This window comes from Mesoplodon densirostris, chromosome 13, assembly GCF_025265405.1.
Source record: "Mesoplodon densirostris isolate mMesDen1 chromosome 13, mMesDen1 primary haplotype, whole genome shotgun sequence".
NCBI lineage: Eukaryota > Metazoa > Chordata > Mammalia > Artiodactyla > Ziphiidae > Mesoplodon > Mesoplodon densirostris.
This window is the reverse complement of record NC_082673.1, coordinates 2,065,313-2,137,401: the sequence shown is the minus strand read 5'-3', so window position 1 is coordinate 2,137,401 and position 72,089 is coordinate 2,065,313.

Genomic DNA, 72,089 nt, shown 5'->3' with positions numbered 1-72,089 from the left:
TTATTATATTGATGATTCTTTTCAGGGGTTGAATTGTGTCCTCCAACTAAATATGTTCAAGTCCTAACAAGAGCGCCTCAGATTGTGACCTTATTTGGAAATGGGGTCATTGCAGATGTCATTAGTTAAGATAAAGTCATATGGGATTAGAGACAGCCCTTAATCCAACATGACTGGGATCTTTGTAAGAAGAGAAGAGATTCACAGGAAGAAGGCCATGTGACAAGGAAGGCAGAAAAAAGAGGGATGCAGCTTACATCAGGGCACTGCTTAGTGCCAAGCATCCACAGCTACCACCAGAAGCTGGGAAGGGGCAAGAATGGATTCTAATACCCAGAGTCTCAGAGGGAGCTGGGACCTCTTGAAATCTTGATCTTGGACTTCTAGCCTCTAAAACTTTGAGAGAATATATTTCTGTTGTTCTAAGCTACTCAATTTGTGATACTTTGCAATTGGAACCCCAGGAAACTAATACAGCTGTCGGTACTAGAAAGTTTGGTGCTGCTTTAACAAATACCTAAAAATGTGGAAATGGTTTTGGAACTGGGTAGAGGCTGGGAGGCTTTTGCTTAAGAGAAAAAGCCTGAATAGTTTTGAGGAGCTGTTGTTAGAAATATGGACCTTCAAGGTGCTTCTGCTGAGACTTTAGAAGGAAATGATGACCGTGTCATTGGAGCGTTGAGGTAAGGCAATCCTGGTTATCAAGAGTCAGGGGACGTGGTTGAATTCTACTCTGGAGTGGGGGTAGAAGCAATGAACCTGGACGTTCCACTGAGGTCTCTAAGCAAAGCATGGAAGGTGCATACTGTTTTCTCCTAGGTGTCTGCAGTAAACGGTGAGAGAAAAGAGATAAATTGAGGGGGTAATTGTTAATAAAAAGGAGATAGCACTTGATAACTTGGAAAAGCCTCAGACGGTGTGCTCTAGAGACCAGCAGGCATGTGGCTAGAGGACTGTGGACAAAGAGATTTGGTGTATGACTCACGGACACAACTGAGCGTCTCAACAGAAGCCAGGGTAGAGACGCGTTATACCGGAGTGATCTGTGGAGGACCCTCTCCTCCAATGGCTTGGACACCATGAGTTGCACAAAAGGCCAACAAAGTTTCGGAGAGTTTTATACCAGTAGAAACACTGCCAGCATGGATGAGAGAGAGAAATGAGACAAAGTGAAGGGAGTGACCCCAAGGGCAGAGCCACAGATTCAGAGGCCTGGCGGCACAGGACCTAGGGCTGAGGGCAGAGCTGCTACCCCAGGAGGCCCAGAGGGTGGAGCATCAAGCCACAGAAAATTACTTTTTGAAACCTAGTGGAATTTGTCCTGCTGGGTTTTGGCCTTGTCTGGGACCCATGTTTCCCTCTTTCCTTCTGATTTCTCCCTTTGAAAGGGGAATATCTACCCTATGCCCATCCTACCATTGTGGACACCTTGTTTTCCACAAGTGGAAGTGGATACCTTGGACATGGATACCTTGTTTTCTAGTTTCACAGGCCCCCAGAAGGACAGGATTTGCGTTGATAAATCACACCCTGAGCCTCAGATGACAAGATTTGGGACTTTTTGAGTTGATGACATTTGAATGGGATTTTGGATTTAGGGTTAATGCTGGAATAGTTACAACTTTTGAGGATGTTGGGATGACAGAATGGATTTTGATGATGCTGCTGATGGGGGTGATTAAAAGAATATGTGGAATAGCCAAGTGCTTACTTTCTAGGTCAAAATGTAAAGCTTACCAAAATAGATGGTGTTTATTGTAGATGGCTTTCTGATCATATTGCTAGCTTTCACCCTAGAGGCAAATGCCATCATAAACTTGTTGATTTCTAATTTCCATAGATTTCTTTCCTACACATGTGAATACTTAAGAACTATATCATAAATATCTGACATTTGCTTAGGAAGTGTATGCTCTAATTTTTTTAAAGTTACTCACTAAATATATCCATTGGAAGCTTTATATTATCTTATTTTGTTTCGCTTTTTCTATGTGTTTTTCTGGCCATCTTTTTTTATTAAACATTGATTTATTTAAATTTGTTCCCCAAATGATATGACCTACTTTTATACCTTTCTGGGGTTACATTAAATTAGTAAATAACAGCAAAATTTTAAGTTTAAAGCAAATGAATATCTTCATAATCTTCCCAAACATTACAAAGACCTTAAATATTGATTGAAGTCATCATCTCCCTATCTTAGACGATGCTGTTGTCCAGCACCTTAGATCTTCCTTGTTTTCTTCACCAGTTTTTCTATCACCACTTATTCAGAAGACTATTCTTTCCCCATGTGTATTCTTGGTCTCCTTATCAGAGATTAGTTGACCATATATTCAGCAGATGTTGGTCAAAGGGTACAAACTTTCAGTTGTAAGAGGAATAAGTTTTATGGATCTAAGGTACCACATGGTGACTATAGCTAATAACACTGTATCGTATACTTGAAAATTACTAAAATAGTAGATCATAATTGTTCTCACCACACACACAAAATGGTGACTATATTTGGTGATGAATGTGTTAATTAGCTTGATTCTGGTAATCATTTCATAGCATATATGTATAAAATCGTCATCATGTTGTACCCTTGAAATATATATATATATATAATTTTTATTCTTAAATTATAACATTTAGAACAATTAATTAATTTATTTATTTAAGAAACATTTCAGATGCTTGAGCAATCATATATAAACTGTTAAATATAGTCTCTCTCTCTATATATATATTTTTATTTATCTTTCTTCATGTTTGTGGTTTCTGAAGCTGAAGATCTTTGTCCTTCCTCAACTCGAAAACATGTCAAATAGTGTTTCTCTCATTATCATTGTCTCTTTCTGAAACTGGCAAAAAATTTCTATGTGAGAGCATCTCATTTTTACTTCTTTGTTTCTTAACCTCTCAATTTCAATTTCCATTTTCAAGTCTATATTCAGAATAATTTACTTAGTTATATTTTATGGGGTATTAGGTATTCCTTTAGCTGTGATACTTTACTGATTATCTCAGAGTTTTAACATGGAACCTTTTTTTCCAGATATTCACTTGTTTCTTTTTCAAATTTGTGTAAACAAATTATGTTGTGTTATTTTTCAAAATCTTGATTTCCATTTGTAACAACTACAATAAACCTGGAGGACATTAGCTAAGTGAAATAAGCCAGACAAGGACAGATATTTTATGATCTCACTTACATGTGGAACCTAAAATTTCAAACTCATAGAAGCAGAGAGTTGCCAGGGGCTGTGTGGTGAAATTTTTGTGGGGTGAATACTACTGCTTTGTGTTTAGGTTTTCTTCTGATCTTAATAACAGAAGTTTGTTTTCTGCTGTGATTGGTAATGGTGATTATGTGAAAATGTGAAATCATTTTTGGTCATTCTTAATCTTGAGAAACCCGTAATATGTGAGTTGAGGGTGGTTTTTCCATAACACAATTGCGGGAACTTTCAAGTCTGAAACATTTCTCCACCTGGGACAGTGTACATTTAACCCCAGGGTCCTGGGAGGACCAGGTGTGAGTAACACTCCCACGAGCAACATCTCGGGCCCCACTCAGAACCCAGGCCAACAGTCATGCTCCATGTTCTCAACTTTTTTTTTTTTTTTTTGCAGACAGACTGATATTTTTTCTGTACTATACATCTGGATTTTTGAGCATCTTGGAGTTAAACTGAAGCTTCCGTTCAAAATTTTTTCAGCCCTTGCTGACCTCTCCCGCTAGTTCATATGTTGAAGCCCTACCCATCCCCCTGCCACGTGATGGCATTTTGAGATGAGGCCTCTGGGAGGTCATGAAGTTAGGGCCCTTATGATGGGATTAGTGCCCTTAAAGAATAGATACCGGAGAGTTTGCTGTATGCAAATGCAGGAGGAGGAGGTCCTGTGAGCACAGAGCAGGGTGGAGGCTGCCTAAAGCCAAGAGAAGATTCATGGAATGAAACCTACTTTGGTGGCACCTTGATCTAGGACTTCAAAATCTCTAGAACTGTGAAAAATACATTTCGGTTGTTTAAGTCCCAGACCCTGGTATTTTGTTAGCTGCCTGAGCAGATTATCGCGCTTGCCCCATCTTCTGCATGGGCAGAAAAGCAGGACTTTCTTCTGCTCTGCTGTAAACCCTTAAGACAAGAACCCCGCAGTCAGCACTCCTGGCCCCAGAACAATGCTCCCCGCCCCGTGATAGCACACAGCAGTGCCTGCTACACAGTCGGCACTCAGTAAATCTCTGCTGCATGAATACAGAAGCTTAATGGTATAAGTTAAGATACGAGAGCTTGCAGAGAATAAAGTTGTGTGCCATGTTCAATTCTTCATGAAATGCTATTCTGACTCAATGTTAATTACGTGATGTTGGATGTTTTAGTAACTTCATTATCTGTCTGACCTGGCACAAACATGCATGAGAGTTAAATGGATGTATAGTCACAAGTTACTAAACTGGGACATGAACGTAACATGTATTTGCAAGTTATGACCACATAATGCCATAGAGATAAAACTGAGTTCTGTGACTCATGGGATGAACTATGGGTAGAATGGAGAAAACTCTCTTTGAAAGCTGTATAGTTTTAATTGAGCACTGGCTATGAACTGAGCATGGTACTAAAAACATAAGCACATTACCTCGTTTACTTTTCAGCACTGCGTAAGGCAGGTTCAATTACTTTTTCCACTTTATAGGAGGAGAAACAAAAAATCTAACTTGCCCAGTGTCATAGCACTACTCAGTCATGGTATTGGATTGGGAACCTAAGTATGGGGAGCAATATTCATTCATTTATTTCAATGTTCATTTGTGCAGGCCCTTTTGAAAGAATGTAAATACTTCTTATTGCTGCTTTTGGACCCATAAATTTTAGCAACTTTGCTACACATCTGGATGAATGCGTCCTACAAAAGGGTTTTTAATTGTGTAAGGTAACCTCTTTTTAAATTTCTACAACCTCTTCTCTAAAGACAGAAGCTCTTGTTGTGAGTGAGACATTCAAATGCACAAGGTACTTTCTTGCTCATGCCTTAATCACAGGCGTGGATTCACTCACTTTGTGCTCCATGTGTGTCCGCCTCATTCCCCTTCACTGTCGGTAATGGATGGAGAAAATGAACATACCGGTACTGATACTGAGATAAACAAATAGTTTCTCTATGTAAATATTTTTTCCCCTGCAATATATTAGTTGGTTTTGTCAGGTGTGATTCCTCATTAGAGGGTAATTAGAGTTCCACAGTAGAAACTTAACATGCAGTGCTATTCAGTTCAAGTGATTTAAAATTTGATCCCTCACATTTGTTTGCACGAAAAGACATTTCTTTAGGCTCTCTCCCCAATCTAATGACCAGTTTAGCATGATAATGACGCACATAAATTTGCAAGCCACCTCCGGAATACAGAAGTGATATTGGAAGCCGTGTTCAGATGCAGGGGCTGGTGGCCACACAGATGCATCACAGTCAGATAATCCAAGCAATCGGACTGACAAAACATACTGAAAGGGAACCCAAGAAAAATAAATGGGGGTATCATTTTCTTGACTAAAGAGAACAAGTCTTAATGGTTTGCTTTTTGGTCAGAGAGTTCATAGATTGAGTTAACATTGGAAATATAAAGATGTTAGGTTTGGGCGTTTTGATATGAAGATTAAAACTTAATCAAAATAGCACTGAAAGTGATAGGAAACTCACTGTAGATCTTGAATGTTTCTATCAGGTCAAAGCTGGGTCTGGACCAGGAAGCATCTGCAGACACTGCAGGGCAGCTGCCAGGCCCCGGGACAGTCAGCTGTCAGAGGATTCCAGCCAGAGGAGACCCTTGCGCCCCCTCAGGGTCCAGAAGGGACAGCCTGCAGTGGCCACTTGCTGTGACTGAGCCCCTTGCCTGTCACTCAGGATGAGGAAGCCTGATGGTCTTTACTTTGAGTTTCACTCACGAACCCTGTAAGTTCATTACGACCTCAGTGCCACCTTATTATTCGAAAAGCAACAGCGAACTGCTTTCTAAAGCGCCCGTCTCATGGAGACCACACGTCTCAGTCTGAAGAGGGCGTAGCAGCCTCAGTTTCCATGTCTGCACCCAGAGAATCGCTGCTTCACTGTCTCCCAGGAATTACTTCCTTTCTCTTGTAAAGAATCGATCACCTACTGAGTCAGGACACACCATGCTCTCTCTGATATTGTACCTCAAACTTCCCCATCCTTATCTACCAGGCAACTGGAATTTCCAGATTTCTATCTCTGCCTGCACAGGCTCTAAATCCCCTGAACTTCTTTGTTATGGTCATGATTTTAAAAGCTTGCCACCTTCATACTTTCGACTCCTGAGGACAAAGCTTGCATCCAACTTGGTCTCTTCTGGTTCTCGCAGCTCGTGGATTTTATTTTGCTCACCTGCCTTCCTGTCTAACCTGGATAATATTTTCAACTGTTTCAAATGTTTCTTCACTGACAGTGTCAAGTCCCATTCCTTCCTTCTTGAGAATCATCAACATTAGGGTCTGTATAATACAAGGAAAAAAAATGTATCTTAAGCCTCTGTCTTCTGAAGTTAATACCCATCCTTTTCTCTTCTATCAATATTCAACTTTTTACAAGGATATACACATCTAATTTCTCACTATTGGTTATTTATTATTAACTTATTTTACTCAAATTTATGTACATTCTAATGAACAATTATAAAAAAAAACCTCATTTTTGTTCCATTCAAACCAATCTCTTCTCCTGTATCTGTTATCATTATAAATCTCCTCACAAAACTAGTCTGACATAGCCAATTTAATTTGGTTATTCTGAGTCCAAGGACCTTTGTCTGAGAGTCTTAGAGATTTAGTCACATGGTCCTTTCAGAAGTTAAAATCACCTATTTTCACTACTGAGTAGTGTAGATAATGACATCCCTGAAGGTTCCTGCCCTCTCTTATTGCCCATCCCTGCACCTTCCCCAGCATGTGACCATTTGTCCTTAGGTGTATTGGACAAAGAGGGCTGCTGTGGCACCAGCCATCAGGCACTCACACAACAGAGTTAATAGGGTGGCAGCAAAGGGTCATCAGGACAGCCAGAGACAGTTCTTCTTATGAGTCTCAGTTCTTTAACATAGGTCTTGCTGGCCAGAATTGAGTCACATGCTCTTTTCCAGATTAATCAATAGTATAGGGAATCCTGTGACTCTGTTTGGTTTGAAGTGATCATTTCTTTATTCCCTGGGTTAGACTCATTGACACATGAACCAAACAGGATTTCTGTTGGTGAGGAAGACATGCATTTGAGTCAGAGTGAGGGTAATTGTCGGGCTATTGAAGGTATCTGCTAAAGAATGACTTCCATACATACTCTCCACACTTTCCTAACTTGACGTAATAAAAAAATGGCTTAGTAAAACTAATAATTGCTGAATAGCATTATGATGATAATGATTATCCTCTAGATTTATTTCCCAATCCTATCCTATGCCCTCTCTAATATGCTCAAGATGACCATTAAAAACAGAGTCAAAATATTACATGCATTTCCCTTAGTATATTTTGTTCCTCTGCTTAGGCAATCTCCCATGTTTTTAACACTTCTAGATGGATATCCAAGGGGTGAGAGCTGCTAATTACTGAGCCATGAACGTTTACTATAAACCAGGAATAACAAATATTTAACATCTACTATTATGTCTGAAGAATGTTGCTAAGCATACTTACTTAAATGTGCTCATTTACTACAAACCTAGGTGTCTTCCATTTATATGTGGGACCCTCATGGGCACTGAGAATTTACAAAACCTGCCCAACGTTACTAACTAGGAGCTGAAGGGTGTGGATTCAAAACCAAGCCCTGGTCTAATGTCAGAGCCATGATTTTGAATGCTGTATGGGAGGTGGCCCACCTCATTCTCACAGCTCTATGAACTTGATAGTATTAGCCCCATTTCACAGAGCAGGAAGTGGGCATTCAGGGATATTCAATAATTTGACCAATATCAGAGCTCTAGCTAGGCAGAACTGAGACCCGGCTTGGGCTTGTCTGGCACTAGAGCCTGTGCCTTTAGCTCACCATCTTAAGGGCAGCCAGGATGTTACTCCCTCTATGAAACGTTCCTTAATTCTCCCAGCACCAATATGCCTCTACCCCACATGGCACTCCACACGAAGGCAGCGAACAAGCCGCACGATGAGCACTTACACACCTTCCTACGGGCACTCAGCGTTGAGGTGGTCACGTGGCACCTGCTTGCTGACTCAGCGCACCTCCTAATGCACTCAGCACCATACGATGGCCGCTGAGCACATGAGACAAGGCTTCCCAGTCCAGCGTGCACTGGGCATTTTGTGTGCCATACAAGGGCACTTAGCACACCTGGCCCCAGGCCCGCAGCACCTGCGTGATGGGCACCAAGGACACAGCTCACCGTCCAGTGGCATCTTTCTGTTACACCAAACATGAGCCCTGCGAGTTTACATCTTTTATCCACAGGACCTTGCACAGTACTTAGTACGGAGAGTGAATTCAATAGTAGAGTACAATAGTTACCTTAGTAAAATAAAAAAAAACCTTTATATTTTATGTGCTTGTCACTGAAAAACACATGTTCTAGTACTACATATTTAAACTTCCCAGACACTAATTAAATACTTGAGTGATTGCTGTGTGACACACATTCATAAATACACAAAAAAACCTGATGCCTATTTAAGGAAACAAAAAATAAAGGGAAATGATACTGAACCAACTTAACCTTCTCCTTCAGTTTAGTCAATCCATTTTTTACTAGTAATGATTAAGCCATTCTGAGACCATTTTGAGGGTGGAAAAATAAGACATGGTGATACTTGTATTTAGAAGTTTCCATTAATTGCTTCAAACGGGGGCTTAGATTCTTAGTCTAGATTGAATTTCACAGTTAGAGGAAGAAATTGATTACTGAGCTCCTGACATTAAAAGTACAGGTGCTCAGCAATCCACCTCCCAGGCTAAGGAGATCCCTGAAAGTTACTTCTTACTCACATGATCTCCTTTAAGAATTCTAAGCCTTTCAAGAATAAGCAGTTGGGGCTTCCCTGGTGGCGCAGTGGTTGAGAGTCCGCCTGCCGATGCAGGGGACACGGGTTCGTGCCCCGGTCTGGGAGGATCCCACATGCTGCGGAGCGGCTGGGCCCGTGAGCCATGGCCGCTGAGCCTGCGCGTCCGGAGCCTGTGCTCCGCAGCGGGAGAGGCCACGACAGTGAGAGGCCCGCATACCGCAAAAAAAAAAAAAAAAGAATAAGCAGTTGGACTCATGTACAGTGACAGCGACAATCTGAGCACTTTCAGGTGTGGCTATAGATAGATCACTAGGTAAGTAATTATTTCATAATATCATTTATGAGATTGTATACTATGAAAATATGATAACACGTGTTCAATGCAAGCAGCTACATACCAGCACGAAGAATTTGCTATCCAGTGACAAACCCTTTGATGAAGAAAATACTTGGAAAATTCTATGAAGTATTGAATCCCACTTTGAGAATAAGCCCCACCCTCCTACTTTCTTCAGCTGAACACTATAATTTTAGCAATAAGCTTAAATGGGGAGGGCAATTTCTTTAGGAATTTGGCAACTATCTTCTGCATCGCTGCAAGGCACAAACGGAAGGAGGGCAAGCCCTTCAGATGCAATCTGGCATGTAAATGGGATACATTTCTGCAGTATTTACCAATGGTGTGAAGCTATATCAATAATTTATAAGTAGATGGTTAAAAATAAATCTTCCTTGTCTGTTCCATTCGTGGGAGGACCATACTGCTTTTCAGCGTCTTATTTTTAGAAGTCAGTTTAACTGACGTACAGTTTTAATTTATGCTTTAGAAGCATCCAATACTATTTCACACAGCTGATAAGGAATTTCTAAACATTTAGTTGTTATACCTCTCCTTTAGCAGAGATGCTGTTCACAAACTCAGACGGTATTAGGGCTCCCGTAACAAAGCACCACAGGCTGGGCAGCTTGCACAATGGAAATGTATTCTCTCTCAGTTCTGGAGGTCAGCACTCTGAGGTCAGAATGCCGCCAGGGCTGGTTTCTACCAAGGCCTCTCTCCTTGGCTTGTAGGCGGCCATCTTCTCCCTGCATCTTAACAAGGTCTTCCCTCTGTGTCTGGCTGTGTCCCGATCTCTTATTTTTCTAAGGGCAGCTGTCCTAGTGGATTAGGGTCCACCCTAATAACCTCACTGTAATTTAGTTACCTCTTTAGAAACTCCATCTTCAAATACATTCACATTCTGACCTACTGGGGCTTGGGACTTCAATATATAAATTGGCTGGGGGTGCAATTCAACCCAAAACTGAAGGTATTTTTCTTATGCTAAGACAAATAAATTAAACTAGAAGTGTTTCTTCCTTTGGTTTCCTTGATACCACTGTTTCCTAGGAAGAAACAAAACAAAACAGTGCTCTGGTCATACCTAAGGGGTAAATGTCATTCTGAAAGGAAGTTCTTATATAAAAATTATGAGAAGTAATGAAGAATCCCCAGCTTTTTGAAAGTTTGCTTTATGCCCCATTATTTTTTTATAAAAGACCTACATGAGTATCTGTTTTCACTAACTGAAAGAAAGCCAAAGAGAAGTTTCACTCATATGAAAACAGGCGAAAAGTGAAAATAGCATTCAGCATTTCTTTGCAGGAGCCCTTAGAGGCTGCACCCGCCCTGAGCAGTATGGCTGCTCCACCAGGCCCCTCCCTTCCCAGGGACCATGCTCGGCATCCCGGCATCGGCCGCCCCAGCCCGGGACTGTCTGTGTGCATCTGTGCTTCATCTCCATTTACTCTGTGCACCTGTGAGCAAGACAGGTCCTAACCTAAGTGCTCTTCACTGTAGCCCCTTAGGCTTAGGGCTCTGCCTTGGGATGGCAGGAAACCTTCATAGGGCTCCCTCAGCAAGCTGACATTTCACCATTCATAATGTACATGGTAAAAGGCTCCACTGCTGCTTTCTTAACATCCAGATATTCTGAAATACCTCACCTCTTCATGTTTCGGCGGTAGGGAGTCAGCTAGAGAGGCTTTAGCTGGGTCTAACGGCATCAAGTTCTCGCTCTCGTACAACTAGTTTACCTACTCATGATTGGGATTCACGTAAGACCTGTTTAGTATCCTAGTCTCTCCTTTTAAGGACGCTGAAACCAGCAAACACATTCAGTTTTCTTGAATTTGTCATTTCTTTTCTGACAACTTGAGTATCTCTGCTTTTGAACATCAGTGCAACAGCGTTGGAGCTCTGAGCAGTACAATCACTGCCATCAGCTGATTGTCTTTTTTTTTTTTTTTTGGTAAGCCTCTGTAACATCTAGATGAAAATGGGCAAATTAGGTTTCAGATGAGTTTCATGACTTCTTGGAAGTATGCAGCTTCCACAGTGAGTGTATCTGAGACATTACACCCTGGTGATCTAATCTTCACGTTCAGTATTGAAGTCATTATTTGGCCACATGCTTCTGCAGAGTTCTTGAATCTTTACCACAAGCTGGAAGCTATGAGCTGCTTGAATCCCTGGAGTGTTCGTGTTTAGCGCACAATAGACACAATAAATATGCGTTAACTGAAGGTACTGCCGTCCCATTTTATAAGCAAAGAAATGAGCGTCACCCCTTCTCCTGTGAGAGCATGTACAACTCAGTGTCCTACCAGAGGAAGCACTGATGCTGGACTTTCCCAGACAGATCTCTGCAATGTCTTCCCGTTTCTTCCCTATTCCCCCTTAACTGATCATCAGTTAAGATACGCTTCCAAACGTATCTCTGGTCCCTGGGGTGTCCCAGTTACCTCTTCACAGAGCCTCCCTGTCCAGCCTCTGCCCTCCCATTCCTTTCTGGCCTGGTAGCCAAAATGATCTTTCTAAAATATAAATCCAAATGTCATTTATATGTGGAATCTTTAAAAAAATGATACAAATGAATTTGTTTACAAAACAGGAACAGACTCACAGACATAGAAAACAAATGTTACTGAAGTGGGGGAGGGATAAATTAGGAGTCTGGGATTAGCAGGTGCAGACTACTATAAATAAAACAGATGAACCACAAGAACGGACTGTATAGCACAGGGAACTATAGTCAGTACTGCATAATGACCTATGCTGGAAAAGAATCAGAAAAGTTAGATAGATAGATAGATAGAGATATGTATAACTGAATCACTTTGCTGTACATCTGAAACTAACAATATTGTATTCAACTATACTTCAATCAAAAATAAAAATAAAATATAAACGGTATTCCCTATTCAAAAGTCTTCAAGTTCTGCGAATTCCCTTGAGGGTGACATCCAGACAGCTTAGCACAGTCTGCGAGGCCTGGGACCTACTTCCTGGCTGTGTCTGGGCTGCTTCTCCCCACTCCCTTCCCCGACAGACAGACCTTCTGTAGCTCCAGAAAAGCACCTTCTCTCTGCCCTCCCATCCCCACGCCCTCTCCAGGCACGTGAGCACACTGGACCTGCTGCCTGCGAGCGACAAGCCGGAAGCATTTGCCCATCTCACTATTTGCTTTGCAAGATGAGCAGACATGGGGGGGGGTGCACATGAACAAGCACGTGTATATGGCCTGAATTGTGGGTTTTTCATACTTATCCAAAGAAGGTTTGGTTTAAATAGTTTGAAAAACACCAGATGCACAGCCTGGAAGGTGTGTCTCTGTGCAGAGGAGACCTTGGGCCCTGAAAGCGGCCCTTCCTGCACGTGGAGGCAGAGGCCAGCAGAGGCCTGCCTGCTGACAACACCTCCCACCCCAGAGTGGGTCCTCACTAAGCAGTTTCACTACCAAAACATAGCGTTCCTATTAGCTTTCCCATCCAGAAACGTAAACTTAGGACTTAGAGTTAAGATAAACGTGTTTGCCCTACTGAATTTGTTCTCCCTTTCCATTTGGTTTTAAGCTCAAACCCTGCATTGTTTTCATGATTTAAAATTCAAACTCTTCTTTTTGGTACAGTCATAATCTCCTGGTTCAAATCCTGGAAAAATTCAACATCTGATTATTCTAAAATACTCTGCACAATACAACTAAAGTAAGTCAATATTATTTATTTGACTGAGTCCCAAAGAGTATCCGTTACCCTCCAAAGCACTTAAACATTGTTCCTGGCAGGTTCCTTTAAAATTATTTTTCTATTTCTATGTAAAATTTTGTATATGCTGATAAATGGATGAGCTTAACTTCCCTAAAATGTACTTGGTTTCTGTGTACTGTGTGTAGAACTTCAAGGGGCCTTAGAGACAATCTAGCTACAGTGTCTTATTTTACAGATATGGAAACTGAGACTTGAAGCTGTCATTTGCCTAAATTCACAAAAAAATAAATTGAAGAGTCAAGTTAGAAGCTAAAATTGGTCACTCATCCTGTACAATGAATTCTGACTATTTGAAGATGCTGTTACTTTATTCAGAGGCACTTACGTATGGAAATAATGTTATTGAGATATTATTTTTTGTTTATTTTTTGTATACATTGCAAGTATTTATTGGCAATAAAACCAGAAGACATTCCAATATTCTTAGATTAAGATAAATCTAATAATAAATAGTTTCCCTTCAATATCTAGTTTAGTTTGATTTGTCTACAGAGTATAGGCAAAAAGAAAATGACACTATGGGAGAAAAAGAGCATCTCAGTGCTTCTTGTAGGTCAAATTATCTATAATATGTTCATGAAATTTAATAACAAGCTGCCTGGTAAACATGACCAGCTGTCTCCTCAGACCACATTTATTCCACAGGTACACGGTTTGTTCCCTTAGTATGTTAAACACCATCTCTTTACTAGTCTAGTGCAGGTTAAGAACTTTATACATACTTCTTGACTAAATGAGGTATAAGGGACAAAAATTAAAATAGGATCTGAAAATTAAAAAGTGGTTAATAGAAACAGTGGATTCAGAAGAAGGATATTCATCATGATATTCACAGTGGTGGTGGTAGTAATAGTAATAGTGGTACTAGTAATGGTGGTGTAACTAGTAATGGTGATGTGATGGTGGTGTAACTAGTAATGGTGGTGTAATGGTGGTGTAACTAGTAATGGTGGTGTGATGGTGGTGTAACTAGTAATGGTGATGTGATGGTGGTGTAACTAGTAATGGTGGTGTGATGGTGGTGTAACTAGTAATGGTGGTGTGATGGTGGTGTAACTAGTAATGGTGGTGTGATGGTGGTGTAATTAGTAATGGTGGTGTGATGGTGGTGTAACTAGTAATGGTGATGTGATGGTGGTGTAACTAGTAATGGTGATGTGATGGTGGTGTAACTAGTAATGGTGGTGTGATGGTGGTGTAACTAGTAATGGTGGTGTGATGGTGGTGTAACTAGTAATGGTGGTGTGATGGTGGTGTAACTAGTAATGGTGATGTGATGGTGGTGTAACTAGTAATGGTGGTGTGATGGTGGTGTAACTAGTAATGGTGGTGTGATGGTGGTGTAACTAGTAATGGTGATGTGATGGTGGTGGTGACAGTGGTGATAGTAGTAGTTAATAGCAATGGTAGCAGCTAACTATTTCCTGAGTGTTTACCAAGGGTCAAGCCTTTACAAGTACTGACTGATTCATTTTTTTCCTTATAATGACCCTGGACCGTAGGTACTATTACAGTTACTTTTCAACAGGAAAGAAAACAAGCCACAAAGTGTTGACATCCAGGCTGAGCTGCATGTTTGGTAAACGGCACAACCGGAGTCGTAACCCAGGCAGATGGGCTCTAGACCCCATGCTCTTAGCTCCTCCACCTCTCCAGGTGAGATGCTGAATTGTCACGCACGAGACAAGGTGGGTAATCATTCACGAAGAATGACGGACACCATTCTGAGCCCGATTCACAGAGGTGTGTGATGCAAACCCCACGTGAGCATGGCAGTCTCCCGGAAGAGTGAGCCTGTGCTTGTGATAAATGAGCTGTGAGCCTGCATCATAAAGGGTTAATAGTTTTTGAACATATACATATCCTGGCTCTTAAATTTACCAAATATGAGCATAGAGCAGCTTGTTTAACTTCCCTGTGCCTCAGTTTCTCATTTGAAGGGGGGATATGAACCATATTTACAGAGCATAAACTTGTTACGTGGACTGAATCAATATAAGAGCTTAGATAAAAATGATAGCCAGCTAGTTCAACGGTAGCTAGTGCAGTATTATTTGCTTACACATCTCCTCAGTTAATTGTCGTAACATTTTTAGGTGAATGACACAATGTGAAAGGGATCCAATAAGAAACTTGAATCACCCGAGTGGTGATCAGCTGAACCAGGGTTTGAATCGGTCTTTGTTTAACTCTGCAACTCCGTGTTCCTGACGCTACCCCATCCTACATTGTGCTGTGGATCCCGTCTGTTCACCCGCGCTGATTCTGGGCACCGGCCTCACCACATGGCTCCGGCAAGCACAGCAATGCCTCTGAGACACGTGCTTACCCCGAGGAGGCCACAGCGGTGTCAGTCTTTCCTCAAATGTTTCAATCTGCAACTGAAGAAGAGAAGCAGTCCTCTCCCAGTGGTCGCAGTGATAACATATGAAACTGGGCATGTTCACTGGCTATGTTTTCCTACCACATAGAGAAAGCTAGCAAGAGACGGAAAAAAGGTTAACTTAACAGAGAAAATCATGAATAATCAATAGAAACTGACTTCTAGAAGTTTTTTTTTTTTTTTTTTTTTTTTTTTTTTTTGGTTCCAGGTGTTTGAGGCCCAGCTCTTTGGGGGTTTAACTCTTCATTCGTTTTCTTGAGCCCATGTACCTGCCCCCATATTCTCCTGAGCAATTTAGAGGTAGAGTTTTCACTCAACCAGAAGCCAGGGCATCTCAATTCAAGACTATAACACAAGGTGCTAGATTTCATTATTCTGCTTCCAATTCTTTAAAATTAAAGAGGTCAATTTTTGTCTTCAAAATGAGCATAGTATGATATCTATCTCTTCAGAATAATGAAAACTGACATTTCTGTCATTTGAAAAACTAGCTTTTATGGAACTTAAGAATAAATTTCAGTTTTATAAACTCTAAGTGGAAAATAAAAGAAAAGAACTGTTTGTTTTCAGACAATGGGCTCTTGGTTTTTCTTTCAAACTTCTCAGGCGTCTCTGGAGGCCTTGGGAGCTGGTGAACTGAGCTCTCTTCTGCTTCCTTACGAATCCGGCTCAGAGATTTACCTGCTCTGTGGCTTTGAGAGAATAAGTAAAATCTGCTTGCTTCTCTTTTCTTATACATAAAGTAGAGATAACAATAGTATCCACCTCAAGGGGGTATTATAAGGATTACATGAATATAAATTTTCAAAGCATGTAAAGAAAGCCCTGAGAACAGCCCTTGAAAATTAATAAATCTTAATTCAAGTTACTGTCATTTTCCTAAGTATTTATTTGGAATAAAATATTAGAAACTATGATAAATGGAATAAAAACTGAGGAAGTAAACTGTTCCTTCTTGGGGAAGCACAGCTTCTCCTCTGGGTGGGAGCCCACTGATAATAGGCCCTCAGTGACTCAAAGCCTCAAATGCCTGAACACTAGGAAATTCCAAGTTGCCAGTGACTCATATCTTCAGCTTGCAGTTGTGCAGCCTTGACATATTCTCAAAGGGATTGTTTTTAAACCATACCCTTGAAAAGCAGAGAAGCAAGTAGGAGCCTCGCGGCAAATGCCACCTAAGAACACGTGCACTGCGGCCTCTTTCCCTCTCTGCCAGCAACGTTCCCAGCTCCCACCTGCCCTGCAGCACGTGGCCTGCCGCAGTTTCCTAACTGCAGAACCAGCCAGTACTTATCCGACTGGGAGGTGACACCACCAGGTAACCGGACTGCAGGCCTGACAGTACAGAGAAACGAGAAATGACTGAGGGGGGTGTTACTTTCCTCCTCCTTCCTGAGACTTCCTGGAGTTGGAACTATTCCTGCCACAGTCTAGTGGCAGCACAGGGATTAACTAAACTCAGTGACCTGCAGAGTGCAGCTGAGTTTGCTCACTGAAACGCAGTGACAGTTATACCTGTGATGCTACAGTGTTTGGAAAAAAATGTTTTTAAAATAGGAATCCGACAGAACAGGGTTTTGATGAGAGGCGTGAGGCACTGTGCCCTACTCTCCCCTGTAACTACTGTTAGTTGAACCTGACATTTTATGTTCTCTGAAGGAAAAGAAGGTAACATATATCACATACTGATGTTATGAATCCATCTTAGATAAGGAATAATCCTTCCTGTTTTATTTTTCCAAAATGTTCTGAAAATCTGAAGAATCACATATACTTTGGTCATGTACTGTAAGTGAGTTTGGGCTATGTATTTTATGATACGCTGGAATAAAACATTGGAGCCTAAAGTTGTAATAATAAATTGTATCTGCTTTTCATTTAAATTGTTTTCATGTTATAACATGACCTAATTATCTGCACAGACTCTGGAAATAATGTTTTAAGAGGTATTTGAATATTTTTATGCATATGTGAAGCAATGACAAAAAGTGGTTCTCATTCACCTGAGTGATTAGAAATTTGTCAGGCAGAAAGAAGAGAATATGTTGCGTCCAGTATTATTACAAAGCGTTTTACAATATTAACCTAATGGTAAAATTATAAAATATTATATTTTTTCATGCTATTGTATACTTCATTAGCCACAGAGAAAATGAGTTCTAGAAAAAAAAAATTCTCAGTGTTCAGAATCTCTGGTTTTCTGTAAGTGAAATACAATTTTTTCTACTTAAAGTGCTGAAATATTTTATGATTCTATCTTTCATAGTTCTGAAAATTATTCTGCTAATGGCATGATCAGGTAGAGTCATGTGTAAATTTTTGGAATGAATAGAATAAAACCCAAGAAGCTACTGAAATATGACTTCTGCTATAGCAAAGAAATAAGGGCAACAATCCAATCACCACAAACCTCATAAACGCTCATAGAAAGTGAGTGTAAAATAAAACATTTTTGGCATAATAAACTAACACAACCAACAGGAGGGATAGACCCTTAGAGCATAAAACTTCACACGCATACTGAGGGAATGTATATTCAAATTTCTTATACATTTGTAAACTCAGAGTGAGGTGGGCAATGACTGAGGATGTAGAAGTGGGTAAGAATTTAATCCCATGGAGATAAAGTCCTTCCAACACAAAGCTAAGGATTCTTTAAAAAATTACAAGCAAAGTAAACAAAAGGACAAGTTAAGAGGCACAGAAATGAAAGACCCAAGAGTAGAGTGAAGGAAAGGCCAGAAGCAGTGAGAAGTCAGGAAGGAGGCCCACTTTTACGGTAAAACTGATTTTTGGATGTATCACTGAGTGCCGTCTTCTTGATCTGCAGGTGAGGAGACGGAGCCAGGCATATCAGAGTGAATCCTCCTTCACAGAGTCACGGTACTGATTAAATGGGAAAAGGCATTTGTAAAGTGTGAAATGCTAGACTGTGTTATTCGTGGATTCAGATCACAGGGCTGAGAATCCAGCCTCCTAAATTTGGCATTTAGTAGCAGTTGGAAGTCACTAATGTCTACCTATATTGTATATTATTTTACTGTAAAATAGGGGTAAAAATGGACCATATCTCATAAAGGTTTAAAAAAGACATATGAGCACACTTAAAACAGTGCCATGAGCTAGTAAGTACTTAATGCTCCTTCCTTATGCTGCGCAAGGCTTTTTTTCATGACCTCAGAACTAGGCTAGGCTCACTGACACTTGATTCCTTCTGAACTAGAACTCTGTGCAACAAACGTACTTGGCCACAGGCGATTATATCATAGACCAAACGCTTCAGAAGCATACAGGGAGTTGGAGCCCAGAAGACAGATGATGTTCCCACAGCCACACTTCCTTACTATAGTTGGGACAAGTGCTCACACCATCTGATGTTAATCTGAGTTTTTAAACTGTTTCTTGTATTGACTATGGCATGAATACATCATGAAGAACACTTATAGATGATCTGGTCAAACGTGGGCTTTGCGCAAGGCCACTGGCATCCTCACTGTTTAGACTCCTAAAGAATCCCTATTAAGCCAGTGTGGCAAGGAAGGCGGCTCAGGTGTAAGGCAACCCGGGCACGAGGCGAGACCGTTCATCAGTGCCTCAGCTCTCAGCACTAGCGCGGACATATTAACATCTAAAATCCCTCGGTGATGCAAGCATTGAATGATTTTACGTATGTGAGCAAGTTTCAAATGTTGAAAAATACTAAATAAATATGTTTTTTAGAAATAAGCCATTTCAAAAGTTACACACATTCTGACTCAGAACAAGATAGTGTAGGCTCACTTTTTTTGTTGTTGTTTCTTCTCTCTAACTAAAAGTAAATATCCTAGAAATTATTCAACAGAAATGGATTAAAGGACTCTGAAATCTGGGGAGGGGGGAGAAGTTGGCTGTGCTAGAGGACTCGGGACTCGAGGAACAAGAATGTGGTACATTTGCCGGGTTTTCCTTTATCGCTCACACGCGCTGAACTGGGGGTCAAAGAGACCTGTAGGAGTTTCCAAAAGCAAGAGAGAGCCACCCCTCTCAAGACCAAGGGCCAAGACAGGGGAGCCCAAGAGAGGCGTATGTGGTAGGAACCTCAACCCATTAGCACTGGGGCTCCGGCGGGGGCCGCACGCCTGGGGCGGCAAAGCAGGGAAGCCCCAGCTGGCCCAGCGGATTGTCTGATCTACAGGCACCACGGAAGCACAGGACACGGTCAGGAGTCCACTCCCCAGCACCAGCGGCAGCAATGAAGCCCCGACTCTCCAGCCACAAATGGGCACGGCGGATGCCTCACCTACTGTTGGTGGGCGCGGCACTCTGCCAGCGGCATGAGAGGTCCTGGCCGAGTCACTTCCGGCCGCACCGCAACTTCACAGGGTTACCCGGCAGCAGCCAGGGGTCCCCAAAGCACCTTCCACCTCTGCAGGAGACACCAGCAGGGACTGAGCCAGAGACACAGAGGAAGACAGTCATGAAACAGACCCGAACAGCAGTGGAGCCTGGGAAAACTGAACTGATATTGGGACTAGAGCTCAGAGTAAACATGTTTATGTTTAGGTGCTAAACATAAACATGGTGACCACAAGCTAAACTACAAGTTTAAACACCATCAGGAGTCTCTTAACATAACACCCAAAGTGCCCAGGATACAATAAAACCTCATTCCTCAAACCAAGTTCCAGGGAAAGCAAAATCTGGATCCACAGATGTTGAACACTTACTGTCTGTTAGCCGAGAAAGTTTGCAGACCCAGGGTTTAAAGAAGCAGCAGCCTGTCTCCCATGAGCTGGGGTCGGTTCCGCGAGCTTTAACCCCCCTCTTTGTCATCCTGCCCTTCAGGCTCTGTGTGCCCGTGCAGGTGGGGCGGGGATGTTGCCGACAGCTGCTCGGTGTTGGAGAGGAATGAGGCTGAGAGATAAGCAGCTTGTCTGAGTTCCCATGGACAGTCAACCACGGCTGTGCATGAAGTCAGAGGTGGCGCTACCAGTGGCGTGTGCTGCCCAGAGATGGTGAAGTGGGAAGATTGCTAAGGGTTGTCGACTGCGGTGCTGCCTGAGCCTGGAGCTCCTGTGGAATACGGCAGCCCCGTTCTTTCTTTATTTAAGCATTTGCGGTAGGTTTTCTATTTATTAAGGCTGAGTACAATCCTAACTGATACATGTACGAGCATTCTTTAAAACCTGCAAGACGTAATTTGAGAACTCCTGCCCTGAACGGAAAATCAGTGACTGCAGATTAGCCAACAGTGCCTGGTGTCATTTCTTCACATTTTGTGCTTTCCACTGAGGCTCTTGATTTCGACTCCTGAATTCATGTTTGTTGATAGTCGCTGCTAGTTTATGGCAATGTGGTGTTCTATAGAACATCAGAATCTGTGATTTCAGAAACTTGTATGTGAACATCAGCTGCATCTGCTTGGCAATTCTCATTACATTTGATATTACAGGTCTGCTTGCACACTTAAATCTTTGCCTACTGACATCAGCGGGCATGTAACTGAGCAGGACTCTACAGGGCCTTCCCCAGACAGCACCCACAACACCCATTTCCTCCACCTGCCTCTTGCTCCTAGAAAAGCTTTAGTCTCCCAGGCTCCCTGAGACACAGAAGGCTGGCTCAAGTGTTAATGACCAGAAGACATGTAGAAACAAAGGGTAGCAGTTGGACCAGGAGAACTGGTAACAATTTAAACAACAGATCAGCCACACAGCAGTCACAGAATCTTTAGTTCCTCCCTGAAGGAGATAGATAACAGTGTCTGACACACATTCTTGAGTTGTTTTACAGATATTAAAACCCCCATCAGATAGGAGAAGCTGACTGAATGGCCCGACTGGCTGGAGACTGAGGACTGATCATGTAAACCCCTGCGACACCACCCTGTTACCTAACCATCAGCCAGTCAGAGGATTATACACAAGCTGATCATGCACCCTGCAACTCCCCTCCCTCACCTTGCCTTTAAAATCTCTTCCCTGAAGATCATCAGACAGTTCTGGTCTTTTGTGCATTAGTGCCTGTGCCCCTTGCTTGGTGCCCTGCAATGAATGCTGCACTTTCCTTCACCACAACCTGGTGTCAGCAGACTGGCTTTGCTGCACGGGTGAGCAGACAAAAGTTTGGTTCAGTAACAGGCATGCAGGTTAGACTTCAGGGTCTTCTGGAATGAAAGACAGTTGAAACTCAAGGGGTAGATTTTTTTCCCCTGAGTTCCCACAATGTGTCATGGGTTGAATCCCCTGACTTTTCAGAAGAGGAATATAGGGTACCCCATGCCCAGGAGCAAGGAGTGTCTCTGGTGTCAATGGAAACAGCTGATCTCGCACACAGCTGCACAGAGCAACCCGAGGAGGGTCCCTTTCCCTTTCTTACTGGGATTCCCTTAAGTCCACTATACTCCCCTCCTCTGGCCATACACATACACAGAATTGATGCTGAGAAGCCTGCTGACAGGTCATCTCACACCTGCAAAAATCCTCAGGTCTCCTATACATCTGAAGTCTCCTAGACTCCTAATTCAGTCCCAAAGTGGACCACAGTTCTCTTAGTGGTGAGCTCCCCTGAGCAGGGTATTGGGTATAACAAAAATAAAAAAAATTTGCTCAGGTCACTATATGGCCAGAATCTCCCATGAATAAATTAGCAAAAAGCCTGGCACATAGTAGGTTTTCAACAAAGATTCAATAAACATATATAAAGTACCTTAACTTCAAAAAAGTCACAAAATATACTAACAAATCATATTTTTGTTGTTGTTTTATTTATAGATCTTAGCTTGCTTCTTCCCCTTTCATAGAACTTTTTTAAACTTTATAAATATTGCTTAATATAGTGTTATCTTTTTAGTATTGAAAATTCTTTTTCCACCTTTCTTACCTACTATTGTTTTTTAAAAAAATCAAATCAATCCCAATTCCATATTAAAATCATTGCCAAGTGTTACAAATATGTTACTCCTTACTACATCAGGCTTTACCTGTCCTCTGAAATACCAGAGCATCACCTGTCTTACATTTTGTGACATTTCTTCCTTCTACTTTCCTGAAGGCAGCGTGACTTTACCCAGTATATCACGTCAAATCAATAACAGTGCCCTGACATTTTTTAAAATAGAAAAGCTCTATTTTGCTTCAGTACATCTTAACAGAGTTCTATTTAGTGAGTCCATGTTATTGGCCCAAGCATTTGAGGACAAGAAACTCTGCAAGGCAGGGTTTATGTGACCCATGGGAAGCTACCTCACCATAATCTGGAATCCTGTCTGGTGCAAATATTTAGTGTAAGACCTTAGGCCATTTGGATGTGATCAATGAACTGGACACTGACTCAGCATTTAAAGTATGGCTTTGGGAACATCCAAGGCAAAGGCAAGGTAATTAGCATTTATCAAGGGAAATTATTTATGAGATGCTAAAAATAAATATTTAAAACATAGCCTCATTTGATTCTTACAACTCTTAAGTGAATTTTTCTTGTTAAGACCATGATTCCTAATTTAAGTTACTTTAGCCTTTAAAATAAGCTTTGAGGTAATTTACTCTTAAATCTTAAATAAAATGAGTACATTAATTGTAGAGTTATTAGAAATAACAAACTAATAAAGGTGAAATATTTAAAAACAAATTGCATTTAAAAACTGACCTTTAAATAACATCTGTGTGTGCAAATCTCTCATCTATCCATCCATCCATCTATAATCTACCTATCATCTATAACCTATCTATCCATCTATCCATCCATCTATATCATCTATTGATCCATCTATCATCTATCTATCCATCCATCCATTTACAGTCTATGTATCTATCATCTATCTATTATCAATATCTATCCATCCATCCGTCTAACTATCATCTATCTATCCATCGTCTATGTTGCTGATGTTCTGTTTAGAATCCTAATATAATAGGGAGGGAGGGGTCCAGGTTTCCCTCCTCCAGTTTGGTCAAGTTACTGCTTCTTGGGGCAATTTATGACAGTCTTCAGAGACTTTCATAAGAGGTAAAGATATTTAGGAGGGGCCTCCCTGGTGGCGCAGTGGTTGAGAGTCCGCCTGCCGATGCAGGGGATACGGGTTCGTGCCCCGGTCTGGGAGGATCCCATGTGCCGCGGAGCGGCTGGGCCCGTGAGCCATGGCCGCTGGGCCTGCGCGTCCGGAGCCTGTGCTCCGCGGCGGGGGAGGCCACGGCAGTGAGAGGCCCACATACCGCAAAAAAAAAAAAAAAAAAAAAAGATATTTAGGAGATGAAAATATTAAAGGGCACTTAAGGAAAATGATTTTAATGGACGCTGGTAACACTGTCTTCACAGACAGTAAAGTTAAGCTCTGAAGTTACCCTGATGTAGTGCCGAGTCCTTTATTGTGCTGACTGACCTTGATGCTCCATGTGCTTGTTGTCAACAGGCTACAGGATGCCAGCCCGCCTCCCTCCTGCTGGTCAGAAAACTTTTATTTTGGTTCCATTAGTCAGTCAGCTGTGTTTGTCTCTAAACCCATTCATTCCATTGTAACTTGTTACTCTGATTACCTAAAATAATATTGGAAAACATATGCAAATTGTTGAAATACCCATGCCAAAATATAGAATTGGGTGTATGAGATCTATAAATGGTGTGGTGGTCTCATAACGAGGTTGAGACCAACAGGAAACAATATCAAAGTTCTTCCCCTTGTGGAGTTTGCATTATAATAACCCCCAGACTAAACTTGCTGTAGGGGAAGGGCAGGCAGCTCCAGCTTATTGAGCCTCTGCCAGTGTCAGGCTAGGTTACATCCGGTTTACAGTCCTGGGAAATTGCTTTGTGGAGATGCCTTCTCACTGGTTTTCAAATTTATCCTTCTATTGAAGTTTTTAGATCAGTTATGTATGTTGACCAAATTTACAAATAAACTTGTTCATCCAATTAATACAAAATAATTTCTCCCAGCTCTGGAGTCTGAAAGTCTGAGACCGGGTTGCCAGTGTGGTCAGGTTTGGTGAGGGCTCCTTTCTGGGTCCAGACAGCCGAGTTCTCGCTGTGGTGAGGGAGCTTGCTGACTGACAGCTCCGTTCCGTGACCTTCTTCCTTGCTTATGATCTTCCCTTTGTGTTTCCTTGAGTGGACTTTCTATCTCTGACCCCTCTTGAAATGATGCTCTCCCACTCCCCAGCCAAGCAATCTCAAACACAGCCATGATTTCAGCAAACAGCTGGACAAAACTCAACAATCCTTATCTTCAAGCCACATATCGCCTAACCTCCAAACGCCTACAGATAAATGGAAATCAAACACACAACCAAAAGCCTTTCCTTTTCCTTCATCATAGCTCAGGTAATGTACTCATCGTCCTCTCAAGTCACAGAAGCTACAGTCCTGGGTTTCATCCAAGGCTCCTATTTCTACCACATCTTTTATGTGAACCCTCACAAAGCTCTATCCATCTTTCTACCTTGTTTTTCCCTCAATCTAACTGCAAATGAGTTACTGGGGCCTTAACAAGTATTGCTTTGGTTGCTTGTAAATCCGTCTGGTTGGGATGCTTACAATCATATTCAAATTTTTCAAATTGATCTTCTAGCCTTTTGCCAGAATGACCTTTCTACAATGGCTATTAATCATGTTTCTTTGTGGTTTAACATTGTTTCATGGCTCTTCATCATCTTTAGATAAAACCCAAAACTCCTACATGAACATGGGCTTTTTAGTATTTGGTCATAGCTTACTTTCGTCTTATTCTACCATCTCCAAGCTGTCCAGCACAGTCATGCTGAGCATCTTGTAGGTCTTGAAGAGGCTACATTCTTTCACATCATAGCATCTTTGTGCATAATGCCTTCTCCAGGGGTTAATAGTCAAACCTAACTGACACCTTGTCCATCTTCAAACTCAACCCATTTGCTCCTCTGAGCAAACTTCCCTGAGCTTCCCCTGTAACCCTCTTTATGGGACTTCCCTAAGTCTCAATGAAAACTGTAATGAATGGACCTTAGGCAGGACTGGGTACTAGCTCTGCCATGAAGCCAGGTCCATGTGGGATTTTAGTTTTCACTTCAGTTGGCCTTACAGAAACTATTCAAGAGTGGGAAGGTAAGCTGGCCAGACTCTTAGCACATTGCTATTTGACCTGTGGTCTGCACTATGGACTTGTTATATCGTAGTGACGACTGCACAACTCTGTGAACATGCTGAAAATCACCAAACCGTACACTTCAAAGAGCAAACTGATGGTATGGAAACATATCTCAGGAAAACCATTATTGAAAATATAAATGGTCTCAGACCTTATCCCAGACCTGCTGAGTTTTAACAAGACCTCCGGGATGGTAGGGATTCTCCAGCCTCTCAGGTAGAATGATAAACAACTGCCCACGCTCAGTAGGCTCCAATAATCAGGGATGTTTGCTCCCCAACTAGGATCTGTGCTTTGTGTAATTATCTCCACACAGATGAATGTCATATTCTCTGATATTCGGAATTCTACAACGACTGTAGTCTCTGGTGCATTTCCACCATTCACATCCTTTTCCTTTGGTGACAAACCTGTACAACACAAATCAGAACAATCTGACTGTGCTGCACCACTCTCTCTCAGCATGGTAAGGTTTCACTGGAGTGCTAGCTGTCCTTCTTCCCTTTGCCTCCCTAGGGTCTAGCATGGACATCACCCTCCACACAGCTGTCTAATGATAAAGTGATTCGTCAGTGTAGCATGTTGTGTTAGTCCAGGTCCTCTGAGAAGCAAATGCCAAGATGGGGTCAAACGTACAAGAATTTCATTGGAAGAAATATCTGTGAAAGAAAATGAGATGGGGCCCAGGAAGTCTGGCTCAAAGAACCATGATGCAAGGCTGAGTCTGAGTGAAGAAGAGGGAAGCCTGGGTGGATTTTTCCTAAAGGGCCACACAAGCTGCAGAAAGGTCTGGAAGGCTATCAGGAGCCTCAAGCCCAAGTCCGCCATCAGAGGATTCCTGTGTCTTCCAGAAATGGGCCTGCCAACACCCGTCCCTACCACAGTCAATGGACAGCTGAGAGCAGCCATAGGACACACAGTTTGGGAGGGAACACAGAGGCAGAATTCAGAGCAGAGCAGATGTGGCTCTGTGTCGGTCATGCTCCCTAAAGGCAATGATCTGAGAGGCATGTTCATGGTTGCCACAGTGCTTTCCATAAACCTACCACGTTTTTAACTCTTTAGATTGTTAACAACGTGTTCACTGATTGCAATAAGCCTCTTGCTTAGGTCTGCATTTCCCTTCATTTGACGCTAATTCCTCATCTTTCATGAAGTGTCCTTGTGTGAGGGACAGAGCAGTTTACCAGGTGGACAGGTCTCTGCCAGCAGAAAGCTGAAGAGCATGGACCACAAAGTTAGGTAAACAGTTTATTAGTCATGATGTTGTGAAGTGCCACAACAAGGAATACATGCTTTGGGGTATTTTTCTTAGAGTAGGAAAAGGATAGAGGAGTTTTATATCTAGACTGGGAGTTCCTATGTAACAGATTTTATGTCTTGTCATTCCTGTGGGTCTCTTGGCTGAACTCTTGCCATACCATACATTTTACTCAAATTGAATTTTATGTTTTACTTAAAATTATACTGAAGTTTCCAGAGACCATTAAATAGGAGTTAAATTTTAAAATTAAAGAAGAGCCAGTTATCTGTTTGTTACCCTCCTAATAGATTACCGACAGCTTCGCTTCCCCCCAACCATTTTTCATGGATCCCATCAGCCAGAGAACATTCAAGGAAAAGAAAAATGTCACCTTAAGTAAAACATACTTTAGAAGAAAAACATATAATCTACTTTTTCTCTAACTTCAAATTAAGAAAGAGAACGTTCCTTATTAACAACTTTCTTGATTATCCATGCCACTGTCCTCATTCATACTCACGAGGAACTAAAATTTTATTTTGAAAGAAATATATTATTTGGTCCATGGTCATTTGGGTTTTTTGTTTGTTTGTTTTTTGTTTTTTTTTTGCGGTACGCGGGCCTCTCACTGCTGTGGCCTCTCCCGTTGCGGAGCACAGGCTCCAGATGCACAGGCTCAGCGGCCATGGCTCACAGGCCCAGCCGCTCCACGGCACGTGGGATCTTCCCGGACCGGGGCACGAACCCGTGTCCCCTGCATCGGCAGGCGGACTCTCAACCACTGCGCCACCAGGGAAGCCCCATGGTCATTCTTAAGAGCACTTTTCATCTCTTAACTTTGTGGATTTTTAATATACTAATCATTTTAAAATACAGCCCTGAGAAGCATAATTTTAGGGAGGGCCTTGCATTTGGCCTTGGCTCTGGTAGAGCTATCTTGCTCTCCTTGTTCATTTGTTTTTCCCACCCTCAGTGCACTTCATTTGTTCCTCCACTCTGTGTCACTGTACTCTTGAGGGTACACTGTGCCTCTGTGCAATGTGTACAGAGGTATAATGGCTCTTCTTAGCTGTCATCTGCCCCATATCCATCTCGCCTTCTTTGTCAAGAGCCCTTGATTTTTCTTGGCGCTCACCCCGCTTTGTTACTCTCATGCTGTGTAACCTGAATATGAGTCCCTGTGGGTTCCAAAGATGAGGCAAAGGGACCAGGCAGGTCATCAGCTTCATCTCCTTTGCTAACAAATTAAAAGGTAGAGCTCCCCCCACGGTGGCGATTTCAGAGTGAATCTCAGGTTTTGTAGAGCGATTTCTGAAACTGAGCTTCTCCAAATCTACTGCTCTCTGAGTTGTGAAGCTGTAAAGCTGAGGCCAACTGACTGCTGTGAGAGGAGAGCCAGTTTCACATAGGAACCAAACCAGAGGCAGAGATGAGGAGTGAAGAGGAACTGGATCCCAGTGATATCTTTTGAGACCTCATTGAAGGTGAGCCTAGAACCAGTCCCACCTCTATGTCTTCAGCTACAAGTTATAAACCAATTGATTCCTCTTCTGGGTGAGCCATTTTAGGGCCGGATTTTTATCACTTGCAACTGAAACAACTTGAGTAATACACAAAATGAATGAGGTAAAAGCCTGACTCAAGACCTTACAACAGTTAAGTCTTCACACTACAGGCAAAGCTAGGTAAAGGTGCTGTGACAGAGGTACATCTATGCTGTCTGGTCAGGAGCACAGCGGGGCAAGTAGTAGACACATTCTGGCAAACTGAGAACACCTCCCAAGGGAGGCAGCATTTGTATGGGCTTTTAAAGTGTGAGTAAGAATATCATCAGGCAGAAAAGTGAACAAGGGCAATCGAGGATGTGGGAAGATACTGTGCGAAATTTAGAGCAGAAATGACACACTGTTTCAACCCTTTTATTTCACAGGTTGGAACAAACTGATATCCTGAGTGGTTGTGACGATTTAAAGATCCTTCTGTGATGAGCTGGCTATTTCCAGACTTGTTATCAATTACCATTCACCAGTCATATGGAGGAAGCAGAGGAATGGCATAGGATTAGTCACTATTTATCCAAATTTTTAGCACTGGTTTGCTGTGTTTAATTTCTATATATTAGCTGAAGACACTTCATTGCCATACTATGATATATGATCCATATGATACTATGGAATTTCTGTCTCCTGAAATACCTTCTAAACATTTTTTAACTATAATAGGACTTTCCATGGCTGTCTGTTGGGTAATTTGGATTTAAGTTCAACAATGAATATTATCCACATATATTTTGCAATAAGGAAGATTAGCAAGTTTATACTTTGATCAAAAATACTCACTGAGCTAAGCAGAATACATCCATAGACTATTGTATGGTTTGATTATATAAGGATATTCTTTCACTTGAAAGTACCTAAAATATTTTAGAAGCAAAAAGGAAATGGAGGGATAGGTAAGCAAGAGATGGGATTTTTTAAAATTAATTAATTTGTTTATTTTTGGCTGCACTGGTTCTTCATTGCTGCACGCACACGGGCTTTCTCTAGTTGCGGCGAGTGGGGGCTACTCTTTGTTGCGGTGCGCGGGCTTCTCATTGTGGTGTCTTATCTTGTTGTGGAGCACGGGCTCTAGGCTCACGAGCTTCAGTAGTTGTGGCATGCGGGCTCAGTAGTTGTGACTTGCGGGCTCTAGAGCGCAGGCTCAGTAGTTGTGGTGCACGGGCTTAGTTGCTCTGTGGCACATGGGATCTTTCCGGACCAGGGCTCGAAACCATGTCCCCTGCATTGGCAGGCGGATTCTTAACCACTGTGCCACCAGGGAAGTCCCAAGATGGGATTTTTTAATACTATTTTGATATCACTTAAAGATGCCTGAAAGACACTTCTACATGACATAGTAAAATACTGAACTACATTACAAAGATTCTCAGGCCCTCTAGAACTGTGCAGACTCTCTTTTTGAGAAATCAGAGCTCCAGGACACTTGAACAACAGTCTTGTTACGATCAAAGGCAAATCCGACCATTTCAGAGGAAGCCAGCATCCCCAGGAGTACGCAGCAACTGAGAGCAATATTATATCAACAGAAGAAGAACCCGAAAATGAGTCAGGCATTCCCGAGACTTTTTAAAACATGTTTTGTTCACAAAAATTCAATAACAGAGAACAGTTCAAAAAAACAGACATGACAATCTCTCACTTATTTCACAAAAACTATCGGGAACATAATGGTGTAATAACACAAGTCAAAGGTAACCTTAATCCTGACAAGCCCTTGAAGCCCTTACTGTGTGGAGGCGATAAAAGAACAATGTCCTCCTTTAGAATTGTGGAAAACCACAGAAATACCTTCAAAAAGAGTATTCTACAACACTGCCGTTTCCATTCCACTGCTAGTTACCTAAAACGTTGCCATTACTGCTTTTAAAACTTGTATTCTAATCCTTCACTACTTCACACAATATGTAACAGGCTTTTTTTCCCTTCCAATGGTGGTCACCATGCCCCACATATAATCAGTGACCTTTGGAAACAACCCAGAAATGCTGTCCATTGACCCACAGGATTGCTGCCCTGTGGCCCTGGCAAAGCTCCCTGTAGGGACTCTGGCCCTTCCAACACGACCCAGGCACCACCCTCCAAGCCTGTCTTCTCCCCGCCTTTCCTGGATCCCCAGTGATGCAGACACAGGGAATCATTTCTATTCCAGGCTCAGGGGTCAGCCTGCTTCAATGGGCCATCCTCCTACAGCAGTGCTCCCCTCAAGGCTCCGGGCAACACTGACTGACCACTGCATCTTCACCCTTGTCCTCCTCACCCCTTGCATCTGGGGCCTTGCCCTCACATCTTCTGTCACTGACCTAATTCCACACATAGTCTCTGTCTTCACCAGGCTTATCTCATAGCTTCTAAATGTGTCCCTGCCTCAGTTTCCTCCCCTGTACCCAATACTGTCCCCACACTGCCATCGGAGTGAACAATCAACCCTGCGAACTTGATTCTGTCAGACACCTGTCTGGTGAGTTCCCACTGTCCTTCGAGACCCAGCGCAGACATCAGGTCAGCCTTCCGTGTCCCTCACAGGCTGGATGCCCCCTGCCTCCCCCTCCCACACAGCACCTCCCCTCTGTCTTAACACTCCAGAAAAGTGAAAAATCGGGACATGGTTGGTTGCTAGCCCAAATCAATCCCTCCTTTCTTAGAGATCTTCAATTTAATTGGAGTTTCCACCCATCATAAGGCAAAAAAGTAAATCCTCGTCACTTCAAGCCAGCGGTTCCCAGGTCTGGCTGAAAATGCACAACCTTTAAAAGTACAATTGCCAAATCCTCAGCATCAGAGATTCTGATTTAATTGGCCCAGCACAGGACCTGGGTATCCGTGGGTTTATAAGCTTTTCTGAAAATTTTAAGTACAGCCATGAATGAGAACAATTTTATAAGTTGATAAACATATGTAATCCCTCGAAGATTTTTACTGTTCCACGGTTTGATTCATGACTTAATGGCCTAATCAAATGAAAAGGAATCGTTTCTATTCTGGGTTCAGAGGTCAGGTTTGCTTCGTCTCCTGCTGAATGTGAATAGGAGATATTTAGTACAGACTCCAGTACAGACTGTGTAATGTGACACTGAAACCAACCTAATGAATTACACACCAAGAGGAGTAGAGAAGAAAAATGGAAAGAACCTGAGGCTTTGATGATGTAAGTGAGGTGCTGATTACACTGGGCATAAAGCCGTGTCTCTGGTCTTTGGATCCCTTGACTTCCCCAGAAGATCATAATCTAAGCGAGAAGAAGACTGTCCTTGAGTTATCCAGCACAACCCCCAGCACCTACAGGAGTGCTTGGAACCTTCTGGAGCTCAATATAAATGTGGAAGGAAGAGAAGAACAAAAAAAGAGAGAAGTAACTTAGTTCAATGAATTTTTAAACTTAAAGAGAGTGCACATATAACTACAGAGAAATAAAGGAGTTTTTCAGTGCCCAATTAATTTTTCTCTAAAGAATTACTGCTCTAGATTGTGGGATTATTGATTATTTGCCTTGACTTGCATACATTTTCTGTATTTTCTTAATATTTTACAATCTTCATATGTAATTTTAATAATGAAAGAAATGTAATTTTATAAAATGACTAAAAGAGGTTTTATCTAATTTGCTCCATAATTACTTTATACATGAAAATGTATAATGGCTTCCTGCTATTGCATCATCTAACTGGAGAGTGTACTTTTACTGATACATATAAAAATTATAAACATGCTCATAATCAATTATAATTACAAACATACAAGAACTATAATTAGAAATATGTGCATAATTAGCCATTTTAAGCATTATAGCACAATTGTTTACTCTCACTTGAATCATAGAATAATTAAAGTAGAGATCTATAAATGACTTATCCAAAGTCATGCAGATTTTGGTCATCTAGATTTGGAAAAAAAATTACAGTACATTTAAAGATTTTGTAACACTACAGATTATTTTACATAGTATTTTCTCCAAAACAACCATGTAGTATCAGAACCATGTCTGGAAGAGGTGGGTGTATGAGTATATATTCATTTAAAATGAGAATTCACATACAATAATTTGTGTGTTTAAGGCTATAAGAATGAGACACTTAAGAGTTTAAAGAAGTTCTAGATAAAAGTTACATCAACATATTGAGAATGGTCAAGAAAGCATTAAATTGGTGTGATATACTGTTTTTTTCCTAGTAATTTTAGATTAAGAAACCATGTGATATTTTTGCAGAACCAAAAATTCACAATTTTGAATAATAATGAGACATTACTGACTGGGTAGTAGAAAGCCTGATGCATTGAGAAAATGAAAAGCATAAGCAAATATAGTTCCATCATTTTTTAAAAATTTATTTATTTATTTATTTATTTATTTATTTATTTATTTTTGGCTGTGTTGGGTCTTTGTTTCTGTGCGAGGGAATTCTCTAGTTGCTGCGAGCGGGGGCCACTCTTCATCGTGGTGCACGGGCCTCTCACTGTCGCGGCCTCTCTTGTTGTGGAGCACAGGCTCCAGACGCACAGGCTCAGTAGTTGTGGCACACTGGCCTAGTTGTTCTGTGGCATCTGGGATCTTCCCAGACCAGGGCTCGAACCCTGCCAGTCCCCTGCACTGGCAGGCAGATTCTCAACAACTGAGCCACCAGGGAAGCCCCTTAGTTCCATCATTTTGACAGTTAATTTTTCCCCAAGAAGCAAGACCATATCATGAAACAGATACATATCTATGTTAGGACAACAACGAAATATTAACACACAAATCAAATGAATACTTCAAGTAGTTGCTTTTAAATAATCTAGTAGCTTAGATGTATCATACACTACTTCTGATGAATAGAATTCTCGCAGTGAAAGAATATGTTGCTTTATATAAAATCCACAAATTTAAGACTTGAATTTGTACACTGGTAATGAAGTCAGCACTAGTTTCCAGTTGTCTTATTGCCCCTCTATTATAAATCAGTGCACATGTACAGCAGAAACTAAGGGGTGCTAAGACATCCAAACATCCCTGGTAGAAGCCTGTGTGCATGTACAGAGATGGCATGAAAGAGTCCATTACAAGTAACAGCAAGGAAGCTTTAAGATGGCCTGAAATTTAAAAACTTTCTCCAGGCCAAAAGTTGATCCAACAGCAGGGACTAGAAACTTTACTGACTAAAGGTCTGAGTATACTCTTTTACCAATATTAAGATGAACCTAACCTATTCAAGGAGCAGTTAACAGTAGTAATCCAGACCTAAAAATAAAACAACAGAAAACAGAGCAGAGAAATAACCAGGCACATGTTACAGGGAAGAGAGGTTCATAAATTTGTCCTGGCAAGTTACAAAACATCAAAGAAACAAACAAAATGACAACACTCAGTGGAAAAAGTCGGAAACCAGTGTTGCTACAATAAACTATCAACATGCTCATTATTATGGAGGCTAAACAATACACTACTTAATAACCAAGAGATCACTGAAGAAATCAAAAAATACCTAGAAACAAATGACAATGAAAACATGACAACCCAAAACATATGGGATGCAGCAAAAGCAGTTCTAAGAGGGAAGTTTATAGCAATACAATCTTACCTTAAGAAACAAGAAACACCTCAAATAAAGAACCTAACCTTACACCTAAAGCAATTAGAGAAAAAAAAAAAAAAAACCCCAAAGTTAGCAGAAGGAAAGAAATCATAAATATCAGATCAGAAATAAATGAAAAAGAAATGAAGGAAACGATAGCAAAGATCAATAAAACTAAAAGCTGTTTCTTTGAGAAGATAAACAAAATTGATAAACCTTAGCCAGACACATCAAGAAAAAAAGAGGGAAGACAAATCAATAGAATTAGAAATGAAAAAGGAGAAGTAACAACTGACACTGCAGAAATACAAAGGATCATGAGAGATTACTACAAGCAACTCTATGCCAATAAAATGGACAACCTGGAAGAAATGGACAAATTCTTAGAAATGCACAACCTGCTGAGACTGAACCAGGAAGAAATAGAAAATATGAACGGACCAATCACATGCACTGAAATTAAAACTGTAATTAAAAATCTTCCAAAAAACTAAAGCCCAGGACCAGCTGGCTTCACAGGCAAATTCTATCAAACACTTAGAGAAGAGCTAACACCTATCCTTCTCAAACTCTTCCAAAATATAGCAGAGGGAGAAACACTCCCAAACTCATTCTACAAGGCCACCATCAACCTGATACCAAAACCAAAGATGTCACAAAGAAAGAAAACTACAGGCCAATATCACTGATGAACATAGCTGCAAAAATCCTCAATAAAATACTAGCAAACATAATCCAACAACACATTAAAAGGATCATACACCATGATCAAGTGGGATTTACCCAGGGATGCAAGGATTCTTCAATATTCGCAAATCAATCAATATGATACAACATATTAACAAATGGATGAATAAAAACCATATGATCCTCTCAATATAGGCAGAAAAAGCTTTTCACAAAATTCAATAACCATTTATGATAAAAACTCTCCAGAAAGTGGGCATAGAGGGAACCTACCTCAACATAATAAAGGCCATATAAGATAAACCCACAACAAACATCATTCCCAATGGTGAAAAACTGAAAGCATTTCCTTTAAGATCAGGAAAAAGACAAGGATGTCCACTCTCACCACTATTATTCAACATAGTTTTGGAAGTCCTAGCCTCAGCAATCAGAGTACAAAAACAAATAAAAGGAATACAAATTGGAAAAGAAGAAGTAAAACTGTCATTGTTTGTAGATGACATGATACTATATATAGAGAGTCCTAAAGATGCCACCAGAAAACTAGAAGAGCTAATCAATGAATTTGGTAAATTTGTAGGATACAAAATTAATGCACAGAAATCTCTTGCATTCCTATACACTGACAACGAAAGATCAGAAAGAGAAATTAAGGAAACAATCCAATTCACCACTGCAACAAAAAGAATAAAATGCCTTGGAATAAACCTACCTATGGAGGTAAAAGACCTGTACTCTGAAAACTATAAAACACTGATGAAAGAAATCAAAGATGACACAAACAGATGGAGAGATATACCATGTTTTTGGATTGGAAGAACCAATATTGTGAAAATGACTATACTACCCAATGCAATCTACAGATTCAATGCACTCCCTATCAAATTACCAATGGCATTTTTTACAGAACTAGAAAAAAAATCTTAAAATTTTTATGGAGACACAAAAGATCCCAAATCACCAAAACAATCTTGAGGGAGAAAAATAGAGCTGGAGGAATCAGACTCCCTGACTTCAGACTATACTACAAAGCTACAGTAATCAAGACAATATGGTACTGGCACAAAAAGAGAAATATAGATCAATAGAACAGGATAGAAAGTCCAGAGATAAACCCATGCACCTAAGGTCAACTAATCTATGACAAAGGAGGCAAGCATATACAATGGAGAAAAGACAGTCTCTTCAATAAGTGGTGTTGGGAAAACTGGACAGCTACATGTAAAAGAATGAAATTAGAACACTCCCTAACACCACGCACAAAAATAAACTCCAAATGTATTAAAGACCTAAATGTAAGACCGGACACTATAAAACTCTTAGAGGAAAGCATAGGAAGAATGCTCTTTGACATGAATCACAGCAAGATCTTTTTTGATCCACCTCCTAGAGTAAAGGAAATAAAAACAAAAATAAACAGATGGGACCTTATGAAACTTAAAAGGTTTTGCACAGCAAAAGAAACTATAAACAAGATGAAAAGACAACACTCAGAATGGGAGAAAATATTTGCAAATGAATCAACGGACAAATGATTAATCTCCAAAATATATAAACAGCTCATGCAGCTCAAAATTAAAAAAAAAAACCAACCCAATTAAAAAATTGGCAGAAGACCTAAATAGACATTTCTCCAAAGAAGATATACAGATGGCCAAGAAGCACATGAAAAGCTGCTCAATGTCACTAATTATTAAAGAAATGCAAATCAAAACTACAATGAGGTATTAGCTCACACCGATTAGAATGGGCATTATCAGAAAATATACAAACAACAAATGCTGGAGAGGGTGTGGGGAAAAGGGAACCCTCTTGCACTGTTGGTGGGAATGTAAATTGATACAGCCACTATGGAGAACAGTACAGAGGTTCCTTATGAAACTAAAAATAGAACTACCATATGACCCAGAAATCCCACTACTGGTCATATACCCAGAGAAAAATATAATTCAAAAAGACACATGCACCCCAATGTTCATTGCAGCACTATTTACAATAGCCATGTCATGGAAGCAACCTAAATGCCCGTTGACAGATGAATGGATAAAGAAGATGTGGTACATATATACAATGGAATATTACTCAGCCATGAAAAGGAATGAAATTGGGTCATCTGTAGAGATGTGGATGAACCTAGAGACTGTCATACAGAGTGAAGTAAGTCAGAAAGAGAAAAACAAATATCGTATATTAATGCATATATGTGGAATCTAGAAAAATGGTACAGATGAACCAGTTTGCAAGGCAGAAATAGAGACACAGATGTAGAAAACAAACGTATGGACACCAAAGGAGGAAAGCTGGGGTGGGGGGCAGTGATTGTGGTAGGATGAATTGAGAGATTGGGATTGACATATGTACACCTATATATATATATATATATATATAATAGATAACTAATAAGAACCTGCTGTATAAAAAAATAAATAAATAAAAAGAAAAAAGTGAAAAAAAATAAAATAGGTAACCAACAAGGACCTACTGTATAGCAGAGGGAACTATACTCAATATCTTATAACAATCAATAATGGAAGAGAATGTAAAAAAAGAATATATGTATTTATATATGAATAATTGAATCACTTTGCTGAACATCTGAAACACAACATTGTAAATCCACTATATTTTTGTAAAAATTAAAAACAACAAAAATAAGTTTTTGTTACATAAATACTCCCAACTCTGGCCAATTTCACTGAAGATAGCTTTGGGAAGAAATGCACAAAAGGGGTTCTTATGAGCCAGCATAAGTCAGCTCAAGCACATCACTGAGTTTACTTTCAATTGCATAGCTAGACCAAACCTTAGTTCATCTTTTCTCTTGTTGAACATACTTAGTTAATTCCCATATATTTCCCCTGATAAATAAATTCTGTAACACTAGCATCTAGTCCTGAAAAAAGAATACTGGATAAAACTTATAAGGGGGTAGTGACAATTATCAATGATCTGGAGAAAACAGATGAATTTTAAATCATGGGTAAGATATGGTTTTTGCTTGCTTTTCTGCTTTGTCAAGAACTGCAATGAATAGATTACACATGATCATTTATCGTTAGTATTGGTGCTTTCTCTCTTTCATTAATCTGCTTGTTATGTTTCTGGCTGCCTTTTGAGTTTGCCTTTATCTTTGTAGGTCTCCCAGTACATATGTACATACTAAAAAGTGTTTTTTTTTTCTCCTGTTAACCTATCTTACATTCCAGAAGGGTCTTAGCCAATAACCAAGAACAGTAAAGGAAAAATTATTTTTCCTTCCCTACAGAATTCAGTCCACGCTCATTGAGAGTTTTGGAGTGGCTGAAAGATGACCATGGCAAGTGTCCTCAGGTTTTTCCATGCCAAACACCTTGGAAATACTGGGAGACAATTTTTCACTCAGGAAAGTGACTGATAAAGAACTGATGTAGTTCACGACACTGATGTAGAGAAGCTAGTACAAGTCAGTGGACAAGAAAAGCTACAATTAGAGGTGATATTACAGGTAGATACACTGCCTGGAAATAATTCCAGATGAATGTAAAAGCAAAATTTCCAGAGGCTCTCTCTTGTCACACTCATTAATCCTACTGAGATTTTAATTAGAATCACATCACACTTGTTACTTAAGAAGAATTGGAATATTTTTTTTAACATCTTCATTGGAGTATAATTGCTTTACAGTGTTGTGTTAGTTGTTGCTGTATAACAAAGTGAATCAGCGATACGTATACATATATCCCCATATCTCCTCCCTCTTGCATGTCCCTCCCACCTTCCCTATCCTACCCCTCTAGGTGGTCACAAAGCACGGAGATGATCTCCCTGTGCAATGCAGCTGCTTCCCACTAGCTATCTATTTTACATTTGGTAGTGTATACACGTCCATGTCACTCTCTCACTTTGTCCCAGTTTACCCTTCCCCCTCCCCATATCCTCAAGTCCATTCTCTACCTCTGCGTCTTTATTCCTGTCCTGTCCCTAGGTTCATCAGAACCTTTTTTTTTTAGATTCCATATATATGTGTTAGCATACGGTATTTGTTTTTCTCTTTCTGACTTACTTCACTCTGTAGGACAGACTCTAGGTCCATCCACCTCACTACAAATAACTCAATTTCATTTCTTTTTATGGCTGAGTAATATTCCATTGTATATATGTGCCACATCTTCTTTATCCATTCATCTATCAATGGACACTTAGGTTGATTCCATGTCCTGGCTATCATAAACAATGCTGCAGTGAACATTGTGGTACGTGTCTCTTCCTGAATTATGGTTTTCTCAGGGTATATGCCCAGTAGTGGGATTGCTGGGTCATATGGTAGTTCTATTTTTAGGTTTTTAAGGAACTTCCGTACTGTTCTCCATAGTGGCTGTATCAATTTACATTCCCACCAACAGTGCAAGAGGGTTCCCTTTTCTCCACACCCTCTCCAGCATATATTGTTTGTAGATTTTTTGATGATGACCATTCTGACCATCATCAGAGGTTTGAGGTGATACTTCATTGAAGTTTTGATTTGCATTTCTCTAATGATTAGTGATGTTGAGCATCTTTTCATGTGTTTGTTGGCAGTCTGTATATCTTCTTTGGAGAAATGTCTTCTTAGGTCTTCTAACCATTTTTGGATTGGATTGTTTGTGTTTTTGATATTGAGCTGCATGAGCTGCTTGTATATTTTGGAGATTAATCCTTTGTTAGTTGCTTCGTTTGCAAATTTTTTCTCCCAAGAATGGGAATATTGCTATGTAGAGTTTATCAAGGAACGTGATTGATGGTCTCTGTTCCTTCCTATCTTTTATGCCCTTCAGGAAAGTTTTGTACTTTTCTTCATACGGATCCTTCAGATTTGTTGACAATCTTCCCTATGTATTTTGTCTGATTTTTGTTGTATCTCGTATGTTTGAGTGTGCTTGGACATGATACATAGAAAGATGATTAGAAACTCTTAGTGGGATCTTTGGGGAATATCTAATTTGTCTAAAACATTCCTGCAATCATTCATGCAGAGACCACTGATTAGAGCCTGCCCTGTGACAAGCCCTCTCAGGCCGGGTGCCCAAGTACTGGAGACAGAGGACGGGCCACACACATACCGTGGTTCAAGGTCTCCGGGAAAAGACTGGAAGCAAGCAGAGCACCTGTGCATTCTGAAGACATCGGGCCAAAGACTTCAAAATCATGGTGGGAATTCTCAAACTTGCACAGAAAGAGAAAATTGGCCAAGGGCACATTTTCATCCAATGAAGATAATATATAAGTTAAGATTATGGGAATACATTTTGGAAAGTCAAAAGAAAGCCAATTACAAATTGTTAAAGGGAAGACCAAAATGGTTTAACAAATTTCAAGAACGGGAAGGCAGTTCAAGAAACAAAGTAATTTCACACTGAGCTAAGTAAACAAGTCCATTTGAAATGAAATTCCACATCAGAAATAGAAAGACCTGGGCTTCCCTGGTTGCGTAGTGGTTAAGAATCCACCTGCCAATGCCAGGGACACGGGTTCGAGCCCTGGTCCAGGAAGATTTCACAGGTCGCAGAGCAACTAAGCCCATGCGACACAACTACTGAGCCTGCGCTCAAGAGCCCGTGAGCCATAACTACTGAGCCCAAGTGCCACAACTGCTGAAGCCCGTGTGCCTAGAGCCTGTGTTCTGCAACAAGAGAAGCCACTGCAATGAGAAGCCCACACCGCAATGAACAGTAGCCCCCGCTCACTGCAACTAGAGAAAGCCCGCGCACAGCGATGAAGACCCAACATAGCCAAAAATAAATAAATAAATTTATCAAAAAAAAAAAGAAAGAAAGAAATGGAAAGACCTGAGACAGCCATATGGCCTTCAATGCACTTCGACTAATCTTATTTTCTTAATGGCTTAAAGGTAAATTTAAAGCTAAATTAGGTTCAGAATGCAATTGGAAGTTAAATGGTAACTTAATAGCTCATTTTTTAAAGTAATAGCATTAGTTTGGAATTTGAAATAAACTGGTGAAAAAACATATATGTGCAAAAATAAGAATGTTTTCGACTTTGTAGAACTTCATTAAAATTGCTTGCACCGAGCCATAACAAATAAACTAATGAAAGTGAGAAAGCAACCATATATACTAAGCATAAGTAATGCACAACTTTGCTGTTTTATGGGAGGGAGCACATTTGAAACAATCAAAAGTATGTTGGATGTGGTTGACAGAGGAATGGTTTTATAGGTCTTTAAAAAAGAGAAGGAAAAAGAACTGATGAAAGAATAAATAATGGTTGATGATATTTATTGTGGGCATTTATTGCTATGATCAAATTAATTGTCCTGTTTTTTTCCAGGGTATTTTCTACACAAGGGTACTACATTTTCTTTACCATGTTTTTTTTCCATTCCAAGGATTTTCTAATACATTGTCAGTAGGTGCTAGAGACCACTAGTGACTAGGTAATTTGGTAGGTATAACAGTATAAAGTCCATATGTAAAGGGAAGTGTCTGTCAAGATAGGCCTGCAATTAGAATACTTCCACTTTATCTTTTATTATGTTAACCACTGAAGCTAAAGCAACTTCTCTTTATCCTCCACTAGAGATTTAGGACGTAAGGAAATAGAATTACAGACTCACATTTTTACTTCAAGTCTGCACTCATTTGTGTATGAAAACATTTTTATTGCTATAGCATAGCTATAAACAACAAACAAACAAAAAACACAGAGAGGCGAGAAAAGGAAAGGAATTCTATTAATGATTTTCAAGTCGTCATATTGCTATTATAAGTATTATTATTACCTTCTCTTCTCAAAAAGTTTTTACTAAGTTAAAAAAAATTCCAAGCAAGTAAAGAGCCAGGATGATGTGGGAATTACTTTAAGCTGAGAAAGTAATATCACAAACTGGATTCCATAGACCTATTCCTCTAGCTAAAGCATCCTGGGACAGACATCTGCACCTTGGACATGTTAAGGAGGCAGTAGGTTCATGGTGTGTGTGTGTGTGTGTGTGTGTGTGTGTGTGTGTGTGTGTGTATTGCTCTCATGTACTCCCTCATCTGAAAGTATTTCCATATTGGTTAAACAGTGTATTTACACATTTCAGCTCATGTATAATTAAATTACAAGGGAACATAAAACAAAATGGGCAAGTCTATTTACCCAACAGTCAAACCTTCTGCAATGATTCTGAATATGTCTATATTTCCCATGACAAACTTTTAAAAAGGGATTTTATAATATGCTATAAACACTAAAAGAAAAACATGATTGAGTCACCCATTTTTCTTAAGGGCTGTGTGTAATTAGAACCTGTTATTTTTAATACGTCATAACCAGAGAAATGCCTGGCAAATCAGTTTCAGTAAACTGGACTCCAAGTTAAATTGCCATTTTTTATTTCTTCAGTTTATTTATTCATCTTCTGATTTGTTCATTTGCTTGCCTCTAGATTCTTTTTAATGTAAAGTTATAATTGCTTTTATTCTCAAAACAGTTTAAAACAATAATAAGATTAAAAGCACAATGTTTAATATCAACTTCTTCCTGGAATTAGTGGAAGAAGACTCCTTTTATTATAGAAAATATAATATCTCAAAATATTTTAATTTATAACATTTTATAAGATATGAAACACAGTTCAATCCCTTTACTTGAAAATCACTTGCCCATATGCAGGGTTAATTATTTATTGAATATGGATATTTTGGTAAATATCTGAAGGCTAGTAACCTGAAACCTAAACCTTATGGAATTCTTGCAAATGTATTTATCACATTCTAGTTTATTACTTTCTAGTTCTTCTTAAATTTGTCTATTCTACAAACATTTATTGAAGAACTACTCTGTGCTCAGCACTGTCCTAGGTACTTAAGATCACAGTGAGGACCATATTCTAACACAACAGTAAGAGGGAAATAAATAATAAGCTACTGTATGAGGTTTACGATGGCTATGAAGACAACTAAACACGGTGATGTGGACAAGCCTGTCTAGGGATGGAGCATTTTATTTTAATTTTTTTGAAGGCAGTTCCACTTTTTTAAAAATTGAAATATAGTTGCTGTGAAATGGTAAAAGTATAGGTATATATACAATATAGTGGTTCACGACTTTCCAAGGTTATACTCCATTTATAGTTATTACCAAATATTGGCTATGCTCCCCATGTTGTACAATATATCCTTGTGGCTTATCTCCTACATCATAGTGTGTACCTCTTACTCCTCTGCCCCTATACTGCCCGCCCCCCACTGGTGACCACGAGTTTGCTCTCTATATCTGTGGGTCTGCTTCTTTTTTGTTATCTTCACTGGCTGGTTGTAGTTTTTAGATTCCACATCTAAGTGACGTCACACAGCATTTGCCTTTGTCTGACATACTTCACTGAGCACAATGCCCTCCACGTCCACAGGGATGGGGTATTTTAGACGTGGTGGTCAGAATTAGTGCCCTGAGGTGGTAATCAGGGAACTGACATCAGAATGGTTCTAGGGAGCCAACATGCCAAGTTCTGGGTGTGAGCTAGATGCGCTCAAGGGCCGGGCAGAAGAGCACAGACGAAGGGGGAATGGCCACGGGGGACACAGGGAACAGCAGCTGGGGGTGGGGCTGGTCCCACTCAGGCACGGCCTCCTCGCCCCTAGGGACAAGGTGCGGAGGCTGAGAGCACACTTCTGGGTCTGAAGTCACTTTTCCAGATCGTGGGTGATGGACTGTGATGCCCTAGGAGCGACGGAGCGGGAAGTGCGGGCAGGAACGTCAGTCGGAGGAGAAGGCACAGCGGGGGGGAAGGGGGGCTGCAGGAGCCAGGGGATGAGGGGCTGGGCTTAGCTTCTGTCTGCAGACACAGAGGCAGAGCTTTCCCGACCCTGCTCAGGGGAGCAGGCAGGAAGGAGGGAGACACATCAACGCCGACGGCTAAGCTGGGGGTCTAAGAAACTGGGTTGGTGCCATTTCCAGGAATCGAAGAGGAACTTTAAGTATGAATATGGGAATCAAGCAATCAGTCTGCTTTGGTCCTGCATACTGGCAATGCTGAGAAGCTATTACAAATAGCGAACGTTTACTGAATGCTCAGTGTGTGCCAGGCACCATCTAAATTGCTGTACATGTTTTCATATTATATCTTCATGATAACCCTGTGATAAGTCACCATCATTAGCCCCATTTTACACATGAGAAGACAGAGCCATGGAAAGCTTCCTAAACTGCCCAGAGTTGTACAATCAGTAAACTGGTATAGATGGAACGTGAACCCCAGGAGTCTGCCTCAAGCCTGTGTTCCCAATCCCTGTGCTGTAGAACAGGCTGAGTGAGGAGAACCGGACTACTGCTCAGCAGATGTGGAGGCCACAGCACACTAACCACCCTGGCATATGTTTTTAGCATTTTGAATCTACAATAAATTTCATCCCTAAGACATAAAAATGAGATTACCTTTGTTAGTGTTAAACTGTTAAGTCATTAAATATTCAAAATCCAAGGAAAGGTAAGCAATGATTTCCAGAAATAAGGGGCTATACAACCATAATGTGACCTGACAGAAACTATTTCTCCATACCAAGAACGTGTCACCCAGGAGGGGTTTGGTCATAGACGTGGAGGGTAAAGGGAGAGATGAGAGTTAACACTGCAGTGCTCTCCCAGGGACACAGCCCTTGCCTTTGGTTTCACTGGCCACTGGCAGGATGGTCAGAGCATCCTGATTCCATGGTCAACACTGCTCTTATTTTATAGACTGATGCCATTTTAACACTTCAGTTATATAAGTCTGGTCCTTGTTTCTTTTTTTTTCTTTCTTTCTTCATGAATTCTCCTTATTATTATGTGTCTGGTGATATAAGACACATGACAGTAGGTTCTTATTGTTCATACACAAATATATGGCCACACACACATGAGTATTCGGGATACTTTGGAAATCCTCAGTATTTTCATTTGTATTTTAGTATATTCACCTCCCAAATTAGTTTATTGTAGGACAAACTTCATAGAGTATATCTACTCCTACTTTGCTGATAGAATTGGGTACCTGAGATTACACATCTGAGGGGCTGACCCCACACATATGCACAACCGTAACGGTGCTTCATCTGAATGCCTTGAAGACCATCCGACAATCTTTTCTCTGAGGTCACCTGGGGCTGAATACCAGTGCATATATCTAAAGCACCTTGTAAATTTACCTACTTTGGTAAGGCAATTAAATCTAAGGCTGCAGCCGTTAGATTGTTAATTTGTCTGTGGTTAAGTAATTTTTTCATGTATCTAATCTCCAGTTCCCTTACATTGGATTGAATTCTCCATGCAATATGATACAATGTGGGATAAATACACATATATTACACATGCAAACAATATAAGTAATATATAGAATATATAAAATATGTGCAGACTTCATTCACATTTGTGATATGTAAATTTATGCATTAAACCAGTGTTTGTGGGCAAATCACCTTTCAAAGTTCTCAGAATTTAATACTGAACAGAAAAATACAAATCCTAGTTAAGATGAATCAGGGTTTGTCAACTCTAAGAGACTCACTTCAAATTAAAAGACAGGTAGGTTGAAAGTAAAAGAATGGAAAAAAGATGTAACATGCAAACATTAATAAAATAAAGGAGGAGTCACAACATTAGTATCAGATAAAATAAATTTCAGAACAAAGGAACTTGCTAGAGAAAAAAAGGGACATAACATTATAATAAAAGTATCAATCCAGCAGTAAGACATACGATCTTAAATGTGTATGCATCAAGTAACAGAACCACAAAATGCGTGAAGCAAATTGGTAGAGCTGAAAGGAAAGCTAAACAAATCCACATCACTCAGACATTTCCTGTGTATGTTATTCTCTGCGTTGAAGTGATCATGACACAGGAGCCACTACCCTGAGATGGGACTTTCCTGTACCGTCCATGCCGTGAAAGGGACTTAGCCAAGAGCTGTGGAGCAACACAAACAGATGGGCACAGCCTCAGCTCTCAGGTGCTCAGGGTCTGCAGACAGGGAGGAGGGGCTTTGTGTTTACACCTCGTCCTGTGTACATAGTGCCATAGACATTAGTATCCCATATACATTTAATCCTAGAGCAACCTTGCAGGGAGGCATTCTCTCCATTTTACAGATGCCGACACTGGCGCTTGAGGGGGTTATATAATTTGCCCAGTTAAGTACCAGACCTTACATTTGATCTTCATTCTAATTTTAGAGCCCACATACTTTCTGCTGCACTGTGGCATTTCATACGAAGTTAGAAAGATTAAAAAAAGAACTAAGAATTCAAAAGGGGGTAAAAAGGAAAAAACATGTGCAGGCTCAGTCAAGACACGTGTCCCAACAAGACGCCGTCACTTAAGCCTGTCTCTGCCACTCATCCTGGCTTCGGTCTGTGAGCTGCACCTGTTGTTGACAGTTACCTCAGTGCTCAGCACAGTCCTCTGACCAACACAACAAAGGGTGAATTCACATGACAAAATAACCCTGGCTAGGAGAGCACCACATCATAAGTAAACAACTTCCTCCCCCAAAAAAGGAAAGAAAGAAAAGAAGGAAGGACGGAAGGGAGGAAGAGATGGAGGGAGGAGGGAGACAGGAAGGAAGGAGGGAGGGGAGGGGAGGGGAGGGAAGGAAGGAAGGATGGAAGGAAGATAGGAAGAGATGGAGGGAGGAGGGAGACAGGAAGGAAGGAGGGAGGGGAGGGAAGGAAGGAAGGAAGGAAGGGAGTAAGGGAGGGAGGGAGGGAGGAAAAAAGAAAACAAGAGAGGGAGGAAGGGATGGAAAACTATCCACATAATCGATTTCCTGGTAACCATCACAATTCTAAATTTTTCCTCTAAATTGTTTTGCTGAATCACTACAGAAATGCATGATGAAATACACCTTTCTCATCTCTTATGACAATATACTTAGGTTTGATATAACAAATTGTATTAATTAGGTTAAACCCCAAAATGCACAGTAGCTGACATGGCCCCTCTCTTGAACTTGAGCCTGCAAGCTCAGTGGGGGTTTGTTTGCTTGCTTACTTATTTGAAATAAAATATGTCTGTCCTTGACCCTGACACATATATATGATCCAATGCCTTACTGTTTTGGTAACTCCCCTATTGCTTCCATGGGACCATTCACTCATTTGTCTTACCTGGCATTGCTGGAAGGTGAAACCCAATAATAATTGCTAACATTGATGGTGATCTTGTGCCAGACAATGTCCTGAAGGATTTTATCTGTAGGAAACCATACAAAAACCTAGGAAGAAAGTACTATTATTATCTTCCTTATTTGACTGCTTGCACAGAGGTTAAGAAACCTGCCTTACATGGTTTGCAAGCAGATTTGAACACAGGGTGTGCGGCTCCAGGGCCTGCACATTTAACCACTAGACTATTTGTTTTAAAAGATGGTTCCCACCTCCTGACTTAACTATTCTCCACAGCTTTTCTGCTGCATCATGAGTGGCCTGAACGTTTGAAAAAAAAAAAAAATGAGAGGCAAGTTTCCATAGCGATAGGAGGACGAAGTGGATGTAGCCTCAACTAAAGGGCTGGCTCTTCTCTTTCAGACAAAAGCACCTAAAGCTAGTCCTAGGTCTAAGATCTCAGCTTTGTCCTTCAGTGTTGAGCTCAATTTCTCACGTACAGAGCATAGTAGGACACATGGTCTTTCACTAACTTGCTCTAACAAGGCCCTTAAGGACAGAGAATATTTAGATTAAAGTAGGAGTACCTGAGGAACCAAAAAGGTCATGCGGCTGATAGAAATCCAGGCTTTATCCACTGTGAAGTGAAACAATATAAGGCTATTTTCAAAGGCTATTTGACAACCCAAACTGCATTTACAAGAAGGCGATGATTCATTTACCACTCCCTTTTGAACTGCTTCCAGAGCCCTTGAGAACAGAAAGGATAGAAAAATGGGGCCAAATAGAATTGCCTGACATTACCCATTGTTTTCAATAAAAAGATGGTAAAATATATTTTCTAAGGAAAACGGGGACAGTCAAATAGTTTAAAAAAATAATTCTTAAAACGTTACAAAATGCATCGATGTGCTTATCTCTCTAACTCTTGTTTAGAAATAGTGCAAATTTTCTCATGTGGGAGAAAAAAGGACGGGTTATGCCTTATGCCGCACCTCAGAGGTGTCCTTTCTCGAGACTCACTGGGGAGGAGAGAGGGATTCTGAGCAAAGATGGGACAGGGAGGAACTGCTTCTGAATCGGCACGAGACAGGCACACACTTCCTTTCCTCCTCCGTCCTCTGAGGCGTGATCGTGCCTGTTACAGATGAGGAACGTCGGGTTCAGAGGTGTTACCGAGTTCGTGCACACAGGAAAATAGTGCGGTACTCTCCCCAGCCCCATGCTGCCCGGCGTGACAGAGCCGCCTGACACGGGCTCTCCACTGCACGATGGGGATGGACGGAGAAACAGGCGCACTGACAAGTTTTCCGAAGTTTACTGAAAGCCTGGGAGGTTATCTTTCAGACGGCATTCCATTTATTCACTCAAAAAGATCTACTGATAGCTCAATTTCATTTCTTTTTATGGCTGAGTAATATTGAGCTATTTGTAATGAGGTGGATGGACCTAGAGTCTGTCATACAGAGTGAAGTAAGTCAGAAAGAGAAAGACAAATACTCTATGCTGACACATATATATGGAATTTAAGAAAAAAAAATGTCATGAAGAACATAGGGGTAAGACGGGAATAAAGACACAGACCTACTAGAGCATGGACTTGAGGATATGGGGAGGGGGAAGGGTAAGTGTGACAAAGTGAAAGAGTGGCATGGACATATATACACTACCAAACGTAAGGTAGATAGCTAGTGGGAAGCAGCCGCATAGCACAGGCAGATCAGCTCGGTTCTTTGTGACCGCCTGGAGGGGTGGGATAGGGAGGGTGGGAGGGAGATGCAAAAGGGAGGGGATATGGGAACATATGTATATGTATAACTGATTAAATTTGTAAAATAAAATTTAAAAAAAATCTTAAAAAAAAAAAAAAGATCTACTGAGCGTGAGACTTTTTCAAAGCAAGCTCTCGTGAAACAGGAGTGATTCCCACTCTCCAGATATAACACTGTACACAGGATGGGGAAGATGGAATGCATAACTCAAATAAAGTATGAATGGGGATTTTTAGCAGGGACCTGGCACCAGGGTGAGGGAGGTCAGGGAAAGACTCCAAGAAGCAGCAGCAGCTCTGTCACTTCCTGACCATTCAGTCGATATTAGCCTGTCGGGGCCATGGAGGCAGCTGACGTGAAGGTGGGAAAGAGACAGGCTGAACCACAGGTGCGTTTGGAGCGACTGGAGGACCGCAGCCCATCTGAAGAATTTAAGAGAGATCTTACCCTAATGGTGGTTCAGGCGCAGGGAGCTGAGAAGAGGCAAAAGAACTGAGGCTGGGAAGGCGGGCAGGGGGCAGCTTATTCCAGAAACATGCTGAGAAGCTTGGACACTCCCTGAGAAACAGAAAACTGAGCAAGGCTCTGATGAGAATGGACCTTCTGGCAACAGCATGGAAAACGGTTCTATGGGAACAAAGTGGGAAACAGCTTCTGAGTTGGTTCACTGATCTAGAAATGAGAAGGTGGTAGTAGTGGGTAAGGAGAGAACTGGAGAGACACAGGATCTCCTTAAAAGTCAAGGGCACAGAACTTGCTCATTATATTCGATTTATGTATAGATTCTAAATTTTATATATATTCATATTATAATTATAATTGATAAAGAGTCTAATATATTTATACTATACTTCATTATTTAATATTTAATAGGATATAAATCATATATTATTGTATATATTTATATTTACATTAATCACATATATAATCTATATATATATATATTTATATATTTTATTTATAGATATACATATATATTTTCTCTCTCATATAACTATGTATTTAACTACTTGTACAGATTAAACAGGTGCAAAAATTACCAGTCTGAGGAACTGTGTAACATCTCTGAGAAAACTTCCCCGAAATCCACAGGTAAAAATGATCACTCCATCTTCTGTGTCCCACTGTGTTACATAAATACTTCTTTTGCAGGGACTGAATCATTTTGTGTTACATATGTTTCTGTGTGGGTTATCTTCTCCCTCTAAACTGTAAATTCCTTGAGAACAGAGATTTGTTTTCTCTTTGTTCATTGTGCAACACGCAATGGAATAAATAAATAGATATGCAATAAATGTTTATTTAGCATTGATTACTCTTTGGAAAATACTTCCACCCCTGAAATGTCTTCTAGAGAATAAGTTATAGTTTTGTGTATCTTCCAAATTTACAACTCCTATATTTTTTAAAAAACAGGACTAGGATTAGGGATTCTTGAGACTTTGACAAATTTGGGGGATAAGAAGATAAATCAGAAAACAGTTCTTACCCTCAATAAAACTATATTTTTTGTAGAGGCAATAAGGCACATAATAAATAATGGAAATTCCAGTTAGAAAGTAGCTGGGGGCAATGAAATTTAAAACATTACAAACACAAAATAAATCTATACACCACACACACACATATGCAGATTAAGGAGCAACATTCATGCATTCATTCACTTAACAAGTACTGAAGCCCTGCTGATTCATGTGACAGTGCTTTTATCTTCAAGAAGCTTAAATGACAAGAAGCAAGCCCGTGCTGTTAAAGCAAAACCTAGTTAGCAACTGTCATCATTTATAACAATGCTAAACTACTTTTAAGTCAGAAATAAGTTATTAAGGTCAAACATACAAAAATAACAGGTTTATTATATTGCTGGTATTTACCTAATTAATGTTGAAGAATATAAGTCAAATGCTACAAAAATAGGACAAATTAATTAACTGAAAAATCTGTTTCATCATTTTCTTTAAAATTAGGAGTCAACACCCTTGTACTTCATGATAAATATAGTACTGAAAAAGAAATAGAATAAACTTAAAATTTTAAGTATTTAATGACTATTTGGAAAGGAGAAAAGAAAGTAAACAAAATATACTAAAGCAAATGAGCATATTTAGAGGTAAAGCAGGTGCAGGCAAAGCTGCACAGAAGGATCGTGCATTTTTCTCCTGTTCTGCATTTCTCTACATGGCCAGCAGGAGTCACCAAAGAGCAGGAGGTCAGGGTTCTTTCATACCTGCAGCTATTTCACTCTGAATCCTGGGATTTCACTTTTTGGGTTTTTTTCTCTTGGTGTAATTGTCTTCAAGGTCTCAAATTTTTCTCAACCCCAGTACTTTTGGATCTATTTTAACCTGTCACTTTTGAGGAGAATAATCTAAAATTCAGAGAAGTTAAAAATTTGCATGAAGATTCTTAGCTGTTTGTTTTGGGAAAATTATTCTATCTGATAAGTAAAAGAATGTATCTGTAATGTCCTTACCCATGAATGGGTAATACATTAAAACAATTATTTCTCCCATCAACTTGCCACAAAAAAAGTGGTGTTGCATATAGATAAATGATAATATTTTGGATCTATTCTGAACTCAAAATTATGTCTCTTTTAGCCTTTTATCATATATTCTAGCAAAATCTAACATTTTTAGAACTAGAGTGTGAGTAAAAAACCCGGAATTTAGGACATTCAAAGAAAGTCACTTATCCTCATAATATAATGACACTTTAAATTTGGGGGAACAGTAAAGTCTGACTAGAACAAAATTAATATGGATGAGTAATCCTAAAAGTCATTATAATAAGTTAATAATTTGACAATGAAGCAGCAGCAACTTTCACTAGGTAAAAGTAGAAGCAAGATAAAGTGTAACAGTATTAGGTGTGTGGGACAAGTTGAAATAGTGAAAAATTTGAACTATCATTTATTTTGTTTAAATAACAAGCATTTACAACCATGAAGGAAATCTTGAGATTGTTTATCTTTGCCCTCTATGCGGGAATAAGGTTTTATTTTTTGATTTATGTAATTGAATTCAGTTTAATGAATGATTACTCTTGGTCCAAGTCTTGGTAATATTTACATTCACTTTAGAACTATGTTGGCTATGATTATAGATTTCAGAAGAATATATTGAAGTGAGATGAATTAACTTCAGAATTTGATAAATGAAGAGAAGTTAAATATCAGAGAAAGAATGTAATATCTTTGTTTGCAACTTCCCTTCAAGGCTCACGAGCCTGCAGCTATAGGTAACTTTCGGAAAGAATACCAGGTAGATAGGAGGAAATGGGGATGTGGGTAGAGAACAAGGAAGCAGATCAAAGAGAACAGCAGTCACACTAACAGAATCAAGAATTTGAGAATATAATGGCTCTTGGAAATAATCTAAATTTGGGGTCAGAAAACTCTGGCCCCAGCACCAAATCTAGTCTGCCATCTATTTTTTATGGTCTGTGAGCTAAGAATAATTGTTATATTTGAAAATTTTAATTAAAAATTAATAATATTTTATGAAAAGTGAAAATTACATAAAATTCATATTTTGCAACGTATAAACACAGTTTTCTTGGATCACAGGCACAGGATCACATGTTGGTGTATTGTCAGTACCTGCTTCCTTGCTGAAAGGACAGAGATGAGTCATTGCAACTGACCTACACAGTCCATCCCTCAAAGCTGAACTCTTTACTCTCTGGTGCTTCACAGACAAGTTTGCTAACCCCGATGCAGCTGAATTTTTCTTCACATGAAGAGGAAGTTTTGACAGCTTTGGTTACCTGTCCAAGGTCCTGAAAATCGTTCCTAGCAAAACTAGAAGCAGAGCCCAAATACCCTGACTGCCTGTGGGCTCTTTCTACCATGCACCAGTCCTCTGTTCATCTCTTTCGTCCTAATAGAATCACATACCCATAGGATTTAGTGCCTGCAGGGCGTTTAGAGTTTGATAATTACACAATATTTATCCTACTATATGACAGTCACTTTGTGAGGTAAGTTACTTAAATAATTTGATCATTACAACACATGAACTTGCTCCTACAGTCTGTCTTTCCATGTAACTATCATATGTGTATATTAATCAATGTAGTGTCTCCTATATTTTAGACACTATTCTAAGTGCTTTGCAAATATCATCTTATTTAATCCATTGAACAATTGGAAAATTTATTTGTAACCACATAACACATTCTCAACTTAGTGACTAAAAGTCTGACTCCATGTTATATCCCAAGCAATGAAATTGATTTAAATGAAATTGATTTAAATCATGAGCTGGCCTCTGTAGGGACAGAAAGAGACAAGGTCCTTCTCTTCTTTCACTTGCCCCTATGTTGCAAATTATAATTTTTTTAAATCCTTTTCAGTGTTATATGGGGGTAGCAGTATGCAGGCAGATATTAAGATAGTGAAGTCCTTATGTGACTGGTGTTATCATAAGATGATTTATTTTTCTCTGGACCTGGAGATGTTTAATGCTTATTAATTTTCTGGTGGTTCTCCAAAGGTCCTCACTGACAATATCTATCTAGCGTTAGTATGATGTGGGTGGTGCATTTTTCTCAGGATGTCCGCTTGCCCCGTCAGCCCACACTGTTGTTCTGGGGGGTGTGTGTGTCTGCCCATGTTGTAGTCTTATCAGCCTATGAGAAGCACTCCCTGACAAACTGGGAGTACAGTTTGATCACAAGCTACTTTAATTCCACTGTTGAAAGAGGAACCACCAGTGTCTCATCTTCTAGCTTATCTGGGCAAGAGTCAGACACTTGTCCACTATGTTCCTCTAGTTGCCAGGACACATGGTCAGCTTAGGAGTGGTTCTATTGAGACCACGCACGAGCCTGAGGGCAAAAGGACTCACAGTTCACTCCAGTAGCTCTGTCCAAAGACATCCCCTGCACAAGTCATTTTATCATTCAGACTGCTTTTATACGATCAATGTGAGTAAGGTATCAGGAATAGTTTTCAGTTATTTCTTTTTAAAATTTTTATCTTAGCCATGTTGGTGTGTCATATATATTATTTATGCTTTAAATTTAATTTTACTTCCTGCTAAATAAGCCATAATTTCAGAAGCCTTTGGAGTTTCTGTGAGTGGACACTATCTATCAAGATCATTCTCAGTGCTTATAAAAATTTAGATTCCTGGCTTCACTCCAGACTTGCTAATATAGCATCTGCTGATGATGCAAAATGTAGATTTTAATAATCTCTTTCTAAATGATTATTTTGCATATTAATATTTGAAAAAGTGCAAAAAATTGTGCTATCTTCATTCTTTTAGAGTAGGAGGGAGGAAAATAATAGAATGGAAGAGAAGAACAAAAGGAAAATAAATGAAAAAGCCAATAATCTGTTTTCTCAAAGTAAGCATGTATTAATTATCATAATTTCATTTCTATGAAACATTTGTTTTAGTTTACCCCTGAACTGCTGTAATTGGGATATGAAATGAAAATGGACACATTCCTAATAACAGAGGTAATTCATTTTTCCAATTTCTTAATTCCACTATATTCACATACTTGGTTCTTTTAGAATATAAAGCATGACCCCCAGAAAAATGATTAAGAATTTAAATTATTGTTATCAATTCCATAAATAATGAAGCTTTAATGTGACTTTTATTCTATAAAACCCAGTTATTAGTTGAAATTACATGGGTCTTCAGCTAAGTGATAAAATGTCACACAGGGAAATTATATTTTATCACAAGGAACTGAGGACTGATGCCACAAAGGGCCTCTTTCAGATAAGAACTATCATCAAGTTCTAGAATTTTTGCTGATTTCTTTAAAAAATATAAAATGCATCTATTTAGTTCAAGCATTTATTAAGTTTTGGAATTTTTTTCCAAGAAATCTTCAAATAGCTTCTAGTAATTTTGGTAAACACAAATGTGTTTTCATATCGTCTTCCAACACTCATCTCAGTTCTGAAATCCTAAAATATCTAAGAACTGACATTGAGCTTTTAATCTAACCCAGTCAAAGCTTCCACTAATTAAATCACCATATAATGTGATGAAATGTGTGACTGATATGATGAAAGAGGGGATTTAACAGGCCGTAGTAATAAAAGCCAGAAGGACGTAAACTCGTCTAGAAATGGGGACGACTGTCCTGATGAAGTGCGATCTAAACAAAACTCTGAAGGATGAACAAAGTGACGGTGGGGAGGGAATGACTTAGAAGGGTGTGGGCAAAGGCACAGAGACTAAGAACAGGGCAGCCTGAAGGTGTTGTCAGGATTCGAACTGGAGCGTAGTAGGTAGATAGCACAGCAGCAAGAGAAGAAGCTGTAAAGGTAATTGGTCGAAACTTGGAAAATCACAAGTATTGTGTGCCAGGTTCTTTGCCATAACAAAGAACCACAGACTGGGTGACATAAACAACAGACATTTATGTCTCATGTTTCTGGAGGCTAGAAGTCCAAGATCAGGCATCGGCAGGGGTGGTTTCCTCCTTCTGGCCTTCAGGTGGCTGCCTTCTCGCTCTGTCTTTGTGCTGCTCTCTCTCTGTATGTGTGTGTGTTTAGTACCTGTCATTTTGTGATGGGTGCTAGAGGGGTCACCTGGGTGCGGAGAGATGGGGATGGATTCCAGAGAGGTAGGTGGAAAAATTATATTTAATTGTTGTATACTGAAGGCAAAGAAAATCGAAGATCAGAGGTATTATCTCATGTATAAATGCTGATGACACAGAATCAGAAGACAAGACAAGATTGAAAATACAGAACAAAGCAGAGATGCTCAGAAGTGTGAGTAGATGAGGCAGGGTCCACGTGCAGCTCTGAGGCTGACAGCCACCCCTCGAGGGGCAGAAGCCCCTCCCGCACGGAAGCATGGTAACTGATATTTGTACTTTGTACTTGGCCAAGCTCATTAGGAGGAAAAATCAGCTTGCATAGTTCAGAAAAGAAAGATTATCAAATACTAAATCCAGGAAGGAATTCCATAATAGACAGGCAAGAATCAAGATGGGGGGCTATTTCTTTTCAATTAGAACACAAATATGGTTCTACAGTCCTTTAAGTTTCCTGAGGCCAGAATAAGAGGTATAAATTATAACAGGAGTATTAATGTTTTAAAATGCAATGATGATGATTTAAAAGGGAAAAATACGTCTTGACGTTAAAGCTTCTCCTGAGCTCGTCCCTCTAAACCCAACCAGCTGTCTATTTTTTACACTGAATACAGGTCTCTTTCCTGCTTCTTGTCTCTGAGCTTCACAGCAAGTTTCTGATTTATTTACCTTCACCAGAAACCTTGAGTTTTGAAGGTCACAGCTTAACATTAATCTTATAATGTAAAATGTTTAAATCCTTTAGCAATATTCTTTTTGTTAATTTATTGTATTTTTATTATGAAAATTTTCAAAAACGTATACAATTAGAGAGGATAATGTAACGACCCCGCCCACACCTACCATCCACTTCCAACAGCGTCAACAACTGGCCACCTGTCCTGTCAGCCGCCACCCCCTTTAGTTTTTTGCTGAATTTTAAAGCAAAGCAATCCTTTGATACCACTTTCTTTCAACTGTGAATATCTGCATGCTTAACAGAAAAGGAAATTTTAAACAACAAAAGTGTCATGAAAACACCTAATAAAATTGGTAACAACTGCAAAATACCAGCTAATACTCAATTCATCTTGAAGTTTTCCCTAGAAGTCTTATAGGTGTTTTTATCTTTTTTTGTTTGCTTGTTTAAATCAACATCTAAACAAGGCCCAGGGCTTCCCTGGTGGCGCAGTGGTTGAGAGTCCACCTGCCGATGCAGGGGACACAGGTTCATGCCCCGGTCCGGGAGGATCCCACATGCCGCGGAGCGGCTGGGCCCGTGAGCCATGGCCGCTGAGCCTGCGCATCCGGAGCCTGTGCTCCACAACGGGAGAGGCCGCAACAGTGAGAGGCCCGCGTACCGCAAAAATAAATAAATAAATAAAAATAAAAAATAAATAAACAATGCCCACACTTGGATTTATTTGCTTTTTCCCTTAAATCTCTTTTATTTGTAACCATCTCCTCTTTTCCTCCCATGCCATTTATCAGTCCAAGAATTGCCATTGCTTGACCTGTAGACTATTTCACAATCTGATTTTGCCAGATTGCTTCCTTAGAGATACTTGCTAATCCCTGGATTAGCTTAATCACAAGTCCCTCTTCCTATATAAATTTAAAACTGTATAAGTTAAATGAATTCCAAGAGACCATTAACAGATTAAGACCTCTAGTGTAATCAGCCTATGCCAATCATAAATGCTTAATAAGAAAATGAATGCCCAATAACAGAACAGAAAAAAATGCTACAATAAGTAGCACAGCCTGAAGTGGATGGCCAGCATCAAAAAGTCTACAAACAATAAATGCTGGAGAGGGTGTGGAGAAAAAGGGAGCCCTCCTACACTGTTGGTGGAAATGTAAATTGGTACAGCCACTGTGGAGTACAGTATGGAGTTTCCTTAAAAAACTAAAAATAGTTACCATATGATCCTTCAATCCCACTCCTGGGTATATATCCTGAGAAAACTATAATTTGAAAAGATACAGGTACCCCAAAGTTCACTACAGCACTCTTTACAATAACCAAGACCTGGAAGCAACCTAAATGTCCATCAACAGATGAATGGATAAAGAAGACGTGGTACATATATACAATGTACCATAAAAAAAGAATTCAGCCATAAAAAAAAAGAATGAAATAATGCCATTCCCAGCAACATGGATGGACCTAGAGATTATCATACTAAGTGAAGTAAACCAGACAAAGAAAGACAAATATCATATATCACTTATATGTGGAATCTAAAAAAAGATACAAATGAACTTATTTATAAAGCAGAAACAGACTCACAGACGTAGAAAACTTATGACTACCAAAGGGGAAGGGGGGAGGGATAAATTAGGAGTTTGGGATTAACATATAAACACTACTCTACATAAAATAGATAAACAACAAGGACCTACTGTATAGCACAGGGAACTATACTCAGTATTTTGTAATAACCTACAAGGGAAAAGAATCTGAAAAAGACCAGATATATGTATGTATAACTGAATCACTGTGCTGTACACCTGAAGCTAACATGACATTGTAAATGAACTATACTCCAATTTTTAAAAGTTTCATAGCAAAAATAATGTGTGCTTCCCTTATTTCTTTTCTTTTCTTTTTTTTTTTTAATTTGTGGCTGCACTGAGTCTTTGTTGCTGCACGTGGGCTTTCTTCTAGTTGCCGCAAGCGGGGGCTACTCTTTGTTGTGGTGCACAGGCTCTAGGAACGTGGGCTTCAGTAGTTGGCGGTGAGTGGGTTCAGTAGTTGTGGCTCATGGGCTCCAGAGTGCAGGCTCAGTCTTTGTGGTGCACAGGCTTAGTTGCTCCGCGGCATGTGGGCTCTTCCTGGACCAGGGCTCAAACCCACATCCCCTGCATTGGCAGGCGGATTCTTAACCACTGCTCCACCAGGGAAGCCCTTGCTTCCCTTATTTCTAATGACATGTGACAAATGTAATTCTAACAAAACCAAAGATGTGGAGTTAAATTTGGTGGGCTTTCACGTTTGGTGCAAAAGTCTATTCTACCTTTGCTCTCAGTCCCAGGTAAGGCTGAGACAGGTGTGCCCACAGCCAGCCACCCGAGGAGGAGCACCGGCAGACTCCCAGGGCTGGTTCACGCTCTGCCTGCACACCTCCTGCTCTTCACTTGCATTTCCTCTTCTGTTTTATAGGCTGCATGAGTCCTTGACTCAAAATGACTCATCTTCATTCTCATTTCAGAAACTCAGTGTGCGCTGCCCCGTAGATGTCTTCTTTGGGGACACAGGGACATCTGGTCCTCACGTGTACTTTAGCTCTATCCACAGCCGCAGAGATGGCTTTGCTTTGCAAGAAGCCACGGAAGGCAGAGGCCACCTCCACCTCCACCACTTACCTTTCAGTTAACAAATAGCAAGTTGATGTCTTTTGAATCATGACTTATGGGTCTAGGGTTTAAATTTATGTCACCCATAATACCAGAAAAGATATAATACAAATATGATGATTTGACATAAAACAAAAGCACAGAAACTACAGCAGTCACATCTATTCATTCACTCAGGGGAATGCAATAACAAGAGTTAACATGGGTAATAAGGAATGTTCTCAAAAGACAAAGAAGTAAATAATTAATTAAAGAAATGCAGGGAAAGATTAAAGAAATAGTGATGTGCTCACTCAGATTAGACCAGGATGAAGGTGTCAGGGAGGCCCCCAATGAGAGGGCCTCACTGGCACTAATACCCATTTTAGGTAAGGTGTGGCCTGGTAATTAAACTGAGTTCTTATTTCAAGAGGTATTTATCAGGTGCAAAAATCACATCCAGGTGGATACTTGGATAAAGGCAAGGGACTCCTGCGGCCATTCTTAGCTAATGACAAGGAGCAATGAGACATGCAGGAGGGAGCCCAGAGTCCTCTGGTCCTGCTGGAGCATCAGGCATCACAGTGAAGGGCTCCGTGCAGCTTAAGGGTCAGGGTCGGCCCATTGGTCAGGCAGGAGACAAACACTGAGTAACCAAAGTGAGTCTACAGAAGGACACTCTTGCCGACTGGGTGTTGGCTGAGCAGTGACTGGGGGTGTCATCTGCTGACATAACAGGGTGTCTCCTGCGTGACCAGCACTGTCTTCATCGCCACGTCCCCTGGGTTGTACCTAAACTCACTTGCATTCTAGCCTCGCCACCCACTGTCTCACCCTTGCCTTTTTCTTAGCAGTGAGGTCTTGACAGTCAGGAGTGAAGTTTTTCATGGACTCTGACGGCCAAAGGGAAGCAAACCACCATCCGCACCATCGGAATGGGAACAGAAGGAGATATTAAAATTGTAGGGGACACTCGTAAAGTTGACACATTTAAGCCAATAATTTTTTCGTTATTACAGCCATATGTTAAGAGGAGAAATGGAAGGAAATAAATATTAGAATATATAAATAATCGCAGAAAGTAACTAGAATTAATGTGCAGTCACTTCAATGTCTTCCGCCCGATCTCTAACAAAATCTGCTGATTTTTTCTTAAGTTTAGTGTCTGTTTTCTTCAGAAACTTAGGTTTAAAAAAAAGAGAGAGAGAGAGAGAGAAAGAGAGCTTAAATAACCCAGAGTCAGGTTGCAGGATGGAAATGAGAAAAATTAATAGAGACTGGTAAGCCTATAACTAAAATTAACCAAATTAAAAATGCAATAATATTTCCTTGTAAAACTAAAATACTGGTCTGGAAAAAGTAGCTATAAATAAAATCATGTATCACAACCCTTTTTTTGATAACTATAGCTTTATAAAAATTAATCTGAGGACATTAACTTAAAAAAATACCAGTCACTATGTCTGTGTCTTTAGAACTCTCCCTCGTACGATTTATCTCTGACTTAGAGGAAGACTTTGAGGTCAGACTGATGTATATATATTTATACATATATTTACCTTTGATACAAATTGGAGGAACAGCAAATGCATTGATGGAAATATTACCCAAATCCACATGAACTGGAGTGAGGCGAACATATTAGGATGCATTTAACAGGGATAGTGGTAAGTGGGTCCCTGGGGCCCCGAAACTCTAAAGCCCAGGAGGCCTGGGAGGAGGAGGGACAGGGTCCCACATGGGAGAATGGTCAGTGGGAGATGGCAGGCTGCCATGCTCACTGTGTCCTCACCGTGCTGTGGCCGTAAGGGCTAATGTGAGTCTGGGCTGCACAGAGACAACTACTGGGCCAGAACAGGAGACTTAGAAGGGCCCACTGAACAGCACACGCCTGGGCTCTTCCAGCCCAGAGGTGAGGCACTCACCCTGGATGGTCCATTTGCGGGGTGCGCAGAGACTACAGATAAATGCAGGAGGACGGGGTGGAAAGGAGGGTCTGTGTTCTCAACCTGGAGAGGAGGAAGCAAGGGGCCAGCTGGTGGGAACTGTCAAACGCCGAAGGTCCAGCACATGGGAAGATGAGGGGCTGCTTCTGTCTGAATCCGCAGGAGGGAGTGAGGCAGAGATGGGGGTTCAGGACACGAAGGGGAAGCTCCCATGTCCCGGGTCACAGTAAAGACAAGCGCAGCAGGCTCTCAGCTGCTAGTCAGGATGGGTGCCATAGATCAGAGGGGTTCAAATGTCAGAGGAAGGTCTGAGGTGGGTGACCACAGAATCCTTTTCATCCCTAAATCTGATCATTGTTTTACCAGTTCTAAAGGGAGATTATTACTATCACAATGACTATGTCCCATGCTTACTGTCATTTCATATGGATTTACCCATTCTCATCAAAACAACTCCCAGATAAGGGATCTTAGGTTTAGCAGGTGGCCCAACATTGGTAACATGACAAAATAATTACAGAACTTTTTCAAGGGCAACCAGCCAATAAAGGGTGATCCAGAAGTTAAATCCTGGAAATTTGGCTTTAAAACTCATGCTCCATAGGCTCTTTTAAGACAGACAGTGAGTATTGGGAACAACAGAATAAATTTAATTCACAACAACAGAAACAATAAGAAGCACTGACATTCTAACTATTCATCTCTTGTATTGTCATTACTAAACTTACTATTAATTCCATTTTGAGTGTTATGAAGCTTGAGGGAAACAGACAGGAACTCCTATCTTAGGGTACTGGTCCAGTGGCTGGCAGGTAGGCCATCCCAGAGAGCTGGTAAAAAATGCAGGATCTCAGGCCTCACCCCAGACCTTCTGAATGTGAATCCCCATTTAACAAAATCCCAGGATGATTCATGGGAAATAAAGTTTGAGAAGCACTGGCTTATTATTTACTTATCAAAAAACTTATACATATGCTTTGTTAAAATAGTAACTTTGAAACTATCTGTAGTTTAACAAAACTATCTGGTTAATATGTGGAAATACACACAGCACTGATGACTTCTTAAACTTAGAAAATAAACTTGCTGGCTGTGCAATCCAGTCGACACACAATCTTAATCAGAAGAGGAATCAGGACCACCTAATGCTGAAAAGCCGGTTAGGAAACAGTTGCGTGTTGACTGTTTAAATGAAGCTGTAAGTACCAGCAAACAGATGAACTTGTATAACTGAAATTTACAGAGCTATCCACTTCCCCGAACTCCAGGTTATATAATCTTAACTCTTTTATTCTTACATAACTTCTTGTATATTTCATAAGTGTGTAGTCCCAGAAGAGTCTGTCTGCTAGCGGACAATACCTATTGTTAGAACACAATTTTAGGCAAAGTATAAGATGATATAATACATTTGAGGAAATGAAAACAAGTTCTGCTAAACTTGTAGAGAATGTCTGGCATGACTGAAGAAAAGGAGCCTGGCTTTTACTGTGTTAAATTCCCTTAATAAATAATCAGCTATGCTACCCATTCATCCTACGGGTGTCATCACCTGGTGACGGTGGGCTAGCCTCAGTTCTAGGAGCTGGGATTCCTTAATGATGAGATGTTCCCCTTGTTTAAAGGGAATTCCTAGTCTAGTGGGAAGATGGACAAGGAAACATGCTGATGGGGTATCAGTGTGGTGACAGGTGGGATAATTCTGAGTATAACTCATCCAAGACTATGGAGGAGCCCTGGAGAAAATGAAATCTAGAACAGAGTTTATTGAATGAGTAAGCATGAACCCAACGAGAGTCAGGGTGGGAAGGAGACTTTTCAAGCCGAGGAAAGAAGGTGCCCAGAGTCGAGAGTGACACTGAGCGTGGCACACTAAATGAACCAAAAAGACTGCACAAAACTGCATAGAGTAAGCAAAACGTTCCTTTTCCCATCAATACAATGGTGTTTATCTACCTTGCAGCCTTTTTTGAATGTCTGAGATTACCTATGTGAAAGTATGCCTATGAAAGATGACACATTTAGTTCATATTATTGCACTTTCATATGTAGCAAGTGTAATTATTTTTAATTCATATCACTACACATTTCACACCGTTTTCATTCATATTATCCCATCCTGAATGGATTTGTCGTGAGGAGAAAGGTAAGCACAAAGAAACCAAATTTTATAAATATTGTGATGTTAATTCTTTATGACCTACCTCTTCCTGTGCCTTTTTTTTTTTTTTTTTTGCGGTACGCGGGCCTCTCACTGTTGTGGCCTCTCCCATTGCAGAGCACAGGCTCCGGACACGCAGGCTTAGCGGCCGTGGCTCACGGGCCTAGCCGCTCCGCGGCACGTGGGATCTTCCCAGACCGGGGCACGAACCCGTGTCCCCTGCATCGTCAGGCAGACTCTCAACCACTGTGCCACCAGGGAAGCACCCTTTGCCTGAATTTTGTAGTCCCAACCAACAAATGACTCAACATTTAATTGAGCTCAACACAAGAGGACATACCAGGATTTTTCCTGGTGATGCAGTTTTCATTTTTATACCAAGAAGGTGAGAATTTTAACAACTCCCAAAATACTTGACTTGTATCTTTCTGAAATTTTCACATTTTTATGCATGTGCCACCGCTAGACTATGTGGGTCCAAACCTACACATCCTGAAAATAGGAAAAGACCAAGAAAGTGAAGAGGTAAGTGGCTTCATCTCAAAAAAGAGATGACATCTCGAAGAGAAGTTTGAGAAAAGAATAAACGGAGGCCACGGGGGAGGACTGTTGGTGGAAAACTGGTCCTGGGTTGGCAAGAGGACAGAGAAAGAGCAATTTGGCTTATTTATTCAATAAGAACATCAACTCTGTTCAAGTAGCTGAATTTCCAAGATGAAACTCTGCAGAAAGCCCAGTGCTCCTTAGAGGGGACAACAAGCCTTTCCCTGAGAGAGGCCCCAGTAAGACCTTTGGTGAGCTGAGTGCTAAGAAAGGAGCCAGCCAGGAGGAAATCCCAAATCGGCAAAGTACGGGGAAAAAAAGAATTACTTCTAGTAGAAACTGTGTGGACATCACAGAGCCAGAAGGCAGACCTGGAGTGGAGGTGGTTCTACACCAGGAAGCCCCAACTCAGTCTACATCTTGGTCATCTAAGGCTTACAAAGGTGACTTTCAGAAGATAACATTAATTTCTAAAATATTAGACTCTCCAGGGTGGCATAAAACCCCAGGCTGAGGGTGGAGGCTCACCCCACATGAGAGCTGAGATTCCTCTGCTCAAAGTCTACCCCATCGAAGTAACCCATGCTTTTCCTGCTATAGCAATTTCAAACAGAAGAGTTGCCCTTGCTTTAAAAATGCTGGCATTATTAGCCTTGTATCTTGATCTCTCGAACAGTAAAACAGCACTTCTAGGGGCTTAGACACCCTAATTTGTTTTCTAAGTAGACTAGGTAGCAAGTCTAAGAAAAGCTGCAGCCACACTGCCTCATCTCTTATTCTTCTAAGGAAGTGAACAAGGGAGTGTGGGTTTTATTACTCCTTTTGCCTGTTTTGATGCTTCCTTCTAAAGCTTTCTAAGCATTCTGGCAACAAGTTTGATGGTCCAGTTGCTGCAGTTATCTGGACTGAGAAGGAAAAACACTCGAATTTCTTCCAAAATCCAGATCCTTAGGGAAACTTGTGCCTCATTGCTAAGATTATGATGCTTTTTTAACCGTCAGAAGGAAATCTTTCATCCTTGCCACTCTCTTTTTCCTTGAGCTACGACTTCTACCACCAAAGAATACAATTACTTATCTTTTACCATAATCAGAAGAGTGATTGCTGAAAGTTTGCTTTTCTCTCTTACTGTTCACCCTTTCCCTTTTATGACACTTAACAAACCAATTCAAGAGATGATAGAGTGCCTTCTCTATTCCAAATAATGTGAGGGAGATTGGGTGTATATCAACTATGAGTATTGAGAAAAATAAATTACTTTTACCTAGCAGTGGGCAAGACAGTTGGCAAAGAAATTTCATCAGAAACATCTTATTTTGTTGTCTAAAACAAACCCGTGACTTAAGCAGATGGAAGAGTGTGATATGATAAGAAATATATATTTGGTCTTCTTCCCCATTTCTGACACAAAGCTCCTGAAACCCTTGGAGTTTCCTAAGTGTTGAGAGTGATAAAGATATCTTTTGTTATGTTTATGAGGTGACTTTTGACAGCACCTAAGGATGGGGGCTGGATGCCAATGGAGCCAACCTAGTGACTAGAGGGTGGGAACTGTTAGTCCCAACCCCTGACCTCTGGGGAGGGGAGAAGGGCTGAAGATGTGTTCAATTGCCAATGACTTTAAGCAACCGTGTGTCTGTAATGAAGCCTCCATAAACCTCAAAATGGGAGGGTCAGAGAAATTTGGGGTTGGAAACACATGGAAGTGCTGGGAGAGTGGCACCCCTGAAGAGGGTGTGGAGCCTCCCTGCCCCTTCCCAATACCTGGCCTGTGCATCTCTTCATTTTGGCTGTTCCTGAGCTACATCGTTTTATAATAAACCAGTAATCTAGTAAGCAAAATGTTTCCTTAGTTCTGCAAGCTGCTCTAACAAATTAGGCCTTAAATACCAGGCAAATAAATTCTGCCCACATCCTTTAACCAGTGGTTGGTATCTGGGCTTTCTAGCAGATGAATAATATGAAAAATGCAGTATTAAAAGATTAATCAAATATCGACTCCTGCTTCCTGAATGCAAGGCACAATTGAAAACTCTAGACATTATATAAAAAATAAACATGAGAAGACACTTCAAGTTGGAGTGAAGGAGGTAGACCTACTGGAGACTGGAGAACAACTGAAATCCTGGTCCCAAAGGAATGGGTCACCTGGAACTACTTGTGGGTATAGACCAAAAAAATCTCCAAGAAAAACTTGCTCTCTCTAGCCACAGAACCACACAAGGAGCAGCCTAACAAGACAGAAAACCTTTAGACCTTGCCAACTGTACTCTAGCCAAACACCACAGGGAGAAAACCAACCAACCCACCTGTAGCCCCACCCTTACTCATGCCAGTTCACACTTACTTTCCACTGACACCACCCTGGTGGTGTCTCTCACTACAGCCTGCAAAGGACGGGAGTTATCAACTCCCTTTAACCTGACTGACTAGCTAGCCAGACAAGCCTATTACAATTAGAGCAGGAAAAGTCCATTAGATACATACCAAGTAGTCCAAGACAAGGTAGAATTCAGACAGCAAGATTTTCCAGAGCAAGAAGCCTAACATACATATAGAATCATTTCCCTCTGTACATGCCCAAAGACATCTTTAAAAAAATCTTACAAATAGAGCAAAATCATTACGGATGATATAAATGGATTGAAAAATAGTCTAAAAACTGGACTTGGTAACAATACACCATTTTTGTATCAGAAGCAAAATTCTTATAGATGGAAAATAGCATACCAGTGATGAAAGAAAATCTTTACAAATAAATATTTGACCTTTTTTTATTGCAGTAGGGAACAACTTTAGATAATTTATGTTCTTCTGAAACTCATTTGTATTCTACTCTATATATACAGCAGCCCAAAAGGTTGAGGAAATCTGGGCCAGAGACCTAAATACAGAGCTCTGGGAGGATTTCTGGCTGGATGAAGCTCATTTACCTAACCACTGGTCTAGCATCTTATCCATGTGAAGACGTTGTGTGCCTCACTGCCGCCAGTGGGGTGATCTCTGCACCACATGGAACAGTGGGAGGGGAAGTGGCAGTGGAAGTCACTTCCTATAGCAACAGTGAAGTGAAAGAATACGTTCAAAGTGGTTCTAACGTTTTTAGCATGATGAGATTTCCACACATTTTTCCAAAAAAGAAAATTTTTATAAAAATATGGGATTTCCCTCAATATCTGAAATCATGAATTGGTGTCAAAAGGCTTAAAAAAAATACCCTTGAGGACATGGGGAGGGGGAAGGGCAAGCTGGGACGAAGTGAGAGAGTGGCATGGACATATATATGCTACCAAATGTAAAATCGATAGCTAGTGGGAAGCAGCTGCATCGCACAGGGAGATCAGCTTGGTGCTTTGTGACCACCTAGAGGGGTGGGATAGGGAGGGTGGGAGGGAGACGCAAGAGGAAGGGGACATGGGGATATATGTATACGTATAGCTGATTCACTTTGTTATACAGCAGCAACTAACACACCATTGTAAAGCAATACTCCGAAAAAGATGTTAAAAAAAAATACCAACATTGCTTTTTCTGACTGCAGAAGTTACCACAGCCATCTCTTTTCCCACCGACCTTTCTTAAATGTTTTCATTTAACAGTTATTCTCTTTGATTTATTATGTCTCAGAGTATCATTATAAAAAGGAAATACATTTCTTATACTCGATATCACATCATCTCATAGAATGAAACATCTCACCTTCCATTAATTTCTGGAAGGACAAATTTATCACTGTAAACTAATTAATAGTTTGACATACACGGCTGAATGTACAGTAAGGCAAGTACAGAAAAAAGATGCCTAGTAATTAGACTTTGGGATAAATTAGGAATAAGATTACTGATAAAATAGCCTAATATAGATGACTGAAATTGATGAACAAACCTTTTTTTAATTTGAAGTAGTATTCTACTTTGTAACCAGAAAAGCCCCAGAGTGAATGTACTTTTATATTTAAAAACTCTTATCCAAAACACGTCTTTTCTCAGTTTTCCATATCATCCATAGCAGTTGATGTAAAACAATATTACAAAGACCTAATGTGTAAGAGATTACAACTCAACAAAGACAGCTGGGTTACTAAAGTAACATAGCACAGTATCAGCTTCTGGAGGGAAAACAAGGTGGAGGGTAGTGAAGCATGACTGAAAGGAGTGAGTTACTTCTGTGTGTTTAAAAGTAAGCGTCCCTAAAAGACATCCAGGATTCAGGCTTCTGCATGTCTCCTTTAGGAAGTGTTTAATGCCGTCTTGCTTTGGTATTACATATTCATTTTCCTAGATCTGGATTCTGTTTGTCTAGAACAGTAGTTCTCAAACTTACCGTACAACAAAATCACCTGGAGAGTTCATGAAAAGGCAGATCGCTGGGCTGTACTGTCAGAGATTCTGATTCAGTAGCTCTAGGGTGGAGGCAAAATTTGAATTTCTAGCAAGTCCCCAGGTGGTGCTGATGGAGTTGGTCCAGGCATCACACATGGAGAACATATGGGGTAAAACACGAGAATATCCACTGTGTAAACTATATCCAATCTGACAAAAGACACAACCTAAATATAGAACCAGCTCAGAATTAAAGTCCATTCCCTGGCCAGCCACATAAACACATGCCAGTACTTAATATAACTCAGAGGTGTCCTAGTTGAGCCTGGAGGAGGCCTGGAGCCTGAGAGCCTGGGGTTTCAAATGAGGCTGGTCCTGGTGGTTAGGAAAGAGCAGGCTTAGACACCACTGGAGTCCCCTGTTAATCTCAGTGATTATTTGGATTTCATGGAAATTCATGGTTAAAAGGATCCTATTGCTATTTTTCATGCCACTCATTCTTTTAGTTTAGGAAAGACTGATTCACTGAATACATTGGACGTGAGTGAAACTGCATTTCCTTTGCCCTGAGGCCCAGAAATCTTTTGAGAAAGACCTGGGAGATGCTGGGAAGGGCTGGGAGATGCTCATCATGCTAAAAAGGAAGTTGCCAGAGAAGTTCTGTGGTCAAAATACTTGGGAGATCTCTAGAGCCTGTTAAAATTCCATGGATGGAATCAAATTTTCTGAAACCCACGTTTGCACACATGAATAGCGTTTTGTGACCAACACAGAATGAGCTGTGCTCTCTGCCCTCAGAGCCTCACACTAGTAACCTAAGGTGTCCGTATTGGGAAATGATCATCAACAAAACAGTGCCATCTTAAGCGTGGCTTGACTTTTTGAAATTTATACATCTGCTATTCTTGATGAGGATTTCAAAAACTGTTCCTTCCCTTCCCTCTTACCTGTTCGAATCCATAGCTATGCTTCCCCAAACTCAGAGCATCTAACCGTAGTAGACTCCTGGAGGGAGCGATGACGTCTAAGTCGTGGGATGCTGGCTCATCTCAGTCCTAGCTGTTAACACCACCACTGTCACCTCTGAGATTCTCTGTCCCTGTCCCATATCATCCACCTGTCCATCCTCGCAGGCTCCTTCCTGATGGGGGGCAAACACGTTTAACTCTTCCCAAGCCGACAAGAGACTGTCACTTCACTATTCATCTACTTCAGCCACATTGATTCTTCCATTAATGGCCGCTTAGACTGCTGTTGAGATACTCCTACCATATATTTCCAGAAAACATTAAGTAATTGAGTTTTTGTCTTTGTTTTGTATGTCTTTGTTTTTCTGCACTGATCCCATTGACTATCTACTTACCTACCATTAAGACAATCCTAACCTGGAGATCAACATGTGTGTGTGTGAGCATGACTGAAAGGTTAAGATCCACTCTCCACCTCCACCATCTCCCTCTACTGCACCAGGAACGGTGCACTTCAGACTCTGCCCCATGGGAACATGGCTGGCATGGACACGGTTTCTGAACTCTATGTATTCTCTGGCATCATAGCTCTTCCCAAAAACACAAACAGTAAGTAGTGAAAAACACCTCTCCTCTCACACGTCCAGGAAGGCTAGAAGGCTAGAGGTAATCCATTCCACCTAATTAAATCCAGTTCCATCCAATTTAATTTGATATATGAGACACTGGCCAAGTTGCAGGCCTCCGTAGAGGAGACCCATCAGTGTCAGAGTGGACCTGCAGCTCTCATGGGTTTGTCTAATAATGTGCCTTGTTTTAGTCCCTGTGGCTTCCCAGAATTTGATGACAATCGCTTTGTCCCACACTTCAAGACTGTTGGCCTGACTTCCTATGGCAGTACTGGACTCCAGCCTAGCTGCCCTGGGAAAGCTTCCTCCACCACAACTCAAGACTTAATTGGGTGTTTTACCACCTGAAACCCAAGCACATTCCACAAATTTCTATTAGTGTTATCAGCATCGTTATCTAATCTATCTGCATAGCAAGCTCCGGGGTTGTTTTGATCTCTGTCACTGGGTTTACTCCCCATTAGTGAGTCCCTACAGACTCTGAATCTTGTTAAACATGATACACAAGGAAGTGATGGTGCTTGGTGCCTGGTCTGACCCCACTTGTGTTCTTTACCTCAAGATGCACCCTGCCATTTCCTGAGAATTTCTGCATTACTCTTTTGTTTGTTAGAATGGAGTTTCTTTAAAGTAACTCTGCTATATTCCTCTTGTAACCCAGCACAGATGTAGTGTCCAGCACACAGAACATGCTTGATGAGGATTACTGATGGTCATGGAGCCATGTGGCTCACCAGCACCACAGGTAAGGATTGACTCTCCAGGCCTGTGTAGTTTCCGGAGTCCCGACGCTAATGTACCTATATAAAATGTCATTTATTTTCATTAACTCCATGGGAAAAATAAATGTATCCAATTAAATGTTCCCATCTAAGAAGGACTTGAAACAATGGGTCATTGACCACATACATGATATTAGCAGAAGAGATTAAGACAAGTCTAGAGTCTGGAAAGGATAAGTAGACTGCACCTGTTTTGAGACAGGAGTGGCAAAAAAAGGGGTAGAGATGACAGGATTCAAATACAGGTGGTGAGAAATGGTGGCAACATAGACAGAATCAAGGAAGCCAGTCGGAAGAACATTATCAGATTGGAAGACTTTAGACGGAATTTATAGTCCTTCCCATGGAAAACAACTCTGGAATCATGTGGATTTATCAGAGCCAGCTTTTCAAGTAGGTTTAACTCTAATGGAGGTTCATACAAGCTTCTGTAGTTCTCAGGGTTTTGTGGGCACAGGTAATACCTGGATCTGTAGTGAAGATGCAGCCGCCTTCCATCCCTACCAGAGACATTCTATGGGGAAGGGTGGCCGTTCATCACATCCATCACTAAAATGCATTCTGGGTGATTCTGAGTTAGCAGGCCTTAGGCCACAGTTTGAGAAACTTTGGATTTTGCTGTATCTAAGATTTTTATCCATTTATAATAGAGTTTATCCCCACCAAATATTTTATCCCTACCAAAAAGAGATTTTCCTCATAAAATTTCTTAGAATCTACAAAAGTCAATTCTTCATGCTCTACATAAAGAAGAAAGTCAAAATCCCAGGTGCCTTGACTATTCCAGTTATAACCAGAGAAAGGAGAGAGTTTGCAGCCCCTCCCCATCACAGCTTATCACAGTACAAATCATCAATCTATACAGGGATACAGATGTTTTCACCATCTGCAGTCCAATAAAAAATCCCCTCATAAAAAGGTATGTACATCAGGGCTTCCCTGGTGGCACAGTGGTTAAGAATCCGCCTGCCAATGCAAGGGACACAGGTTCAATCCCTGGTCTGGGAAGATCTCACATGCCACGGAGCTACTAAGCCCGTGTGCCACAACTACTGAGCCTGCACTCTAGAGCCCACGAGACACAAGTACTAAAGCCCACATGCCTAGAGCCCGTGCTCCGCAACAAGAGAAGCCACCACAATGAGAAGCCCGCGCACCACAACGAAGAGTAGCCCCCACTCACCACAACTAGAGAAAGCCTGTGCACAGCAACGAAGACCCAACACAGCCAAAAAAGAAAAAATATGTGCATCAAAAAACAAAACAAAACCTCCACACAGATTCATGGTGTGCCCAAATAAATGCGACAATTATTACCAGAAGAAAATATTTTACAGAAAAAATATATTTCAAAGGGCATATACTTGAAAGTTGATCACATTGTACTTAGTAAAGTTATTATCCAAAGTAATTAATAAACTTGACACAGCTTTGCTTGCATTCCACCCAAGGATTTAAAAGTGAAAGGAAGAGCAAGCTGGCAGCTGTGTAGGAAGGCTTGCTTCTGCATAAGAGGAGCTGGTGTAAATATGTCACAAGCCATCTAAGAAAGAGGACATGTTCTATTCACTCTGCATTGCAGGAACTTCACCTTTTCTAATGAAATGAAAAACAAGGAGAAGAAGACAGAGGAGGAGGAGAATAGCTGTCCATCAGAGCAAAATATTTCCTTCCGGATTTCCGATTTGTCAAGCGCAGGAAGACATAACCATCCTCGGGCTGTTTGATACCAAGGAGACGAGGAACCCCACGTGAGTGAGGGGTACGCTGGCACCGAGGCTGGACTGCTTGCTGATCTTTTGTGCAGACCGTGGATCCTGCTGCCACACTGCCATCTGGTTTATTCTCTCACTTACATCATTTTCATAACATCTCATTGTGACAGGTGGGGCGAAATAGCTTCCATGTTTGGAGGCAACTTTATCTCTCCTCCAATACATGGCACCCCTGTGTGGGTCCCACAGTGGGACCTCAGCCTGGATAAAAGCCAGTCAAGTATCTGTCTGTACAGTTGTATCCAAGCTCCCAGGCTTACAGTCACTTCCTCACTGTCATGTTGCTCTCTGCTCTTAAACTATCCTTGAGTATTTGGGGAGTTATTTTGTTCATTTGTTTATGTTATTACTAAATGTATGAGCCACATTCTTATCAGGACTCTCTTCTGTGAGCAAAGAAGTTCATAAAGTGTAGTGGATAGACCCATGGATGGAAGGATGAATGAATGGATGCATAAATGGATGATGAAGGGATGAATGAATGGCACAGGTAAATTTTTCCCAGATATAGAAAGCGAGTGAAACAGATTTTGCTGAAAATAAGTAGAAAGTGTAAAAAGAGTTCTCTGGATGTCACTC